The following is a 72,089-nucleotide window of genomic DNA, read 5'->3' as shown; positions in this document are numbered from 1 at the left end:
CCAGCTGCGAGGAGCAGAACAACGCGAAGCGCGAGTTGCTGATCGGGCGTGGTTTAAATAGCTTTGGAAGAAGTTCCTGGTATGTATCCTTCCCCGACCTCACCCAGGGGAAAGTAGTCCCACAGGTAAAGTAGTTCCATTCAGGCCTCAAGAGGGCCTGTATGTAGCAGCATGGTCTGCATCAGGTAAGTGCACATTAAAACACTTGAACACATGTCTAGCTTTATGAGCCTGGCGCCTAAGGTGCCAGGACAGGGGTCCAACATGAGCCTGGCGCCTAAGGCGCCAGGACTGTGTCCAAAGGGCCCCAGCTTGGGCCCGCTGGCACTTCCCTGGGGGGACTGATGCCTGCCTCTGGGGTTGCTGGGTCGGACCTGGCTTCTTGGAGGTAGGCATCATGACAGTACCCCCCCTCAAGGCCCCTCCCAAGGTTGTTCCCTCCGGGGGTTTTGGCTTGTTCGGAAATCTCCGGTGGAACTTTTGTATTAATCGAGGTGCGTGAACATGGTTACTAGGCTCCCACGATCTCTCCTGAGGTCCATATCCCTTCCAGTCAACAAGATAGAAGAGTTTGGACTTTAACACCTTGGAGTCTAAAATGTCTTTAACTTCGAATTCTAATTCCCCTTCAATTTGAACTGGGTCTGGAGGCTTGGACAGTCGGGTCCCTGGTTGTACTGGCTTCAAAAGTGATGCATGAAAAACTGGATGAATATGCATGTTAGACGGTAGATCCAGTTTAAAGGCCACGGGATTGATTATAGCCTTGATGGAATAAGGTCCTATGAATCTGGGATTGAAGGTTTGCGGGCCCTTGAGGGGTAAATGTTTCGTTGCTAGCCATACCTGGTCTCCTACTTGGTAAGGAGGAGTTTTACTTCGGTGCAAATCAGCGTTTTCTTTATACTTTTTCTTGGCTTGCTGTAAATGAGTTGCAGCTTCTTTGAAGGCTCGGGTTATTGTGGAATGCAGATTTACTGCGGGCATTTCCAGGGTCAGAGGTGGATCTAGATCAGAGGTCCGAGGATGGTGACCATACAAAGTATAAAAAGGAGTTTGTCCGGTTCCAGAATGTACTGAATTGTTGTATGCATATTCTGCGATCCAAAGGATGTCTTTCCAATTTAACTCGGATTGGTGTAACATGCACCGAAGATATTGCTCGAGAGTCTGATTGGTTCTCTCGGTTTGTCCGTCGGTCTGGGGGTGGTGGCTGGTGGATAACCGCACATCTATTTGTGCTAGTTGGCAACACTTCTTCCAAAAATGGGAGATAAATTGACTTCCACGATCCGAGACTAATATGGAAGGGAAACCATGTATGCGAACTATATTCTCCAGAAATTCCTTGGCCAAGGTGGAAGCTGAAGGCAAACCTTTTAAAGGGATAAAGTGGGCCATTTCGGAGAATAGATCCACAATTACAAGGGTAGTGTTGTAACCAGCACAAGGAGGCAGGTCAGTTATAAAGTCCATTGACAAGGTGTGCCATGGTGCCGGTGGAATATCCAAGGGTTGAAGTAGGCCGGCTGGCCTTTTCTTTTGACCCTTGTTTTGGGCGCAAATTCCGCAAGACAATACAAAAGACTTTATGTCTTTTCTCCAAGAAGGCCACCAGAAGTGGCGTTTGATTTTTTCCTCCGTTTTAGCGATACCAGGGTGTCCTTCCATTAATGATTCATGATGATGGGCAATAACAAGTTCTTGCAATTCTTTACTAGGCAGAAACAACCGCTCCTGGAAGTAGGGTAAGTCATCCTTAACGGTGTAATGAGGACCCTTTTGACTCCATTCCAGTAAGGCTGAAGAGTCTAGAAGTTGTTTTACTTGCGTTTGGATGTCCTCAATAGTTTGCAATGAAGTTAGGCCTAAGAGTCTTTGTTCAGGTATGATTGGCACAGGTTCTAAACTCGAATTGGGTTCTTCCATGCCAATCCGGGATAAGGCGTCCGCTTTACCATTCTTGCAGCCAGGGCGATAGGTAATTACAGCATCAAATTCCGCAAAGAATAGAGCCCATCGGAGTTGTCGTGAAGATTGAACTTTGGCCGTCTTTAAATACTGTAAATTTCTGTGGTCCGTAATTACGGTGATGGTGTGTCTTGCCCCGAGAAGGTAGTGACGCCAAGCCTTGAAAGCAGATTTAATAGCCAGTAACTCTTTGTCGGTAATTGCGTAGTTGATTTCAGGAGGAGAAAATTTCCTGGACCAAAAGGCCACAGGGTCTAGTTGGTTAGTTTCTGGGTCTCTTTGCGACAGGACAGCTCCCATGGCCGAACTGGATGCGTCGGTTTCCACAATGTAAGGGAGATCTGGGTGCGGGTGCTTCAATATAGGTGCAGAGGTGAATTTGGTTTTCAGGTCCTGAAAGGCTTGTTCGGCCTCAAGAGTCCATTCAAAGCGTTTGTTTTTTCTTTAGGAGAGCTGTGATGGGTTGGACTGTTCGGGAAAATTCCGGGATGAATCTTCGATAGAAATTGGCAAAGCCGAGCATGCTCTGAACTCCCTTCACCGAGCTAGGAGATGGCCATTTGAGGATGGCGTCCACCTTTCGCGAGTCCATTCGGACTCCTTGAGGTGTCAGGATGAATCCGAGAAACTCCACTTCTGTGGTATGAAAAACGCATTTTTCGAGCTTTGCAAATAGTCTGTGCTGGCGCAATTTCTCAAGAACTGCCCTAACATGTTTTCTGTGATCGGATTCTGAAGAAGAGTACACCAGGATGTCGTCAATATAAACAATGACACAGACGTCGATAAGTTCCCGAAGAACATCATTCATAAAGTACTGAAGGCGGCAGGTGCATTGCACAAACCGAAGGGCATCACCTGATATTCGAAGAGCCCAAATTTGGTGCGGAATGCAGTCTTCCATTCGTCGCCTTCTTTTATACGCACCAGGTGATAAGCTCCTCGGAGATCTAACTTGGTGTACACACAAGCGTCTTTCACCTGGTCGATAAGCTCAGGGATCAGGGGCAGAGGATAACGATTCTTAATCGTTATTTGATTTAGGGCGCGATAGTCTATACATGTTCTAAGGTCGCCCTCTTTTTTCGGCAAGAAGAACAGAGCTGAGGAGACAGGAGACTTGGACGGGCGAATAAAACCATTGGCTAGGTACTGATCTAAATACTGACGCAAATGTAGGTTCTCAGGTTCCGTAAGAGCATAAATCCTACTACAAGGTAGTTGAGCATTGGGTACCAGATCGATTTGGCAGTCATTAGACCGATGGGGAGGTAACGTGTTAGCCTGTTCTTTCTGAAAAACGTCTTGGAATTCTTGGTATTCTGACGGTAGCTGTACAGGGGTGGAAGTTGCTGAGGCTAGACCCATAACTGGATTTCTTGGGTAACAAGTTGGTTCACAATCAGGAAAACTTATCTTCTTTGCTCGCCAGTCAATTCTGGGATTATGTGTTTCTAACCAAGGAATTCCAAGAATTACTTGAAATTGTGGGGCCTTGATCACATCAAACACGATTGCTTCCCGATGTCCATCCTGACCCACCAGTGTCATTTCAACAGTGGAATGCGTTACAGGCCCTGAGGCTATTTCGGTTCCATCTACTGTAGTAATGACATCTTGGGTTACTTTCGGGCGGAGAGGGAGCTTAATCCTGGAAGCCAATTCACGGTCTATGTAATTTCCAATAGCTCCACTGTCGATGTATGGTTTTATAGCATGCAACAGCTGAGGCTGTTTTGGGTCCACGAGCACCATTGGCATGACAAAATGCGAGGTCAAAGAGTTTGTTTTCAAGCTCAGCAAGTAGACCCCTACGCTTGTCGGGCTAGGTCGTTTCCCGAATCCGGTGTCAATAAATCGTTATCAGTGGCTCCAACCACCTTCTTAGGTGGTTTAACAGGACAATTTCGAAGAAAGTGACCGGAAGTCCCGCAATACAGACAAAGTTGCATTTGCCGCCTTCTCTCTCGTTCCTTCTGCGTTAATGGTCCTTTAACACTGCCGATTTGCATAGGTTCGGATACGTTGGTACTCTTGGAGTTAGCGTGGGTTTTGATCGGTACTCGGGTTTCGTACTTGAACCGATCTGCTTTTCTATTTTGAAGTCTGTGATCAAGTTGAACCACCAAGTCTATGTAGTCTGCGCAGACCTGGGGTGGATCTACTATCTGAGCTAGAACATCCTTAAGCTCTCCGCGCAGGCCTCGATGAAACAATGTGATCCTTTTGTTTTCTGGCCATCCAGTTTCCATAACCAGTCTATTAAAGGTGGCAACGTAGGACAGGAGATCCTGATTATCTTGTCGTAAGGATAGCAGTTCGTTATCAAGGGCCTGTCCTTGAGAGTGTCGAGCAAACAATCTTTCCATGCTGGCCTGGAAACCCTGAAAATCCTGGAGAATGGGATCATCCTGATTTACCAATGGAATAGACCAATCGGCAGCGCTGCCACTGAGGTAAGATACTATAAAGGCTACCTTGGTCTGGTCATTAGGGAAGGCCCCGGGTCTGCATAGAAAGTGTAAACGACATTGGTTCATAAAGACGGCATATTTCTTGGGATCCCCCGCAAAACGTTCAGGCGGGGCCAAAGGCATGTGTCCAGGTAGATTGATTTGTACCGGGTTATCCAAACCCATTGATGTGGAAGTACCTCCGGAATTAGGTAAAGGAGTGTGCCCTGCCTGGGCCTGAAATAACCTTTTGGCCAGGTCATCTGTCTTTCCTTGGATAGGATCAGTTCTCTTTTGAGAGCGTTAGTCTCCTGGCGGGCTGATTGCACTTCTGCCCTAATTCCCCCAAAAGCTGGGCCAGCTGATCTGTCTCGGAAGTCTCCATAGCGCCCGGGTGGGAAATTGTGGGTAGGCTTCGCGTTCTGTCACGCTCACCTGATTCCCACGGAGGCGCAGGTCTGGCTTCGAGTGCTGATGCTTCTTCAATGGTGAAGCGCAGGACTCTGAAGATGGACTCTCTGGCTCGCAGGAATATTCCCCTGTGCGTGAAAAGGGAGTATTACCTACTGACGGAACAATGCTCAAGCCTCTCACTCCCTTCCAACCCTCCATGATACCCTTCCTCGATTCCCCGTGAAGTCTCACCTTAGGGTCTGGAAGGATGAGTTCTCCATCCTGCTTCTGATGCAGGGACGCGTTGAAACCCAGTTACTTCACTGGATTGAGGTTTGATGGGAGTTCAAATAAGCTTGACTATTCAGGTAAGGCGCTGCAAGTGTTCTGTAGCAAGTTCAAAAGTTCAAGCTTAATAATAATGTTCATTGTCTTATTGCAGCAAGCGCTAACGCTTATGTCTTTTTCCCCTTAGGGGCCGGGGTTCGGAATGCCAGAGATATGACGCCGACCCAAAGTGAAACGTGCAGTTCCAGTAAATGACAGGTAAGTTCTGGATGAGCGTTCGGGTAATGTCTTTGCATTCGCTCATTCAATGTCTTTGTCTTTTTTCCCCATAGGGGCCGGGATCCGGAATGCCAGGAAGCGGCAGGACCCGAAATGAAATGGGAATAACCCAACAGGTAAGTCTTAGAAGGAAACTGAGCTTTTCCTATTCCCTTCCTTCTCTCACTTTGTGTTCTTGTCTTTTTCTCTCTAGGCTCTGGGAAGTGGCTGCGGATCCGGATGATCGCTGCTGAAGATGGAGGTGCCCAGGAAAGGTGAGTGAAATGCAGCGCTGCAGCGATCGAAGCGAAATGCTTTTAAAATGATGTCTTCCCTTTCAGGATTGTCGGTGTGATATCTCCGTGATGCAGCTTTTTTAGCAGGTAAGGTCTTCTTTCTCTCCAATTCTCTCTTAGCAGGTGACCCAGGATGCTGACAGGCGTGGCTGAAGTCCAGATGCAGGAGCTGACACAGTGAGCGTCCAGCTGCGAGGAGCAGAACAACGCGAAGCGTGAGTTGCTGATCGGGCGTGGTTTAAATAGCTTTGGAGAGAAGTTCCTGGTATGTATCCTTCCCCGACCTCACCCAGGGGAAAGTAGTCCCACAGGTAAAGTAGTTCCATTCAGGCATCAAGAGGGCCTGGATGTAGCAGCATGGTCTGCATCAGGTAAGTGCACATTAAAACACTTGAACACATGTCTAGCTTTATGAGCCTGGCGCCTCAGGCGCCAGGACAGGGGTCCAACATGAGCCTGGCGCCTAAGGCACCAGGACTGTGTCCAAAGGGCCCCAGCTTGGGCCCGCTGGCACTTCCCTGGGGGGAATGATGCCTGCCTCTGGGGTTGCTGGGTCGGACCTGGCTCCTTGGAGGTAGGCATCATGACAGTTACATTCTGACCCAGTTGAGGGTTGCCGGAGCAAAACTGTCCTTTCAAAAGGCGCAGTGGTGTAGTACCTGTGTCAACGTCTTGGGACATGAAATAACTCCTGAGGGTCTCTGTACCCAGGAGAAGAAAGCAGAAGCACTCCTAAAACTAAAAGACCCCACAACTCTGCGTGAGCTAAGAAGCATCCTTGGACTGACTAATTACAGTAGTAAGTTCATTGACGATTACGCAGAGATCACAAGACCCCTGATCCATCTGTTGAAGGGGGGGTCAAGTGGAAGTGGGGTCCAGAACAAGCCGAGGTAGTAAAGCAACTCAAAAGAAGCCTCTCACAAGCGCCTTGCCTAGCTTACCCTGTCAAAAACAAGGAGTTCTTCTTGGAGACAGGGTTCTCAAATACATGCTTGACAGCAGTATTATATCAAAAGCATGGCAAGGTCAATAAAGTCATCTCCTATGCAAGCAAGACTATCTTCTGAGGAGGAAAAATTCAACGATTGTGAGAAGGCACTCCTGGCAACGGTGTGGTCATTGAAGAAATACCGCCCGTTTATCCAGGCGGAACACATCATAGTGGAGACTCCACACCAGCCTCTGCAATACCTTCAAAGTGACAGAATCTGGGCCGGAAAAATGTGAGTAATTCCAGAATTACTTCCTGGATTCTGACAATGCAAGGCTTTCCTGTGGAGGTCAGATATGGCCAAAACAAGAAGAGTCGCCTCGCGCAAGGTCTGCCTGACTTGCCTGATTGTGCCAGAGAAAACTGTCTCAAGGATGAAAGTCTTAAAACCCAGGACAACATGGAGGCGTACCTGAATTCCCTGCACAAAGTCTATGTAGAAGGCAAGTACAGGGAATGCCCACAGTTTATGTGGGCGGGTGCTCCTACTGTCACAGCCAGCTGTTCCCCCAAGACGACAGTAGGGGCAATGGCACGATATGGGGGACACAGCCAGAACATCAACTCCTCCAAAATTCCAAGAAGACCCACTTGGGCCCAGTCCTGGCGCCTCTGGCACCAGGCTCATGAGAAGAGCACAGGATCTTAGCACAGTACTTCCTGGTATTCCAACATAGCCGGAAAAGGGCCAAAACCTTCTGCAATATGCAGGCCAGTGTTTGTGTGTGGCTGGGTTACTCGCGCGTGGCTGGCTATATAAGCCACACCCCTCCTTAACTACGCGCTTCGTGTTAATCTGCCTCTAGGCAGCAAGCGCTCACCGGCGATCTGCAGAAAAGAAAACCATTAGCATCCGGACCCCAGCTTCCATCCGCTGCCGTACGCACCTGCCAGAAAATACAGCCATCATCGCTCTGTTGTTCATACGGCTCCAGCTTCATAGTGCACAGTTGTCCACCTGGCATCTGGGGAAAAAGAACAGAACAAAGGTTAGTGACTACGAGAGGACGGGAACATTTCCAAGCCGCATTTCGAAGACACGAAACTCCCCGCACCCAGAAGAACAAACAAAATTATACTTACCAGTCATTGGATTGCTTCAACACTCGTCACACGTGTCAGAGTTTGATCGGCACACGGTCTCAGCACTGGAACGACCTGCGTAGGTAAACAAGAACGTTAAAGACATTAACACCCACAAGGAAGGAAACATGCAAGGGAAAAGACAATAAACAAGTACATTAACAGATAATAAAAGACATTAACAGAAAGGGAACTTGCAAGAGAAGAGAGACACGAGGGAAAAACAAACAGCAACCCAAAGTGAGAAGAACGTTTGGATCAGCAATCAGGAACAAAGAATAGAGCCACAGCGCGACTGGGCTCAAAGTGCACAGGCATATCAAAGGACCAGTGAAGTAACTGGATCCATTGTGCCCCTGCCAAAGCAAGCAGGACGGAGAGCTTGCCAACACAAGATAGAAGGTGAGAAGAGCTCTGACAAATCTAGAACTCACGTATTGGGGTCAGACACGGGGAAGGTGGAGGGCCCAGGGCTGGCTGCAGTGGCTCATACTCATCGTGATCCTCTCATTACAGGCTCACCCACCCTGGTAACGGATCAGTAGCAGTGCAGTTGACCCATCCCCTGAGTTGACCAGTCGACGCCCGCACTCCCAATGGAACCGGCACTCCTGCGGAGACAAGGTGAGCGTAACACCTACCGTGTTGATAACAGGGAAAAGGAACTGGTGGCCAGCATTGGGTGAATGATGCCCCGGAACCCTCCGCTGGGTACAAAATTGGTCCCCCTAGTAGTCAGGTGGCAGAGTTGATGGCAGTTCATCAGGCCATCCTCCCTGCCGTTCAACACCAACTCCACAAACTGGTCATAATCACCGACTCAGATTATGTTCGGAACAGGTTAGTGGAGCATCTGGTTAATTGGAAAACCAGAGGCATGCTATGTGCTAATAACAAACCTCTCAAACATGGCAAGCTAATACCACATATTGATGATCTGGCCACCTCTAGTGGGATGACCATCTATTGGAAGAAGATCAAAGGTCATTCCAGAATAGAGGGGCCAGACAAAACTGGAAATGAACTCGCTGATTAGCTGGCCAAAACCAGAGCCATCCAGATGGATCTCCTTGAGATTGAGTCATTGTTGGGGGAAATCCAGGTCACTGCTAAATGTCCCACACAAATGCTCACAATGAACTCTCAACTTCCCAGTGGAGTAAGCAGACCCCAGATGCTGATTTAATCATGGCACAAAAAGGGGATCAGATTATTGGAAAATGTTAACACATTGAGGACCCTGAGAACTTTCCTCTGACGGATACCAATTACATTGGGAAAGAGGACCTCAGAGTGTTGATGAAGTGTCCCAAAATGTTCCGAATCCAAGACGGTTTGTTGGTAAGGAGATCCATCTCTGGCTGTAACCAGTGGGTGGTACCTACCTCATTCCGAAGCCTGATGCTTAGTCATGCCCTTGACGCGGCCACAGCCGGTCATCGGGGGTTTCACACTACTTTAGAAATCTTGTGGGAGGTTGCATACTGGCCACACATGGGGCAGGACCTTGACCAATACTTGAAGGGGCGTCTTGTGTGTGCACAATTTCAGCCATCTTCACTCACTCCCCTCCAGAAGAGGGGGATGTCACTGCCTTGGTCAGATTTACAAGCAGATTTCATCTGGCCCGTGATTCGCTCCTCTAGGGGGAACAAGTACATGTTAACAGTAACATGCTTGTTTACCAAATGGGTGGAATGTCTCCCGGCCCCAAATTGAAAGGCAGAAACAGCAGCTGCCCTGATGATCAACCACATCTTCTTACATTTTGGCCTACCCCAAGGATTGAGTCAGACCGAGGATGTCACTTCACCAGCAAAGTGATGACAAAGATGTGGGAGATACTTGGGGTAAAAAGTAAACTTCACATTGCATACCGCTGTCCACTAGTGGGGAGCAGAGAGGTACAACAAAACGATTGTGAGCATTTTAAAAAGGTTTGCGGGAGATTCTGGGCCAAGTTGGGACATCCAATTACTGCTTGTCCTGATGGCCATCAGATCTACACCTTCTTCTGTGACCACGATGTCTCAATTTGAGCTAATGACTGGACGAAGGATGGTGCTACCTCAGCATCTGCTCTATAGAACACAAGAGCAGACACTGATAAACGCCTCCACAACTCATGAGTATGTTGAGGATCTAAGAAAACACCTTGAACATGTTTTTGCATACGCTCAGCGGAATCTGGAAAAATCTGCAGGGGATGAAGACTCAATATGACTTAAAAACAACCAAAAAGGACTACCAAGTAGGACTCAGGGTCTACTTGTACAATTTCCAGATGCACCAGACCAAGGAGCGGATATTTCTCCCCAGCTGGCATAGACCTTTTGAAATTGTAGATAAAATTTCACCAGTCGCCTACAGAATCCACATCCCCAAAGGAGAGTTGGCAGAAGAGAAATGGGTCCATATTAATCAGTTAAAAAGTTGTCACCCTAGGCTCACTGTAAAGCAAATAGAGGAGAAATCTGGAGAATGAGGACCAGACAAAGAAGAACCAGAAGGGAACAGATGGGTTTAGAGGTATCAATATTTAACAGGGAGTATTTTTCTTCATTGATAGGATGAAAGGGATTGCCCAAAATTCTAGCCAAATCCATAGTTATCTGTGTCTTGGGAGTGATCAATTATCTTTATTGTCTAAATACTGTCAATAGTGAATGTATGCGTGTCCCACTGGTGTCAACCTTCTTGGAGGGCAGTCAGTGGGAAAATGTTGTAACCAGTCCTTATTTATTGCATAGATTTTTACTGGTTCCGCCTATTCATCACCAAGGAGGACCTCCCCCGGGACCGGGAAAGGAAAGAGCCAAGGAAAAGCTGGGGGTGTCGCTCCACACCACAAAGAAAGACCTAAGGGGAAGCTGCGGATCTTGCTCCACACTTCAACGAGAGACAACAGGAAGATCGTGGAGTACTGCTCCCTGCTGACGGAAAGACTCCACCTGATGAAACCCGTTTTGCCCTACTGATGAACCCCATTTTGCCCTTTGAATCTCAGAAGTCTGGGGGGCAATTTGTGGGCTATATTTACCCACTCAGCAGTACTCCCATCCATAACCAAGCTGCACTTCAGCAGAAACAGCAAAATGGCTGTCCTGGATCCTTTGAGCACCACTGCCTCACATCAAAACTGCGTTTTGCAGCTGCAAAAAGATTGCTGCACCATCTTGTCAAGCACATATTGGGCAGGATGGAACAGTGGGGCACACTGAGAAAGCCTGCCAGTGTGTTTCTTACATGTACAAAAGAAGGGGAGTGAAAAAAACAGTGCTGCTTTGCTACAAGTTCACAGTTTCCCATTGGAAAAGGGAAATATTTACATTTAAAATGATGCTGCTCTGATGCTTTTTCCTCTGTTCCTCATCACACTACTTTTATTAATGAGATCCTGCCATGCTTATCCACACTCACATTGTGCTCCAGCAGACAAGAGCAGTATCACCGAATGACAGGCTGTTGTTCAGATCTGAAAAAATCAAAAGAAGCTTTACTTTAGCTACACGGGAAACGCTTTACTTTGCTAGTTTCTTGTATGCAGCAATTTGTTTAAAGCACAGATGCACTGAACTTGAGCCAGGGCCTTTTTGACGCATTGATCTTTGACATTTTGTAGCCAAAGTAAAGCATCCATCGTTTACATGATTGTGGCGGCAAAAAAACAGCATTTTTGCCACAATATTTTGTATTCACTGTCATTTTTGCTGATATTTGAAGACATGGAACCATGCAGCTGAATTCACATGTGGAAAAGTTAAATTTATTTCTAGTTTGCAGTTTTAAATGTAAAAACTGTTTTGTCAAAAAATGGGTGAAAAACACTGAATCGGAATGCGGTTTTTTGGCAGAGGGAGCGATGCATAGCACAGGGACAATATAGAAGTGAAAGAAGGGCTTTAGCTGGTGAATTGAGAGAGATTTGGAAGGTAAAATGAGGTTTGTTTTTAGGAAAAGAGAGCAGTTAAAAAGAGAAAATCCGTTTTTAAAAGGCAAATTTTACTTAAATTATCTAGACTATATTGTTAAATAAAGCCATGGTACGTTCAAAAGATTGATTTGCGACGTCAACCTTTTCCCGCCGTGTTCAGATCTATATGGGAATTAATTTAAATTATTCCAAATATCACTAAGGAGTTACTAGAGGTGGTGAATGAAAGAATTGTGCCAACACTAGAAAACAAGAAAAGGGTGCACAGAAAATTAGAACAGTCTAGGCAAGCTATCACGGTATGGATAGGGTTGCTTAGAGAGTGTCACAAAGGCAAATGTCAAGATGGGGTATACTTGTTATGGAATGGGGGATACTCACAGTCCGCTCTTAAATTTGGGATTAGGACCAGTCAACCGGATTCTGGACTCCAGGGCTCGGGTTACCAGGTAGCGGCGGACTATCCTAGCAGAACAACAGCTGGGCCTGTCTGGTCACTGGATAACAAGGACAGCTGGGTGGCAGGGTTGCAGTGGGCATGCAGTTAGTGGTCAAAAAGCCGGTCTGGTCTCAGGATGCTTCCCAAAAGAATACCACAGCTTTTCCCTTTGGTTATTGGGATTTTTTTGTGGGATTTTCTAGATTGAGTCCTTGCTGGGATAGGATCAGCAATGCTTTGGCCTTCCAGTAGAATCTGGCAAGATGACTGTAGAAGATCACGAAAGCAGGCGCAGGAAATTCAGGAAAGAGTGTGTGTCCAGACTTCTGTCAGCCACCCTTTTTTATAAAGCATGGTGACATCACAGAATTATATGGTAGGGCAGGCTTAGCTAGGCACACCTCTAAGCTGGATTGGTCAGGGGTGATAGTTACCACCTTCCTATCAGCTAGGTGGGTTTCAAGGGCATGATGTCAGATGTATGAAGTAAGTTTTACAATGTCCAAAACCTCCCACAGTTACTTTAGCTAAAATCCAGTTTTGACATAAATGGCACATTTGTACAGTTGTGGGCATCTTAACAAATTAACAATTCAGCCCAGTATGGGGATGGGGGTTTCCCAGTTTGAATGTTTATGGCCCCCTCCACTTCACAGGTTGGTGTCCCAGAATTTGTATTGTAAGAGGCCTCATCCCAGACAAAAGTCTGCCAAGGTAGCAATTAGCACTTGTGTGTTCTAGCATCTACTGTGAGGGCACTTATCCAACATATACTTTTAAACAAGTGTTTTTCTTATTTGCAAAAGTACATTTAAACATGTGGCGACTGCTGGCAATTTACTTTCAAATTCAGTTTTTCGCTTCCCCCCGAATTCCCACATGGTTCTGCAGTCATAATTAGTTTCTTGTATGCAGCAATTTGTTTAAAGCACAGATGCACTGGACTTGACATAGGCCCAGAGAGCCAGGGCCTTTTTGACACATTGATCTTTGACATTTTCTAGCCAAAGTAAAGGGTATTTGTAAAAGGGGCTGTGAGAGGGGTTGGGTAACCGCTCAATTTGAATTTGTTTAAAGAAAAAGCATTCCTATTGAGCACCACATCCCAGGCTAAGTCCAAGTGTCCTGGTCCAGTGTGTGACGCCCGATTGGAATCCTTAACAGGAGGAAACTTTGACCCGTTCCAAAGAGAAACGTGCTGCTTAAATAGCAGGAGTAGATCATGTTTAGTTTTTAGGAACCCAAGTGCTTACCAACGAGAGAACCAATTTCACATAAAATGGGCAAGTATACTACTGGTTTAGGAAGCAGTACCAACCCCAGTTTCTGGCCCCAACATGCCCAGATTGGACAGGGGCATATCCAAAGGATTAGAGAACACACCACACGTCGGAGGGAGGCACACTGACATGGGGAGATGAAACCACTGGCAAATGCCCACTTAATTCATAGAGCAAGGAGGTAAACAAACCCACGAATGTCATGCCTGCCATCCCAGGATCATCCGGCTCTGTTATTCTCCCTAAACGCTCCTTCTTACCGACATCTTCAGCTTTCAGAACGGCCAGGCCGTTCTATACACAATGGAGGTTATCTGGGAGGCGTTGCTAGTACTGCACTTGCTGATGGTGTCATGTCGGGGCCACTATTACTATTGTGTGTTTTCCAACATTCGCAAGCTCGGATCACCTGATCATTCGTATATGTCATTACGTTGGTCAGGTGCACGTCAGCTGACTGCATTTAACAAAGCAGATTCAAAGCAGCAGCGCTTCTGATCGTTAAACTTTCGTCTCAGTTCCGGAGCTTGGCATCTGCAACTCCCTCGCAGACGCTTTATCCTTCACTCAGCAATTCCTGCCTTCCTGGTCTCAACAGCCGCACAGAGCGGTTGCCTTTTCCCGCGTTCCTATGTGGCGTCCAGCAACTCCCCGCTCGTTAGAGAGCCGCCCAGCTTCTTCCGCATTACTACGCGGCGTCCAGCAACTCCCCACTCGTAACGGAGCCGCCAGCTTCTTCCGTGTTCTTACGTGGCAGCCAGCAACTTCCTGCTCTGTTCCCATATGGAGCCTCCAACTGATTTCCACGGACTGCCAACACCACCCAGCAGAGTCCTGTTCCCTATCTACCCATATCTCCTTTCCTATCCTGTTTGGACTCTTTACACCCTGTCACCCTGACTTACTATAGACTCTCCTTACGGGTACATGACCTCTGCTAAATCCTACCCATATTGCAGGAGAGATTAGTTTTGTTATTTATAGTAAGTCCTTTATACTCCTACTCTCCCAACTGGACTTTCTACTACAAAAGGGCTTACCTTCCTGGAACAAGGTTCTCCATCTCCTCCTCCTACCTACACTGAATAGTGCACTGAACTTTGGAAGCTATCCTGTGTGCACCAACCCGACTCTAGTGCGGCCCTCGTTCCGTCCGGGTTTGATTCCTTACTAACTCCCTTCCTTGTCGTCCTTTCCTTGGATCCATCGGACAGTTTTTGACTTACCTGTGGCTGTGCAAAATCCAGGTTAGTGTACATTAGATAGGCCCTTGATGTCCTCTTGAATATAATAGTGTCCTAATATAGTTCCTCTCTATCAACAGCCTGGTGAATCTTGGTCCACTCACGCCCTTCCCACTAATATCTCTCTTTGACTGTAGAATTATACTAGTCAGAGAGTGACATTAGTTAGAAGGTTTCTCTTGGCATAACTTCGTTCTACTTCTGACATCAGTCGATTGGGAGAAGACTCCGAGTATATCCTTTGTGGCTACCAGTCTTTATCCTTTGAAGAGAATCCGAGGCATATCATTATGGATCCTTTATGTTTCATTGTCATAAAACCTGAGTTCTAACAACGAATCTGAGCCCATCCGCCGAATTACCAATCAGCACCTTTATAAAGCAGAATCCTCCTCAAATGAAAGGTGTTAAGGTGAGTAAAAGGATGGCATTCCAGCAGGAGTGGTTTTGTAGTCAGAAGCAGCTGTTCTGGGGATGCTGTTGGGCACAACCTAAGATGGCTGCCCGAGTTTGGAGTTCCGTAGCTCGGGACCTTCACACAGCTTAATACTCGATTTTCAAGGTGCACTGAATTACGAAATTGGGCTGCCCTTCTTATGCCACGCTCCCACTATCATAAGTGAAGTTTGAGCCTCGGTGAGTTTACCACACCTCCTCTTGGGCCTCTGCTGCAGCTGTGTGTGTATTGCCGCTGCCGAGTCAACCTACTCCAATGGCCCGTCTCCTGCAGTGCTGTTGCCTGGCTGGCGGATGCCACACGGCGGCTGTCTGACCTCCGATCCCCGATCCAACTACCTCCGGAGCAATTTCTGCTGGTGGTGCTCTGGCCCCCTTTGGCGAGGGTCTGTGCTAGCTTCCCTGCAAGCCGGATCTAACCCAACTTCTGGAGCCCTTGAATACACAGCTGCCACAGCTGTGAGGAGAGGAGCCGCTGATGAGGTTACCGGTGAGCCGACGCGAGGTGCTGCATTCTCCCTGCAACAGAGCAAAATCTGCCAGACCTGCTTTGTCAGGCGTGAACTGTATCTGGCGCTCGTATTCATCCCAGATTTTTGTACGCTGGCTACCGCTGTGAGTGGCTTCTGCCCCCAAGGTGACTCTCACCCACTGCTGGGGCTGTGCCGAGTTGGAGTGCCCCCCTACTTTACCACTCATCTGCTGCGGCCTGTGGGTGCGCTCTGGGGCTTGCTGACATCCTGGAGTTATCATATGCCTTTGGCGCCGCATCTCCCTTCGTGCCACCGGGCTCCTGTGACATTCCTGATGCTGGGCCTCATATACGGAAGTGCCCTTGCACATTACACAGTACATTGGTGTAAAGGACTGCTGTAACTGCGGGGTGGCCCTGGTGTTCACACCCTTCCATTCTAGTACTTTAATGTGGTGGTCCCCATTGCACACAGCCGCAAGCCTTTAATTCTCCCCTGTTGCTCTACTACATAACCCCTACCACTCTGGTCTGGCTCTCTTCTGTACTGACATAACTAAGGGAGCAGGAAATCTCCCCCAGTTCAGTCGGGACCCTCCCCAGTTCAGTCAAGACTCTCCCTTTAAGTCCCACTGTCTTCCCGATAACATTGCCCCGATTACCACCTTAAAGGCGTCCCAAACTGTTGCTAATGTATCTACGCTGCCTATGTTGAGTTGAAGGTAATCGTCTAACGTGTCCTGCAGATGCCCCTGGACCTCCACCATTAGTCTCCAGGTTGGTATTGGGGCCTTGCTGTGCGTGTACGCCCATGTTGCTGTCACCGGGGTGTGATCTGAGTGTGTTCATGCTCTATGATGTGCAGCAGTAAATTCTTCTAATTTCTCGCTGCCGGTAAAGAGGTAGTCTATACATGAGAACGTGCCATGTGGAGTACTATAATAGGTGTATCCTCTCTCATCGACGTGCAGGTTCCTCCAGATGTCCTCCAATATCAGCTGTGTCAGAACTTTTTGGAGTGCCTTCGCCGGAGGGGCCGGCTTCGTATATTCATCATCCGATCGGTCAAGCAGGGGGTCTAGTGCACAGTTGAAATCACCGGCCCAAATGAATGCAGCCTCCTGGTATGGGGCTAGCCATGGTGCAAGTGCCTGAAAGAACTTAGTTGCATCCTGGTTTGGGGCATATGTGTTGACCATGCACACTTCCATGTTCTCAGGCATCCCATGCACCAGCACCCACCTGCCTTCTCTGTCTTGTTCCTGCGTTAATAGCTGAAAGGGGACTCCCGGAGCTATCCATGTTAGCACCCCTCTGGCATACGTGGAGTGGGTCGAGCTGAACATGTGTCCACCCCCTTTGGCCGCTATCTTGGACTGTTTGTGTCTCGACAAGTAGGTCTCCTGCAGCAGCGCTATTTGAACTTTTAACTTGTTGAGCCAGGTATGTATTCTCAGACTTTTATTGTAGGCATTCAGTCCTCGGACATTTCAGGTTGAAATTGTGAGTTCTTCTGGATTAATTTCTCCGGGAGTCGTCTAGGCTTCCATTCTCATGTGCCTATCCTGGGTGTCCCGTTCACGTCCTGGTCTCTTATATTGTGTTGAGCATCCCTCTTGCAGTTGGAGTCAGCCCCCAGATGTCTGCGCCCGCTGCATACCATGAAGCTCCTGCAGTGTCCCTAGCGCCGGGTGACCTGGTGTGCAGCCTTTTTCTTATTACCCTGGTGCTGTATGGAATCCTTGTGCCGTCGCAACTTCTCCATAGAAAGTGCCTTCCCCTTCTCGTGCCTTGGTCTGAAAATAAAACGTAAAACATAAACAAACACCCAGCCACCCTCCACCTGCTCGGGCTCTGCTGCTTCTCTTGCACTACCCTCCTTAGGTGGGGCAGGCCCGCTGCAGCGTGATGCCTTAAAGCTGCCATCGAAACTTGCAAAGCTCTGTGGGGTGTCGTGTCCTGTCGTCCTCTGTGGCAGAACCAAAGCTCATTGCCCCTTTTAGTCATATTGCATCTGACTTGCCTCATATCAATCGGGTCCTGGCATGTCTTCCCAGTGTTGGGTTTGAGCATGTTGTTACCGGGGTAGATTCTCGCTGTTGTTGCCATTTCTGTCTCTCTGTTGAGGGATACCCTGTTGGTCCATCCATGCGTGGGCCTCCTCCGTCTTCTCAAAGAAATACGTTCTGCCTTCTCGTATCACCTTGAGTTTGGTGGGGTACAGTAACATGTAACGTATGTTCGCTTCTCTGGGGCTGTCCTTCGTTGGGCCAAAATGGGCCTGTTGTTTCTGCACCAGCACTGTATAGTCCGGGAAATTGTTATTCTGGAGGAGTTCCTAATTATCACCACCCCCAACTTCTCTCAAAAATGTCAGTATTTTCTCCCGGTCTTTATAATTCATGATCTTGGCAATCATTGGTCTCAGGTGGGCCCCTGGTTGAGGTTTTCTAGTTAAGGACCTGTGGGCTCTCTCTACAGCAAAGCCCTGGGACAGCATCCCCACCCCAATCTGCTGCAGCAGCAGATTCTCAATATAAATTGTGGGGTCCTTGGCATTCTCCGCCTCCGGCAATCCAACAATCCAGACATTATTTCTTCTGGCCCTTCCTTCTGCATCCTCCGCTCTGTGTTCAAGGATATTCACCCGCTGGAGTAGGTCGGTCATGTGGGACATGGTGGTGGCAATGTCGGTGGTATTGGTCTGCACTTGTTGCTCCGCCGTGCCCACTAGGTCTGTCAGATTCCTTACATCCTGCCGAAGGAGGCTCATGTCCACCATAACTGCATCCAGTTTGCTTTCCATGGATGTCTTTGGAGCTGCTATGGCCTCCAGTATGGGGCCATCGCTGCAGCCTCCTTCCTGTTGGCCAGAGCCAGTCGCCCTCATGTTTGTGTCTGATGAGATGGGTTAGCTGTTATCCTGTTTTTTAGCAAAAGATTCCATGCTGGTATATTTGCCTCTTCCTCCATTTGATTTATCTGGCATTTCCCCCCGTCCCCCTTGATGGTGTGACAGAAGGCTCTGCACCCTCCTCAGGGCCTGGTGGGTACCACGAATTGCCAGAAGGTGTTTGCCTGGTACTCAAGGTTGGCTATTCGCCACGGGAACCATTGAGAGGTTTGGCAGTCCTCCTTCTGCAGTGAAAACATTCTTGAGAGGGGCTTGTGTGGATTTGTCTGTGTCCCTGCTGTTGGGGGGCTCTAATCGGGTCCCACCTTCCCTTTACCCTTCTGCGCTGCTGTGCCTGGTCAATGGGTTGTGCTCGCCCACGTAATCAGATGGTTTATAGTTTATCACTGCTACCCCTGGGCTAATGGGTGGTTGTCACAGGGCTTTGCTTCCTGACCCCCTCCTCTCTCCTGGGGTACATTCCACTGGTGGTGCTGCAAGTTTTCTGGGGAGTGTGTCTGGCCAAGGGGGCAGCCTCAGATATCCGTGCCTCTTCTCCTTTACCACTTATATAGGTGGTGGTTTGGGTGTTTTATGTTGGGGGGCTTCCCGTCCTGGTGTGTCGTGCTGGGGGCTCCCTTGGGTTCCTCGGGTTGCCTCAAAGAGTTTGCTTGGCACTTGAGGTTAGCGTTATGGCACAAATGTCCTCACACTTGCTTGTCTTCCAGCTGCTTGAAAAACGTTTGAGAGGATCTCATATGAAGTTCCTGTGTCTCAGCAGGCTTTAATTGGCTTCTGCCCTCCCTTTAATCTAGCAGGCCGATGTGCCTGGTTGATAGGTGTGCTCTCACACAGTGTTTGATTCTCTGGGACGGCTTGTAGCTACCCCTGCGGTTGAGGCCCCTCACCGCTTCAGTGGTGGCTCCCCTCCCTCTCCTGGGGTCACGTCTGCCCTTGGTGCTGCGGCTGTGTGAGAACCATGGGTGTCCTGGTGCCGTCTGTCTGTGTCTGCGCCCCCTCTCAGGATACTGGAGGCAGCTCCTCTCCTCTCTCTCCTCTCACGGCCCTCCGCCATTGTTGTCTCCTTATGCAGATGTCAGGCCCTAATGTGCATGGTATGGGGCCTAGTTTTCCTTGTGGTGTATCAGGGACCACAAGCCTCATGCAGGCTTTTCTTGAGGCTCCCGGTCTGCATTTAGCAATTCATGGGGGGGGCTGCCCTTCATCAATTCCTTAATCTCTCCCTGCATGCCTGCCAGCTCTGGGCTCCCCTCCAACGGTCGCGCTGGTATTGCTCACGGCACCGCCACTCTGCTGCTGGCCCAAGTTCTTGTTCAGGCAGCATGAGCGTATTACAATGCTTTGGTGGTGTGTGGCCTGCTTAGTCACCTGGTGTGCCCAAGGTCCTCCAGGTATGTATGTATCTGGTGTGTGCCTAGGGCCCTCTTAGTCTTCCAGTGTCTGTATTGTACCACTTGCCTCACGTGGGCCCAGGCATCTTTCAGTAGTACTCCGGCTCTGCTATTCCACCTGCCTCCGGTGCTGCTATGAACCACTGGAGCGTGCCAGGATCTCCTCTCGTGCTGTGGCTGGGCGCCTTCTCCAACCTTGTGCGGGCTGGGAGACTGTCTCCTAGCACTAGCCCTTCCGCACTTGGCGTACCAATGGGCTGTGCGCAGCTCCTTCCCAGCGCTAGCCCTGCCACACTTGCCATTCCAATGGGCTGTGTGCAGTTCCTCTACCAGTGGTCCTGCCTTTCCCAAGGCAACCGCCATCATGATGCAGCCCGGAGGGTGCCTCCGGTCCCCGGGGTCTGTTGGATGTTTGCTATGCCCAGTATACACCTGGAGCCTGCTTGCTTCTCGGTGGCTTGTCTTGCCGCCGCATGCGTGTTCCTCGCAGCGGTCACCGCCAGTTCCTTCCCCACAATGGTCCACCCCTGCAAGGTACGCAGCTTGCGTCTGTCATCTTGGTTGCAGCGGGGGGGGGGACTCCTCAAAGTTGAAATATGCAAATTCTGTTCTCCGGTTTGCCACAGGAGCACTCCCCAGCTGTTCTGTGGGTGTTCTGCCGCCCGTTAATGCGTTTTGGCCAATTTTTATGATTAATCTGGCCAGTTTGGTCGAATGTATTTCAGGATCATGTTGGAGCTCGAGCTTCGCTGCCTACTGCGTGGCCTTCAAGCCACGCCCCCTGGATACTCATCACCACAATTCGCAGTATAACGTGCCCATCGCACGCTTGCCCCTAAGCCTAAACCCGGGGCTCCTCCCCAACCGATAATCGCCTGGGCACTCAATTACCGGAACAGCGACGCATTGCTGCGGGGGGCCAAGGGCGAGTTACTGTTGGGCTCCAGCAGGGTCCACCTGTACCCCGACTTCTCAATTGCTGGCCAGCAAGAACGCAAATCTTACATGGCCACAAAAAGGAGGCTTTGAGACTTCAGGGATTAAAAACGCAATGTTATACCCTGCCAAGTTGAGGATCGAACAGGGTGGCAATGTAGGTTTCTTCACCATTCCCGAAGAAGCCATGAAATTCCTAGATGACCACTTCCCAGGGTAGGCCTAGACTACTTGGTCCCAATGCTTTGTTGCCCTAGTCATCTGGTCCCTATTGTGACACGGACTATGGTCGCATTGTATTGTGAATTGATGCTGCAGACCTCCGGATAGTGCAGCCAGCGCGCTCTAGTTCTAATGAAGCTTAGTTTAGAAACGTGCACCTGCAATTTGTTTCTTATATGGAATGTTATAGCCGTGTTGAACCAGGGCTACTGTTGGCGGATCACCCCCAATGCAACGCTGCAAATGTTATTGGGTTTTTGGGAGCGGGGTGTTCATTCGTCTGATTGGGAGAGGGGTGGGGGTTGGTAGTTTCAGGGTAGTTATGGAAAATGTGCTCAACGTGTGTTATTACGATTATTGCAGTGTTCTTTGTCGATAATCCCAGCAAAATGCTTTGTGCTAGTTCGATTTGGGCACAGGCCCTATGTGTTCTACTGGCCTCATGGCGACTGAGACCCTGCAGTGTATGAGTTGGAATGTGCGGGGATTGGGTAATCCAGTGAAAATTCAAAGGCTTCCACTACATGTTGAGTGACACAAGGCATGTGTTCTGTTCTTACAGTAAACGCATGCCTTGGCAGAAGGATGTGAGATTGGCTAGGAACTGGGGAACGCAACGCTACTACACGACATACTCTACCCAATGCAGAGGAGTTATGACACATCCACAAGTCAATACAATACACACACACAAAATTGTACACCTGGACACGCTGGGACGATATGGGTTACTGTACGGTGTGCTACTGGGGCAAGAAACAATGTTGTTGAACATATATGGTACAGACATTGACAATCCCGATTTTTATGCAAAGGTAATAAATCGATTGCCGTTATATCCCCTACATATCCTTTGGGGAGGCGACTTTAATACAATCATGGATACGAACCTTGACAGATCTGGGCGTAAAGCCCTACAATTGATCAAAGCTGCCTGTGTGATACGAGAATGTTTGACCAATGATTTGGGGGTTGTGGATGCCTGGAGACTGCTTAGCTCGACATCCAGAATGTACTCATTCTATTCCACGGTGCAGGACTCCCATTTGCGCATCGATATCTGGCTACTGTCTGATGCTCTGGTAGGATGCCTCAATCAGGCTACCATTCTTCCCAGGACTTTCTCTGATCATTCCCCGAACACTCGGACACTCACACTGACAAATGCATGGGGGGGAGCATGTGGAGACTTAAACCCCAGGCATTACTGGACTCTGTGTTCGAGGCTGAAATGGGGAAATGCATAGAGGAGCACTTTGAGGTTAACACAGGCTCTGTCAGCATATGTGCAACATTATGGGAAGCCTTTAAGGCATTGATTTGTGTTATGGACCTGGGTAAGGAATCTGGGATAGTCAAAGCATTACGACGGGATATACAAGTCAGTGAAACCACTCTGCATCAGCTTGAGGAACGATATGCAGCTACCCCCACTGCCACCACATTGGGAGACATCAAGGGTGAACTTGACAATTTCCGGTGTCACGCCCACAGGTAACTGAAGTTCTAGACCGCCCAGGCTTGGCAGGGAAATATGGCAAAGGCGAGTGCCCTGGCAAACTGTTGGCCAGGATCGTGCGGCAGGCGGGAAGTGACCACCATACCCCACAAGTGCAGGGCACCCTTGGGGTGCTGGTGCACACTGTGCCTGATGTAAATTGGATATTCCGCTCCTTTTATGAAACTCTCTATGCTAATAAGGATACAGCATCCATCCTCTACACCCTGCCACTATCTGTGCTGGCCAGTGAAGCTCGAGGAATTCTTGAGAGCCCCATATCACCAGAAGAGATTTCCTGTGCCAATGAGGCCCTGCCATCTGGTAGGGCCCCAGGCCCTGTGTAACGCTCACCTGATTCCCACGGAGGCGCAGGTCTGGCTTCGAGTGCTGATGCTTCTTCAATGGTGAAGCGCAGGACTCTGAAGATGGACAGGAAGGGCCCTCTACTCTGGCTTCTCTGGCTCGCAGGAATATTCCCCTGTGCGTGAAAAGGGAGTGTTACCTACTGGCTGAGTTATGCTCAAGCCTCCCACTCTCTTCCAACCCTCCACGATACCCTTCCACGATTCCCTGTGAAGTCTCACCTTAGGGTCAGGAAGGATGAGCTCTCCATCCTGCTTCTGATGCAGGGGCGCGTTGAAACCCAGTTACTTCACTGGATTGAGGAGAGTTCCGGTAAGCTTGACTATTCAGGTAAGGCTCTGTAAAAGTTCTGTTGCAAGTTCAAAAGTCCAAGCTTAATAATAATGTTCATTGTCTTTTTTCAGCAAGCGCTAATGCTTATGTCTTTTTTCCCCTTAGGGGCCGGGGTTCGGAATGCTGGAGATATGGCACCGACCCGAAGTGAAACGTGCAGTTCCAGTAAATGGCAGGTTAGTTCTGGATGAGCGCTCGGGAACTGTCTTTGCATACGCTCATTCAATGTCTTTGTCTTTTTTCCCCTTAGGGGCCGGGGTCCGGAAAATGCCTGGAAGCGGCAAGACCCGAAATGAAATGGGAATGACCCAACAGGTAAGTCTTATTCCCTTCCTTCTCTCACCTCTTATTCTTGTCTTTTTCTCTAGGCTGTGGCTGTGTATCCGGATGATCGCTGCTGAAGATGGAGGAACCCAGGAAAGGTGAGTGAAATGCAGCGCTGCAGCGATCGTAACGAAATGCTTTTAAAAAATAATGTCTTCCCTTTCAGGATCGTCGGTGATGTCTCCGTGGTGCAGATTTAGCTGGTAAGGTCTCTTGTCTCCCTTTGCAGGTGACCCAGGATGCTGACAGGCGTGGCTGAAGTCCTGATGCAGGAGCTGACACGGTGAGCGTCCAGCTGCGAGGAGCAGAACAACGCGAAGCGTGAGTTGCTGATCGGGTGTGGTTTAAATAGCTTTGGAAGAAGTCCCAAGTGTGTACTCCGATCAGGTATGTATCCTTCCCCGACCACACCCGGGTGGAAAGTAGTCCCACAGGTTAAGTAGTTCCATTCAGGCCTCAAGAGGGCCTGGATGTGGCAGCATGGTCTGCATCAGGTAAGTGCGCATTAAAACACTTGAACACATGCCTAGCTTTATGAGCCTGGCGCCTAAGGCGCCAGGACAGAGGTTCAACATGAGCCTGGTGCCTAAGGCGCCAGGACTGCGTCCAAAGGGCCCCAAGCTTGGGCCCGCTGGCCCTCCCCTGGGGGAAATGATGCCTGCCTCTGGAGTCGCTGGATCGGACCTGGCTCCTTGGAGGTAGGCATCATGACACCCTGATCATGGAATTTTATAAACATTTGCAACCCCAGCTGGTTGCCCTATGGGAGGAATCTTGCGCATTGTAAGCACCCCCCCCGTAATTACTGTACTGCTGAAACCTGGTAAGCCACCTGAGCAGTTTGGATCTTACCGCCCACTATCACTCATCAACTCTGAGGTGAAAATATTTGTGAAGGCCTTAGTCCTTCAACTGACTCCTTACATGGAACACATCATCCACCTTCACCAATCCGGCTTCATCCCTGGCTGCTCCACAGCACTTAATTTGAGGCGCCTTTTCAACATTCCTGCTCAGGTAGACCCAGATACGCAGGCCGTTGCCGGGGCACTGGATATTAAAAAAACCTTTGACTCGGACTCGTGGCAATTTATGTGGGTGGTGCCGGAGAAGTGCAACTTCGGACCTCGATTCAGATCATGGGTACAACTCCTGTACTCATTCCCTACAGCCAGGGTCAACACAAATGGACTACTCTCCACTCCTATAGATATTCACAGAGGGACCCGGCCTATCCGCTTTCGCCTCTACTATTCGCCATGGTGAAAGAACCCTTGGCTGATTGTATCAACTTCAGACATGCGCACGGGTGGGGGGGGGCAGAATTTCGGGCTCACCCGAGATTATCTCACTGTATGCTGATGACGCACTCCTGTTTGTGCGTAGCTCATAATTACACCTTGCCCAGACTAAGCAGGATATCCTTTCCTTTGGGGCCTTGTCCGGACTGTGTCAACTGCACTAATCAGAGCTATTTCCACTGACTGATGCGACGATGGCAACACAGGACCTTATGGGGTTCGTCTGGTCCCCCAAAGGAATAAAATACCTGGGGGTTACTGTGACAAGACACCTGACCTCACTGCACGAGCGCAACTATGGTGTTTATTTACACCAGCTCATAGACCAACTCCACAGTTGGGCGAAGCTCCCACTCACTATGGCAGGGCGAGTATCGTTTCTCAAAATGGTCATCCTCCCAAGTGTTTGTATTGCCTTTTAAATAGACCACTGTGGTCAGGAGCTTCATGTTTCAAGACGCTGAAAGTTGAGATTAAACAACTTTATGTGGCATGTATTTGCTGTTCAGCTAAAATGGGGCACACTGACCAGACCATGTAGTCAAGGAGGTGTTGCAGCCCCAGATTTGGAAAAGTATTGGTTTGCGGCCCATGCGCACTACGCAGCCTACTGGTTCGATGTAGATGCCCCCCACCTGCATGTCGAGCTTGAGCGTCATGCAGCTGGTCCTCAGAACGGGCGCTTGTTGGTTCTACCGCCGCTATGGAGGGACCCTGGGGTTGTTGACCCCATCAGCATGACAGCTTTAGCGTGGGGTAAGATATGGAAACTACTAGATACCCCTCATCCGTTTCATGGCGACCTTACGCTATGGAACTTCCTCCCAACATTCCCTAAGCTAAGTAAAGGTGTAGTGCGTAAGTGGCCGACAGATGGATACACCACTCAGATGATATGGGCTCCTTTATTGCACCACAAGACTTACAGGGTCCCCCACGGACGCAAGCCTTGCGATGGCTGCAATATGCTAGGCTTTGCCTTGCTGTTAGAAGTGCTTGGTTGGGATTTCCTGTACTGCCCCCAGATGAACCATTACTCAGCCTTATCATGGAGGGAACTTCAAGTAGCGGCAGTGTGGCCATAATATACAACCTGCTGCAGGTATGCAGCAACATGCCCTTAGTTAAGCTCTGCAACACCTGGACTACAGATTTGGGTACAGACATCACTGATGAGTCCTGGGAAGCCATGTGTTTACAGGCTCGCATTGTGTCATTTAACTCCAGATTTTGTCAAATACAATTTAAACTACTACACAGATTTCCCTACACTCCCGTCAGACTGCATTTCTTCTCACCCACTCATTCTCCCCTCTGTCTGAGATGCCACTCGGACGAGGCAGGATACCTTCAAATGTTATGGAACTGCCAGAGGCCGAGAGATTTTTGAGCAGGAGTCTGTGATACTATGTCTAGGTTGTTGGATTGTACTATTAAACCTAACCCTATGGCCTGTTTATTCCATAAATTCGAGTCACTTTGTGGAGGTTTCCACAGACTGGCTAGACTTTGTATGCTGTCCAATGTATATTGTTGCTGTGGTTGAAGCCTGCTAACCCTTCTGTTATGCACTGGCTACGGGCTATGACATGGGCCTCTGATCAGGAAGAGCTACGGTCCTCGTTACAGCCAGCGCGGTGTAGGCCAGTGGACATTTGGCCTCCTTTCCACAATTACTTGCTGGCACTGAATGGAAAAGAAACAGAGGCTGAAGGCTCAATAGCCGTGTACCGATTGGAAATATAACAGTTTGTGTTTTGGTTGCTGCCCGCATTTCTTTTTGTTACATTCATTGCCACAACTGCAAACACACTTACTCATGGGAAATTATCACACTAATTAATGCTTCTATTCTTAGTTCTTGTTGTAATGTCAATCACACAATGTTTTTAAAAAAAGAGAAGCAGCTGTTTTTTAGAAGAGCAGTACTTGTATTAACCAAACCAAAAGGGGCAGGCAGTAGCACAAACCGAGAGGAGTAAGAGCTGAACATGAGTAGGCCAAGCGAAAAAGGACAGATGATCAAAGACCAGCAGGAGACACGCAAGGAAGCAGAACCAGAGTATCTAAAGGCAAAAAGGGATGGTAGTGTGGGACAAGCCAGAGGCGATTTAGCAAAGCAGAAACAGATTGGCGAATAAGTTGAAAGGTATAGGAGGGAGTTCTTTTGTTCAGGGAAATGAGAACGATAATGGTCAATTAGTTTGGAAGAATGTCCAGGTTTGTGCAAGCTTTAAAAATTACTATTAGAAATTATATACAGAGGATAGATCAGTGTCACAACAAGACTTGGAGGGTTTATTTGAGCATATAGTCATGAAGAAAATATTGACTGATGAAAGTAGGTCCCTGGAAGCAGAAATTGAAGTGGAGGAAGTCTTGCTAGGCTAGCAATTGAGCAACTCAAGGTGGGGAAATCCACGGGATTAGACGTCTTGCAACTGGAGTTCTATAGTAAATTTGACAACTTTCTAGCCCCCATTCTATGTAAACTATTTAATTTATTCTTAGAAGGGGAGGAATTATGCCAAACAATGACTGAGCCTATGATCACACTCATACCCAAAGAGGGGAAGGACATTAGGAAATGTGGAAATTATAGACCAATATCCTTGTTGAACGTTGATATAAACTATTTTGCAAAGATAATGGTGAATAGACTGAATAACTGTATTGGGAAAGTAATTCATGAATCTCAGCTAGGGTTTATGAAGAATAGATTCGGATATAATAACATTAGGACACTTATAGATATATTAAGTCTTCATAGTAAAAATCCTGTAAATACTGCTCTTGTTTTTATGGATGCTGAGAAGGCTTTCGATAGGGTGAACTGGGCTTTCCTGAAATTCACGATGGAGAGAATGGGATTTGGTAGTACATTTGTTGGGATGATTCATTGTCTACAGAATGCTGCAAAGGCATGTATCTGGGTGAATGACGAGTTGCCAGATGCGTTTAACCTTAATAGGGGAACGAGACAAGGGTGTCCGTTATCGCCACTACTATTCAACATTGTCTTAGAATCATTAGTAACCCCGATACGTAATGAACAGAGGATAAGAGGGCTGTAATTTGGGCTCAAGAGGTTAAAGTACTCTCATATGCTGACGACATGCTGGTTGTCCTCTCAGATCAAGAAAAGGGCAGTGCTATTCTTAAGGAAATCTTTGGAAGGGCGGGAAAGCTTCAGGTAAAAACATAAATTGGGATAAGACATAGGTATCCCCGCTTTCCACGGCCTGCAGAAGGGGAGACTTTGCAGAATGGAATTGCAAGTGGTTTGAGACGCATGTAAAATATTTGGGGGGGTTTCTAACTAAGGATATAAGAAAGATGGTTGAATTTAATGTGGTTAAATAAGTGGAGAATCTTAAGAGGGATATTAAGAAATTGGTGCAGCTGGAACTAGGGATCTGGGCAAGGATTAATACAATCCAAATGTCCCTTTTGCCAAAGGTTTATACATAATGCAATCTATACCCTTGAGTTTCATGAAGAAAATTATTAAGAAATTTGATCAAGTCTTTCAGGACTTTCTCTGGGGTGAAAAAAAGGCTAAAAGAATTCCAAGATTAATCGTGTTGCAGGATACTAAGGAGGGTGGGTTTGGGTATCCAAACTTGGAAAACTATTATAAGGGATTCATTATAAAAAAAGCAGCCCTATATGTGACTGCTGAGGTAGAACATGAACCAATTTGGTTGACAATTGAGAGGGACACTCTTTCGCAGTTTCAATTGAGCAATATTTTTCCTGTGGAAAGGCTGCCTAAAAGGTCTGTAAACCTACCATCTATTAAGGTGACTAAGGATCTGATGGCATGGTGGCTAGTAATGTTCAAGAGAAATGTATTTTTAAACTACATGGGGTCTATCTGGAATAATCCTGCACTACAGATTGAAAACAAGAACCTATATTGGGGCAGTTGGATTTCTAAGGGGATTGTAAAGATAGGGGATTCAATGCGTGATGGTTCTAAGTTATCATTTAAAGAGTTTCAAGAGACTTTTCATTTGAATAGAAGGGAAAGAAATAGGTTTAGGGAATTGGAGACTATTAACCCAGACTTTGAATAGGTTATCTACACCAATGGAGAAGGTGCCGGCAGGCTGGACTATCTTCTGTCTATCGCCGCACACGGGCTCTACATACGTAAACCTTATGCCTGAGAGTAATTTAATACCTGAATAATGGAGGGATCTGATAAGGAAGTGGGAAGAAGATTTGGGGTGTATTATTACTGATGGGAATTGGGGACACGTGGAAGGTTGGACACAAAAGTAAGTTGGACGTCAAGCTAAGGCTTATACATCAGAAAATGTTAGGGCACTTATATTGGACACCGGAATGCATGTATATATTAGGGTTGGCGGATAGCGACATGTGTTTGGGCTATGGAAAGGGGATAGGGACGTTGCTTCATATGTTATGGTATGTTATGGTACTGTCCTCGAGTACTTACCTTCTGGTGTGAAGTATTAGATAGACCTTATCTTGTCTATCAGTTTTCCAAGAATGTCATTACAGGTACTGTTAATGTCAAACAACGGGCATTGTAGAACTGCTCGACTATATGGGAGTTGGATTGACAAATACTGGTAATAGCGGCAAAGCAGATCTAAAAAGTATGGAAAACCAGGAAGAAGCCGCAAGTTGATGGTTGGATGAATGATATTTTGCTATTATCTGATTTTGAACGGGTCATTTTACAGAGGCAGGGTAAGGAAGACACTTATCAGTGCCTTTGGAGGCCCTTCAATGATTTATTATGTAACTTGCTGGTCTAAACGGTCAGTGAATGGAAATGTAATGGTATTAGTATTGTTTTTGTCATTGTGTATGTAAATGTTTGTTTTGTTTTATTTTGTTTTTTTGTCTAGGTGTAGAAAATAGGGTAATAGTTTTGAACTCAGTTTGCTACTGGTTAGACATGATTGTTGCCCCGGTATGTGTGTAAACACTCAGCCTATAACTTGTTTTTGAGGTGTATTTGATGAATAGTAGCTGCATATGTTAGGATGCATAATATCTCACTTGCATTGTTTAACAATGTACACTATTGCATTCTTTCATATGCTTGTTCTGAAAATATGAAATAAAGATGATTAAAAAAAAAAAAGAACCAGACTGGCCAAGCCAAAAGGATCAGATAGTGAGAGAAAAACAAGCAAGCAGGGGGAAAACGCAAAGCTGAACCTGTGCTTGCGACATGAAGCACGCCACACCGGAAACGATAGGTGGACAAGCCAAGAGTGCCAGACAGACCTGTTAGCAAGAAAGGAGAAGTGAGCGAGTCAAATCTTGTAGTTTCGGGAACCCAGGTGTGTGCGCGGTATGGAACCATAAGTACCCTGATTGGGGTTAGGTCCATATCTGCAACAAGTCAAGAAAAGACCCCCTTCGTGCAAAAAAGAGGTAACCAAAGGTCTTGCCCAGTAAAGCAGTGTAGGGAACCCCTGCAGATGCAAAGAGGATGTCTGAGGCTCAGCAGCCATCTCACCATCCAAGAGGGTATGCAAAGTAAAGGCAAAGATCTTTGGAGAGCTAAAAAAGAGAATTGTGCTGGGGTGCTCTACACCCTAATACTGCATGACATTACAAACATTTAGTTGGGGGTACACGCCTAGGAAATTGGAGTTGAGACTAGGGTCTGATCTTTGGACCCCAATTTCTTTAGAGTAGGTTAACTGTTTTAATTTCATCCCTTCCTAATACGTGTTTTATAGGAACCTCCCTGATTTGTGGAGTAGTAAATTCCATAGTTCCAGTAGGAGCTCATCTCACCCTACTAGTACCCTAAGCTCAAGAGTAGCTAGCATAGGCTTAGCTCAAGGAAGAGGGTGAGGATAGTTCCTGTTGATACGAATGGTGTTCACTCTTGTCCAGGAGATTCCACAGATAAAGCTGTAGATGTACAGTAGACTGTTAAACGTTTGTCAATGTATTGCCAGGTGGGCATTCTGTTCCATTGATTCCCACTGCCTGCACTGAAACATTTGCTTAGAAACATACCTATGTTAAATGTATTCATTTGAGTGCAAGTGTTATGTTCCTGGTTTATGGCCTCAACTTTGGTATCAATCTCTGATGGAGTCTTGGCCAGCCCAGGCGTGTATCCTTTTTGGGACACTTTGGTATGAAACCCCCCCTCAATAAGGTCTTTTGCAATACGTTCAGACTTAGGCTTGTGCCACACTGCAGCCTGGGAGCCAGATGTGGACTTTGTGCAAGTACCAGTTCAGTCATCGATGTAGGAGCCGGAATCAACAAACTAGGCGTGGTGCAAAAGGACAAAGGTACAAATAACATGCATTCAACAAACAAGATAATTGTTACGCTCACCTGGCTCCCACAGAGGCATCTATCTGAACTGGACAGCTGCGGTCTCCACCAAAGTGACGCGTAGGGCCGAGATGACAGACTGGACTGGCCCACCTAACTTTGTTTGCTTGGCCCGTAGGAATATTCTTCTGCAAATGGAGAAAGGGAATTTACCACCCGTGGAGCTGAGCACAAATCCCCCCACCCCCGCTGTTCTCCCCACAGATCACCTTTGATGTCCCCTCTTATAGTCTCACCTGATGGTTTGAAAAGATGAGCTCTCCATCCTGCGTTGAGCGCAGGGGCACGTTGATAACCAGTTGCTTCACTGGCTCAAAGGAATTGGTGAGTTCCAGAACAATATTGACTCCGGGATTCCCGGCAAGACGCCGTAAGTATGAAGTTCGTAAGAGTTCAAATGCCTGACTTTCACTCTTGTCCAATTCCTTGCAGGTTGCAGCTTGACCCTAGTGAAGAGTTCCTTGTGGCAACTGGTAGTATTCTGATAAGGATTTGTATTTTTCAACACAGTTCGATAAAATAATGTCAATATGTAACCTGTTGCTTTCTCCCTTATTCAGGCGCTGAGAGAAAGTATGAAGTCTCGGGGAATAATACTTCCGGTGGTAAAATCAGGTAAGTCTATTGTGGTGAGGAGGGTTCCCCTTGTTAGTCCCTTTGTTTCAACTTGCTGTCCTTTTGTTTCCCCTTAGGGGCCGGGGTTCGGCGAAGATGCAGTGGAAGCTGCGCCGACCCGTGAAGAGGAATAGTAGCCCCGGTGGTAAAATCAGGTAAGTCTATGGGGGGGTAACTAATATTCCTCTGTGTATTCCCTTGGCTCACCTTGCTGTTCTGGTCTTCTCCTTAGGTGCCGGAGTGCAGCAGGAACATGCAAGAGGATGCAGTGGAATGTGAAGAAGCTGCGAAGGCCGGTGAGTTCAGCGCGGCACTGCAGCATGCGAGGCGACGCGCATAAATAACTTCTTTCTTCCAGTTCGAAGGCACGATGGATCGGGAATTCAGGTAAGGATCAAAGGTATTGCTCTTGGTCTAACCTTTTCTCTTTCTTTCTCCCTTTTTCTAAGAGCTCCAAAATCGAAGCGGGCGTGGCAGAAGGCTGGATACAGACTTGCAGGCACGGTGAGCGTTACGCTGCTGGATGCAGAATAACGCAAAGCGTGTGCTGCTCTTCGGGCGTGGTTTAAATAGCCTCCAAAGTAGTCACAGGTAAGTATTCCTCCCCAGCCCCGCCCGAGTAAAAAAATAGTCCCCACGTAAAGTAGTCCCTTCCAAGCCTCTTTTGGCTTGGAGCTCCTGCAGCATGGTCTGCATCAGGTAAATTTGCAGCATGGTCTGCATCAGGTAAGATTTAATCTATGAGCCTGGCGCCTATGGCGCCAGGACTGGACCCAAATAGCCCCTAGCAGGGGTTGTTGGGCTTGCTTGGGATAACTTGATGCCTGCTTCCGGGGTTGCTGGACTTCGTCTGGGTCCCTGGAGGTAGGCATCATGACAATAATAAAGACAGCTGATGTAGCATGTCCTGAAAAGACCTAAAAGGAATTATACAGTTGAGAACCTGGCCACAGGTACTAGAGGCAAAAGGAGAGGGGCAGATTCTGCAAACAGAGTGATTTTGTATTAATTAAACCTTACGGTCAGTGGCATCAACTGGGGCTAAGAACCAGAGCTACAATGGAGAGCTGGTATATCTGTGGAACCAACGCCAAATATTCCAATATCAATGAGCTTGCCTCCAACAAACGCTCAATCAGAGCCCTAGAGCAAGGGTGGGACAAAAACCATAGCCATGGAGATCTCACCAACAGTAAATCTCTCTGTGCTAACCATAGGTTTCTGATTACTAAGGCCAACACTGCTCATTACTCCACCATCACAGCAGCCTCTAAGAGAAGCAAAGCCCTTTTTAAGTAGTAAAGTGTTGTACCAAACCTTTATCTGGCACTGAGGTGCCAGCAACTCAGGAAAAATGTGAGGGAACCAACAATTTCTTTATTGGAAAAAATAGACAAAAATCTGACAGATCATCAAATCAACCTCCCCCCTTCACTCCTGCACGCACACTGTCCCTTTGGACCGAATTCTCTCCCCAGCTCTCCTAAAAATAATCACCTCCCACAAACCTACTTCCTACTCTGATATCATCATACTGGCCTCCATCACTAAACAATTGATGGGCCTGGTGCTCAATGTACTCCTCAGCATTATTAATGTCTCCCTCACAGAAGGGTCATTCTCAGACACCCTCAAGACTGGTCTAGTACGTCCTCTTTTGGAAAAAAACCACCCCATGCCCAGAGAACCTGGCCAACTACTGGCCTATTATGAACCTCCTTTTTATTGGCAAAATCTTGGAAACATTTTTTGCTGCACTACTTCTCCCCAGAATCTACCAACTAAACCCTCCTAAATGACTATCAGTCAGGGTTCCCTGTCATCCCAGGTTTAGCATCATGACAGCCACCATCCAGGTGGTGGATGATGCCCTCCAAATCATGGATATGGGTGACTGATACCTAATCGTTCTCCTTTACATCCGAGCTCCATTTGACACTGTCGACTACTGCAGCCTCCTCTACGACAGCAGAGGATTCTCTGGCGCTGTCCTGAATTGGTTTACCTCCTACCTCTCGGGCAGACATCAGGCTGAACATGTTGTGTATCAACCCCAAGTCTCCTGCAGAGTCCCACAAGGCTGCATCCTCTCACTGATCCTTTTTAAAAACTTTACATAGAGCCTCTGGCCACACTCCTCAAAGATTCTGATATCATCATCCAGCAGTCCGCGGATGATACCCAGTTAAGTGAGAGTAAAAAGCCCACAGGACATCAGTCTCCATGATTACCTAGCCATCATCCAGTACTGGATGTTGATTGCATATCTCAAACTTAATCCAAACTTAACCCATCTAAGATTGAATTAGTCCTAATGGGTCCCCCTTATAAACAACAACTTGGTTCAATGATATACCCAACCCTCCGATTCTGCAAAGTCCTTAAACTTCCCCATTAAAAGCACCCTATCCTTCCAGAAACACATAGCCAAGAAGGCCCAAACAGGCTGGCTCCAAGTCTCCACTGTTTGAAAAATCAAACTCTTCACCCAGTCACAGGACTTCCAGACTGTAGTGCAGACCCTTGTGGTCTTGCTCATCGATGGGGGAAATGCCCTCCTGACAGGGCTCCCAGCCGCTCACTTTGCTCTCCTAAAAGCAGTCCACTATACTGCGGCACATCTTATTACGCATGCACAGAAATGTGATCAAATCGCCCACAAACTGCCTTCCTCTCCATGCCTGGATACGGATCAAGACTGCATGCATAATCTACAAAGAAGTCACAAGTAGCACACCAGAGTACCTGGTGGCTAAGCTCCTATTTGGTGGCACACACTCAGTGTGCAGCAAATTGACCAACCAGCTTGAACCACTCGTCCACCAAGAGGACCCGCAAACAATCCTAAACTTGTTATGCACCCACCCCCTGGAACTCAATCCTGGTATCAACTCGGAATGCCCCCCACAATTCTCCAATTTTGCAAATCTCTCATAACGTGGCTATTTCGACAACACCTGACCAAGGACTAATACCAATGCATGCACAGATCGACGCAGAGCACACAACGCCCAGTCCTGCGCTTCTGTTAAAATATGGCAGTCCAAATTCTGGCTACCGACACCTTGTACATCATTCCGTAGCTCCCGAGCTAAGTCTGTGCTTTAAACAGTAAAGTAAAGGAAATATTGTACAGCACACTTCTGTCATGTTGGCAGCCTCTTTGTGCAGGGTTCAGTAATGAAGGAAGGATGGAGAGCTAGTGGGGGTAGATGATGTTGCATGCCCTAAGTGTTAATAGGTGAGGACGTACTGAGTATTATGCCAATATGATTCTATGTGGTTTGTGGTGGTGAAACATTAGTGTATGTTTTATCTGAAGGGGAGAACCGAAGAACTATTAGATTCCCTGATGCTGTTGGCTTTGGCATGGTATAAACAAATAAAAATAATGTCAACACTAAGCTGCCTGGGGCACATCAGGCTTTCTAGGAAGACGGAGAAGTGGTGGTTCTAAAAGGGTTGCAGGCCTTGCAACAAGTGCTAGTCCATACATGGAAATAAGGCACAATAACCATATACCCAATGACACGTCAGTCGTGAGGTTCGATTTCCAAACAAGTCTGGTTTTATTCAAAGTATCTCAGTCGGCCGACTGGGTCTCAATGCCCTACGACGTGTGTTCCCAGACAACGTCAGATGCGAGAGAGAGCGAACAGCGCTCAAACAGTCATATGTATATACATAATACATCAACATTTGCTAATGCTATTCGTCCCACCCTTATACACGTCATACAGGCTAGGGTTCGGTAATTGACAGTTATGACACCTATTCATTTAGTCTAAACAGTAGTTATTCTAGCAAAGGCTGCAGAGACACTTTTCTGTTATAAGGAACATGGAGCACTGGAACAGGAAGGATATCTTTTTCTTAGCAGAGAGACATTCCACATAATGTTATCTATTCGCTGTGGCTCATGAGCTAAGTGTCAGACAGTTCTGAGGCAGAAAATACCATCCTTCGTGAAGGAGCACAGCTAGCTGCATATAATTCATGTTTAACTGCCTTTTACAACAGTGCTTCCAAAACAAACCAGCGCCTGGGCTACTGATTAGGCGCAGCTTCTGCACAACGTCAAGGCCTCAGAGAAGGGGGAAACAATGTATTTCTGCACAGCTCTACATTCCTGCCTACATTAGTATTTCAGAGTTTAAGCTGTGGCCGCGCACCGTGTGTGGATCTAAAGCATAGAACATATTTGCAAAGCGTTACAAAGAAGAAAATGGCCGTCATTTACACAATGAACTCCCTATGGTCACATTCAGGTTTCTTAGTTTGCAAAGTTTGTCACATGATGCGATTTGCTTCTGGCCAACATACTTATTGGTGTCTAGTCAAAGGATCGAATCTAAAGGGTCGAAAGGTCAAAGGATCTACACCAAAGGGTCTTCAGGTCAAAGGATCAAATAATTTTTTAAAATTATATATATTTTTTTAGGTTTTCGTTTAGGGAAAAAACTGTTTTTTTGCACACAAAAAAGGGTCTGGGGGGGGACCCCCCCAAAAAAAGAAAAATATGTGAAGAAAAAAAAAAATTCGATCCTTTGACCCGTCGACCCTTTCACTGTCGATCCTTTGACTGGCAACCATACTTATTTATACCATTCGGGCTATGTGATTACTTTTTCGGTATAACAAACCCTCCTTTTGGCCTTAAGCAAATAGCATTGTCATCCAAACATTGCATCCTCATCAGACCAGGTGTCATTTTCTGAACTAGCCAGGTCGCTATCATCATCAGAAATATTGATTGCCATAAATTCCTTAATTATTTCATTTTATCATACGAGGAGGAGGCTTCACAATCATTGTACTAATTGTCTGTACACATTCATTTGAAATTATGGAGCAAATGGCTGGCATTGTATGGAACAGCACAATATGAGGATACCAAATATCATAACCAAAATTGCAATTAGTTTCCAACCCCAATATCGTAACAGCTCCCAGAATCATGAACTTATGTTTACATTCCAGCCACCTGTGGGGACATGAATTTCAGAACTTAGGACATGCAATTTCTTAATTTCTTCAAATATTGTAGGAGAGGAGTCACTTACAAATACACAGCACGCTGATCCCACTAATTTGCATTCACCTCCATGATCAGCCAAAATAATATCAAGAACCATTCTATTCTGAAGTGCAACTAGTCTGGTTGCTTTTTGTTCCATTGTCATATTATAAAGTATGTCAGTAGTTCCATTTATTGTTTTCTCTAATACCTTGGATAGTTTTCTTATATTCCATGAGTTTATTGCCTGTCCCCAAAGGGTTATGAACAATTTTGCTATGTCCCCAAAAATGTACCCAGCAGTATCATCTCGTTGTGGTCGAGATCTAGATATTGTTGCTATTTCGGAAGTTTTGGCAAGGAATACACCACGCAAAAGTATCCCTAAATAACAGGTACCTTCCAAGCTTCTAGGTAACTATGGATAAACCTGGTCTCCACACACAAAATAGATAGAACCTCCTATATATAATGGTTTCTCTTCTTGCTCAGGTACAGCAGTATTCATGCATCTAGTAAATGTTCCAACTGGGTGGGAACCTTTTTTTCATAAGCAAAATGGAACAGAATGTGGATTATGATTGATAGTATAAGAGGGAGGCATGACATCCTGTTTCCAACCGGAGCCCTTTTTAAAGTAATTAGGGACTGGTAGGGCCAAGAGAATCTATCTATGGGACTGGGCGATGCAGTGTTAATTTTGCTCCTATTTGTGAACACGGAAAAACCTAGCAGTGCCAATACCAATATTTTGAATTCATTTATGTTTGTTCCATCAAAGTTTCCAGTGACACTATCATTCCATCTTCCAAAAAATAAAGCTCTTAATGATGCATAACAGGCAGTACTAAGCAATAGAGAATGTATATACCAACCCATTCCTCTTTCCCCGTGCTGAGGTAAATGTGAACAAACCCAGCAATTGGATCTATTCAAGATAGCATGAGTCATATTCATAATCAGTAATAAGGTGTTATTATCATAACCTTTTCTGTGTTTCACATCTCGTGATGGAAGAGTGTAAGAAAGCACCTGAACTGGGGTGCTTATAGTGGGAGCATTGGCAGTTGGCAATAGAGTGTTCAAGGGATGTAAAGTTTCCAAGTACCAAAACATTGGGATCAATGTAAATACAATACATATAGGTATGGTAATCAGGAGTAGGTTAGTCTTTGTAGACCAAGTCTTTCTTGAGGCAGACTTAATGTCAATGTCTATATGTCTATCAATGGCAGCCTGAGTGCAGGCGGCAGCAGGAGCGGATACAGGCATGATCTATGAAGCTTATTTCAAGGAAAGTTTCTCAGCGTCCATCTGAAAAGTTCTCCACGACAACACACATTGGCAGCAAAGTTCAAACAAATTTAGTTCAGCCTCCTTAAGATGGCAGCAAGCTGATGTTTACTTCGACAGCTCCAAAAAGGCAGGAGCAAGTATCAATATCAATTTTATAGTGTCAGTACCATTTTCCCCCGCTTGTTCACGCTAGGTTGCAAAGGCCTTCACTTTCAATGGTAGCACTGGGAAACCGCGAGTCAGAAGTCTCATCCGATACAGCTCATATGCTCCCTTTCCCTAGTCCTCCGTTCCCATCTCTGTCCGTGAGCTAGAAACAAAGGCGAAAAAAAAGCTGCCGATTACTTCCAATTTCATGAATGCAGATTGTACCTTACAGCTCCAGGTACAGTGTGGTCGATGAATAATCAGGGGCGTAGGAGACATAAAATCTGGGGGGGGACAGGGGACACCTTGGGGACTTTGCTTTCTTTATTTATTTATTGTGTTGTAGTCAAAGAACTCGACTTTTCACAACATTAAAATAACAGTACGTATTAAATTACAAATAACATCACTGTATAAAACAAGAGAAAAGAAGAAAAGAAAACAGAATAAAATTAAAGGATGCAGCAGCAAAGAACATGTTTTTATATGTTGCATTTCTGGATTTCTCATCTGACTATGAGCTCATGGTAAGAGAATAAATAACAATTGCTTCCAGTGGGCCACAGCTAGGACGCCAGCTGGTTAAGAGGCAGATCACCTGTAAGTGGATTCCTGCCAAATAAAGGAGTTGTAGCCTTTTCTACCAACTGAAAGTTGCTACTTTTTTGCGTGGGGCAATGAGACGTGTGTGTCTCTTGGAATGGAAGGATGGCGGTTTCAAAGAAAGAGGAAATGTTGCTTGTACCTCTGAGTAAGCCCTGTTATTGGAGTAGAGGGACCAGGTGTGTGGTGTTGCTGCTTTGACTGTCCTCCGGGGTGTGGGGGGTACAGCAAACAAGGAGGATGAGCGATCGCAAGCCCACCCCCTTATAAGCACTCCCAAGGTCCGTGGCCGGATTCGTCGGACCCGGGGTATGCCTACTAAGTGGGGTGTATGTGGACCCAGGGGGGTTGCCAGAGGGGCAGCCCGCTATGTGGGCTGCCCCTCTAACGCTCCTGTGAGGGCCGGGCCAGCCTCTCACAATGAGTCTGGTCCCTCTTATTCCATCTCATGCTGGCTTTAGAGCCTAGCCTTTCTTTGCCTTTGTCATTCTGAATGCAGAGCTGGACTCTGTTCCTTTCTCGTTTAACATTTGCTGCAAAGCCTGATCTATTTGATTCTCTCATATGTTACTAGGACGGCAGAGCATGGGTCCTCTGCCCTGTTACACTATTCAAAGAGCACCTCTGGCCTTTCTTTGCCTCTCCCTTGTCTCACTGCTTGCTTGCTTAATACATACCTCCTTGCTTGAACACTCAACATATTCTCCCTAACACAGCAATGGCAGCTGCAGTCTGTCTTAACTGCTATTTGTTCCGTGTCTTGAATTGGCCTCTTATTTCCGCTTTACTGTCTGCCGGGGAAAGGCATTTGCCAGTCACTGCCATAATAGTTCTACCTGGCCATAAGAGGGACACAGCTAGCCAATATTGGAAGAATTTGGGCATATTATGCCAAAGGCTGGCAAACTGCCTTATTAATGCTTACACAAGAGACACAACTCTTGCCTTTGTTTCTAACAGTAATTCAGTGGATGAAGAAGGAACAAGTTACTTACCTGTAACTGTTGTTCTCCAGCATGGGTCTGGCATGGATTCACATGCTCATGAATATTCCCCGTCGTCAGGCTGGGAATCCTCGGTAAAGAAAAAACCAGTATCAGTTTCGTTTCTGATCTGACTTTCGTAGTAATAACCAATCACTGGTCTCTGCGTCATACTGACCACAGCCAATGACTGCCCTCTACCTAAGCCCCACCTCTGGCAGCCATCTTCAGATTTGGAAGCACGTGAAGTGGCAGTATGACCAAGTGAAGAGCCGCAGAGGGGTAGGCGGGAGGGTTCGCATGTGAATCCATGCCAGACCCATGCTGGAGAACAACAGTTACAGGTAAGTAACTTGTTCCTTCTCCAGCATGGGGTCTGGCATGGATTCACATGCTCATGAATAAAAGAATACATAGCAGTACACACATGCACAACCACGGGAGGTGGCAAAGGCTCAATATTAAGCATCACATCAACTCAACATTAAGCATCTTACCTCCTCACCAGGCTCACCTCAGGCGAACAGGTTGCGCAGCACTGCTTGGCCGACCCTGGACTCCTCCCTGGAATCCCGGTCGACGCAGTAGAATTTCGTGAAGGTGTGCGTCGACCTCCACGTAGCAGCCCTGCATATGTCCAGCAGGGGCACACCAGATAGGAACGCCGTGGTAGCTGCGATCGCTCTGGTGGAATGGGCTCTCGGACGGCCAGGCAGCGGTCGGTTTGCCAACCGATGACAGTACATGATACAGCCGGAGAGCCATCTGGAAATGGAAGCCTTCGAGAGAGCCTTCCCCTGATTGACAGGTCCAAAGTTCACAAAGAGTTGTGACGTCTTCCGAAAACACTTCGTGCGGTCCACGTAGAACTTCAGCGCTCTAGCCACATCCAGCGAGTGCAAAGTCCTCTCAGCCGGCGACGAAGGCGACGGGAAGAACACAGGCAACACCAAGGGTTCGTTAAGATGGAAGTCCGACGGTACCTTGGGCATGAAGGAGGGGTGCGTCCTGAGCACTACCCTCGTGTCGTGAAAAGTCAAGTACGGGGCCTTGCAGGAAAGGGCCTGGATCTCTCCCACTCGTCGTGCGGAGGTGATGGCCACAAGAAACGCTGTTTTCCACGACAGAAATTTCAACGGAGCTGAGTGCAGAGGCTCGAACGGAGGTCCCATGAGCTTGGTCAGCACCACGTTGAGCTCCCATGCCGGGGCCGGAGCCTTCACCGGCGGGAACGATCTGAACAGTCCCTTCATGAACTCTTTCACCAGACGATGAGACCACAAGGACGTCCGCCCCGTGGTTCTGGTGTATCGGGAGATCGCAGCAAGATGAATCTTGATGGACGCGTGTGCCAGTCCAGCTCTGGCCAGCGTCAGCAGGTACGGCAGTACTTGGGGGGCCGTAATCCGTAGAGGGTTAATCTTCTGTGCGTGGCACCAGACAGAGAACCTCTTCCATTTGTGTCCGTAGCATTTAAGAGTCGAGGACGCCCTGGCCTTTGCAAGAACCTCTCTGCAGTCGGCCGGTATGTCGTATCCTCCAAACTCTAGCGCTGCAGGAGCCAGGCCTCCAGGTTCAGCGATTTCGGGTCGTGGTGGAGGATGGCGCCTCCTTCTCTGGAGAGTAGATCCGCGTCCACCGGCAGCTTGATTGGCGGGGACGCCGACAAGTCCAGAAGGTCCGGGAACCATATCTGCCTCGGCCACGCAGGTGCGACGAGGATCATCCTGCACCGTGACCTCTTGAGCTGGTTGACGAGCCGGATTAGCAGTGGCAAAGGAGGGAACGCGTAGAGGAACAGGCCCTCCCAGGGGAACGAGAAAGCATCGCCCATGCTCCTCGCCTGGGGAAACCTGCTGGCGAACCTCCGGCACTTGGAGTTCATCGCCGTCGCGAACAGGTCGATCTGGGGTGTGCCCCACCGTCGGAAGAGGCGATCCACTAGATCCTGCCGTAGCTCCCACTCGTGGCACGAGCGCAGCTCCCTGCTGAGTGAGTCGGCGATGGTGTTTTTTATCCCTGCCAGATGAAACGGCACCAGAAATATCCTTTGGGCGATGGCCCAATGCCACAGGTCCTGCGCCTCCTTGGACAGTGCTGGGGACCTGGTTCCGCCCTGTTTCCTGATGTAAAACATGGTGGTGGTGTTGTCGGTGAAGATCCTCACCACCTTGCCCTTGAGGGACGGAAGGAAGGACCTGAGGGCCCAAAACACTGCACGGAGCTCCAGGACATTGATATGTAGGGATTTCTCCGTCGGGAGCCAAAGGCCTTTTGCGTGCAGATTTTCGGTGTGCGCTCCCCACCCTTCCAGGGAGGCATCCGTGGTCACTGTCTCCTGGTGGGCTGGGGTCTGGAAGTCCAAGCCCGCTGTCAGATGCGCGCGGGTGCCCCACCACCGGATTGCTCGTCGGAAACTCTCGTCGAGTGTGATCCTTTCCTCGAAGCTGCCCGTCGTTTGGATCCAGCGCGCGTCCAGGAACTCCTGCAACGGGCGCATCCGGAGCCTGCACATGGGAATGAGGTAGATGCAGGAAGACATCATTCCGAGGAGGGACTTGATGGACCTCACCTTGGCCGCGTCGGCCACCAACATCCGCTGCACCTTGCCCAGGATGGTCCTGGTCCTCTCCTCCGACGGGGAGGCCAGAAGGGACACTGTGTTGAGCCTCGCTCCCAGAAACAGAGCGTCTTGCGCGGGTACCAGGTGGGATTTGGCGTAGTTCACGGAGAATCCCAGGTCCGTGAGAAGTTGGACCGTCCTTGCCGTGTGAACCACGGCGAGCTCCCTCGTCTTGGCTCGGATGAGCCAGTCGTCCAGGTAGGGGTAGACGTGGACCCCCTCGCAACGCAGCTGCGCCGCCACCGGTGCGAGGCACTTGGTGAATACCCTGGGTGCCGACCGTAGTCCGAAGGGGAGGGCTTTGAACTGGTAATGACGCCCTTGGACCACAAACCTGAGGAATTTTCGGTGCCCCTTTAGGATGGGAATATGGAAGTAGGCATCCTCCAAATCCAACGACGACAGGAAGTCTCCTTCCTCCAGCTGACCCAGGACGTGCTGGAGGGTGACCATCCGGAACTTCTGCGCCTTGATGAACTTGTTCAGACGTCGCAGGTCCAGGATGGGGCGCCATCCCCCCGTCTTCTTCTTCACGAGGAAGTATCTCGAGTAGACTCCGGAGCCCCGAAGCCTTTTTGGGACGAGTTCGATGGCGCCCTTCCTGAGCATCGCTTTTACCTCCAGGAGAAGTTGAGGGACGTGAAGTTCTTTCCTGGCCACGGGGGGGACGCGCGGGCACCTTCTCTGGAACTCGAGCGCGTGGCCCCGGGCCAAGGCGTCCAGCACCCAACGGTCGGTGGAGATGGACTCCCACACGCTGTCGAAGCTCGCCAGCCGGCCTCCCACCGGGGTGCTTCGGTGGGGGCCCGATCCCACGGCCGGTTCAATCCTGCTTGGACGAGGCTTTGCCGCCTTGACCTCCTTGGCGACGACGGCGGGGTCCGCCAGACTTGCCTCGTCCTCTGTAGGCCTCCTGAGACGACGAGCGGGCCGCTTGACAGTAGGTGGAGAAACCGCCGCCGGAACCTTTGGAGGCGCCCTTGCCTCCGCTGCTCCGAAAGGGCGTCCGTCGTCGTTGCAGAACTCCCAGGGCCCGGGCCGTCTCAGTGTCCGCTTTAATGGCCTGAAGGGAATCGTCCACTGTTTTGCCAAATAGGTTGTTCCCATCGAAGGGCATGTCCAGGACTCTGGTCTGAACGTCTTGACGGAAGTCCGTAGCCTTGAGCCATCCACGCCGCCTAAGGCAAACGCCGTTGCCCAACTGGCGGAACCCAGTGTCGGCGATGTCCGTCGCAACGGTAATGGCGTGGTCCGAAGCCACCTCACCTTCCTGCAGGATCTCCAGGGCCTCTGTCCTCTTGTCGTCCGGCAGGAAGTCCAGCAGGGGAGCCAGTTTGTACCAGAGCTCCCTGTCGTAGCGGGCCACGATAGCCAAGGCGTTGGCCGCTTTAATCGTCGTCGCTGCCGACGAGATGACTCTGCGTCCCATAGCGTCCAATTTCTTTCCCTCACCGTCCGGTGGGGAAGTCGATGTGGAGGCCGCACCCCCCCCGCTTTCTTCCTGGCCGCCGCGGAGACGACGGAGTCCGGGGTAGGCTGCGCCCGGAGGCACAGGGGGGCCGTGTCCGGGACCCGGTACTTCTTCTCGTACCGGTCTCTTCTAGCTGGCGTCGTGGAAGGGTTCTTGAGGAGGGTGAGGCCCTCATCCCAAATGTCGTCCAATAGAGGCACTGAGAGGACCGTCTTCCTCTTGGCCTCGCGCCGCTGATAAAGGAAACCTTCCTTCTTCTTCTCCTCAGGGCAGAGTTGAAAAAGCTCGGATGCCCTGGTGATCATGGAGTGGAACGATCCAATCTCGTCGGGCGGAGAAGCCCTGGTGGGAGGCGACGACGGTACATCCTCGTCGTATACCTCGCCGTCCGTACCCGTCGCTGCCGTGTCAGTCCCCGTATCATCCCCTCGGGTGGACGGGGAGGAGGGCTCGAAGGGGCGCGACGGCTGAAAAGGAGGCGGAGGGTGGATCCTTCTTTTCTTGGTAGGGGGAACACCAGAAGGTCCCGGTTCTGGGTCCCCCGACGGGAGAGGTTCCGTCGGCAACGGTAGTCTCGTCCTTATCTCTGAGCATAAGGACTGTATAGCCAACAAAATGGCCGCCGAGTTGTCTCACGGCGCTGGCAGAGGGGAATCCGACGGGCGATCAGGGGCCCCGTCGGTACCCTCGACGATGTCGTCGTCACCTGTGTCGGGATCCATCCCGACGGGTCGGTCTTCTTCCACGCCGAGGCCGTGGCTTAAGACTTCGACCAGCTCCTCCTCCGAGGTTGAGGCCGAATCTACGACGACGCCCTGCCCCCCCTTTTTCTTCCCCACGGGGGATTCCACGGGGGTCCTATCGATGGGCACAAAAGATGACTCCCTCCGAGGTGGCAGGGAGACTCTGAGCCCCGAGGTCGCCACCACTGGTGTAGCCTGCACAGGCTGAGCCAGGGCCGCCGCGACAGTTTCGATAGAGGGCTTGGCCGGATGGATTAAGGCCTTCACCACCTTAGGTGCGCTCACCGCCTCATCCTTGAGGGGGGGGACACCGCCTCGCTCCCCCTCCGATGGGGCCTCCGAGCTCGACCGGGGCCTCTTCAGGAGCTTCGCCGGGTGCTCGGCCTTCCTCTTACCCGACCCAGAGCGTTGGCTCGTGGTTGATGGTGCCGGGGAGGGTGCGCCCTGCCTGGCGCCCGTAGAGCCCGACCGTTCGGCGCTCCCGGTGCCAGCGGACTCGCGGTGCTTGGCCTTATGTTGGACCCCCGTCGCCGGGGCGTCCTCAAAGGTCTTAGAAGACCGCTCAGATTTCTTCTTCTTCTTCTCGCCGGACGGGCTCTTCCCTTCTAGCCAGTTGGCGAGACGTTGATGGCGGTCCTTCATGGTCCGCTCCGACATGTTGCCGCAAAACGCACAGTCCTTCTCCACGTGCGTCTTGTCCTCATGTAGGCAGTAGAGACAAAAAGAGTGTTCGTCCTCCTTGAAGACGTTCTGCAGCTGGCATCCAGGGCAGACCCTGAACAGCTTTCCGGGCGTCGAGCTTCCCTTCTCCTGGGCCATGACCGGGCCTGAGAAACTTCTGGAGTCCTCCAAAAGCGTAGCTCGATGAATCTTCACCCTTGAGGGGCGCAGACGAATCCGACACGGGTCCCCGTTGATCGGATAGAGAGTCGGTGGAGCTTGAGGCTCTTTTGACCGAAAAAACGAAGTTTTTGAAAAAAAACGTGAAAAAAATAGCACTAACGCTCGAGAGCAATAGCACGAGGATCCCAACACATGAACGTGCGGTAAAAATCTGAAGATGGCTGCCAGAGATGGGGCTTAGGTAGAGGGCAGTCATTGGCTGTGGTCAGTATGACGCAGAGACCAGTGATTGGTTATTACTACGAAAGTCAGATCAGAAACGAAACTGATACTGGTTTTTTTTTTACCGAGGATTCCCAGCCTGACGACGGGGAATATTCATGAGCATGTGAATCCATGCCAGACCCCATGCTGGAGAAATGTGAGAACACACATATTGCTTATAAATGAAGGGGATGATGTCACACTTGGTTAAGACATTTTGATCACACCAGGAGCTAATTTCCAGCTGCAATTAAGCAATCAGCTTTTAGACTTCTGGCTTTAAATAATGTTAGTATCACCTGGAAAGCACAGAGGTTTCTCGATAGGGCTCCTGGAGCATTAGGGGTACCCTACTTGTGGGCATGGATGATTGAAGGGCATTCTTGCCCTGGTTTGGAGCCTGGCCCTTACAGCCATGATGGGGGGAGGGGCCTAATACTTTTGGTCATACGTACCCATTGAGGGTGGGTAGACATTGCCTCCTGCTTTAGCCCACTAACAGCACTGCTTTTCAACTTTATCACACATACCTGTCAGATGGCATGTAACTCAATGCTACTAATGTTATCAGCCTCGGAAGTCTGGAATCCTTTACCACATCAACTAGGGTACAAGGCTTGCCACCTGAGACTTACCCATGTCTGAGTCGGCATCTGCCGCCCTGTGGGGAAGACACACATAGAAAGAGTAGGGCAGTTTGCCCTTGTGGGTTTTTCCCACTTCTTCCTCAGAGTGGGCACAATTCACTCCGCAGAGAAAGTTGCACATTCTGGGCAACATTCTCCCACTTTGACAATGTCACCCAAAGAGCTAAATTGGCCATTTGAAATACCTCTGTCGAATTATTATTGCGCAATCCACACTGATGGGTTTAAGCACCTGTTTAATGTGAGATGGCAATTAAGGGCATTTGCCAACACACTCAAGAAGCACAGGACGCCTTCTTACCAATGACATGCCATGCTCACTCATTCTGATCACGAATTGCCATTTATCTACGGTCAGGTTAAATGTATTTATTTATTTATTACATGTGTAGCATCACGCAAAAACCCACAAGCATCAAGGCACAAAGTAAACTGCATGGAGTGGACCACTTCCATTGGTGCAAGTTTTTACTTTTCCACCACAAAATTGAAGATTTTAGCGTAAATGGCAGGTGAAATCACATTGCTTTTCCACTGTGGAAGAGCGTAAATACCTCACACAATTAGCGACTGCTGGCGGAATCGACAATGGCTTCCTCTGGACTCCGCCCGCTTTTACCAGGTTTATTTTCCAAGGAGATCCCAGAGGAATCCCTTTCCTTATTTCCAGCATGAGAATCCATGCTGTCAGTAAGGCTGCATTTGTCTGGTGGAGCGTGAAATACAGGGGGTCCTGGTGTGTCCACTCGGCTCCCGAACTCCATCCAGAAAATGCATGAAAATCCGTCCAAATAGAAAAAGCAACAGTAATAATGTTTTCCACCACTTTTTCTCAACCAATTGACCTGGAAAATGATGTGTTGCATAGGAAGCTGAATGCATTCACTCTGCATATTATCCCACCGGAAGATCAAGGCAGGTGCTGAACACAGGTGTTACATATTCCTGTGCACAATCTGCATTTGGAGCATTAACTCACTGAGATACCTTACAAATGATATCTCTTCTAGGGCTTTACCGTCTTAACCCCTTAACTGCCATGGGTATTTCTGCCAAGGCCTTTTTTGGTGATTTCGGTATGTCGCCATTCAATCCCTTGTAACTTCTTTGTTACATAAAATATCTTGGCCAAATTTGGCCCCTTTTTTCCCCAAATGTAGGCGGTCATAATGTTTTGGACTTTGCTGGGGATTGTGGGTAATAAATTCTGGGGCAATTCGCGCAAGTCAGACCTCTGTGGATTCCCACGGGTTTCCTCTTTTCGGAAATGCAGGAGGTTCCCTGTTTTCCTTGGTGGCTTCGACACCATGGGCCCAAATCTGTATGTTGTCCACATGAGCAAAATCTGCTCTGCCGAAAGGCTTGGGGTTACCAGTGGGTTAGCCTTTTCCCTTTGTGCCCAGGTAGGTGCACCCATACATGCGAGGTACCGTTTTCGTGGGGACACCTTGGGAACGCAGGATGGTAGGACATGTGTTGTTGGCGGCGTGTTTCGGTGGGTGTCCAGAGTGAAATGTCTGAAAATTGTGTTTTTTCCACCAAATTTCAGAGACATTTCCCTCTGCCCACCCACCGAAACACGCCGCCAACAACAGATGTCCTACCTTCCCGGGTTCCCACAGGTGACCAGATGCAAACGGTACCTCATATGTGTGGGTGCACCTACCTGGGCGCAAAGGGAAAAGGCTAACCCACTGAATACCCTAATCTAGCAATCTGCCAACAGGGAGGGTTACATGAGATGCCCCCTTCCATTTGGGGTGGGGGGAGAGGGCCACCCCCTTTCCACTAATAACATCCATGGTGGTTCAGTGGCCCCCCACACCCACCCAAAACAAGTTATAATTTGTTTTATTTTTGTTTTGCCCCTTTCCTAGGGGCAGATGGGCACATGTGTGTGGCCATCTGCCCCCGGGGGGCTAAACATACTGCCCCAGGCTTGGGGGCCAGATCTGCCAATATTTTCAGTGGCCTCTCCCCCACCCCAAATGGATGGGGGACATCTCATGTACCCCTTCCTAGGGGCAGAAATCTGGCCCCAGGGAGGGCTACATAAGGTGCCCCCATCCACTCACGGTCGGGGGAGAGGGCTACCCCCCTATCAAACACAAACAAATCCTGGTGGTCTAGTGGATCTCCCGGTCCCCCCACCGAAAACAGGATATCATATATTTTTTGTTTTGCCCCTTCCCTAAGGGCAGATGGGCATGTGTGTGTAGCCATCTGCCCCGGGGGGGGGCAAAACGTACTGCCCAGGCTTGGGGGGTGGCTCTGCCAATATTTGCAGTGGCCTCTCCCCCCACCCCAAATGAATGTGGGGCATCTCATATACCACTTCCTAGGGGCAGAAATCTGCCCCCAGGGAGGGCTACATAAGGGCCCTCCCATCCACTTAGGTTGGGGGGAGAGGGCCCCCTTTCACACAAAAAATTCCTGGTGGTATAGTGGGTAACCACCGGGCCCCCCACCCCCACCCCCACCCAAAACAAGTTATATATTTTTTTTTGTTTTTCCCCTTCTCTAGGGGCAAATGGGCACGTGTGGCCATCTGCCCCCTGGGGGGGTAAAACGTACTGCCCCAATTGGGGGGGGGGTGGTTCTGCCAATATTTAAAGTGGCCTCTTCTCCCGACCCCAAATGGATGGGGGCATCTCATGTACCCCTTCCTAGGGGCAGAAATCTGGCCCAGGGAGGGCTACATATGGTGCCACCATCCACTTAGGGTAGGGGGAGAGGGCCGCCCCCTTGCAAAAATCCCTGGTGGCCCCACCCGCACCCAAAACTAAGTTTAAAAAAATATATATTTTTTTGTTTGCCCCCTTCCTTGGGGGAAGACGATCACCCATCTGCCCCCAGGGTATTGCCTCCATGCATTGTGGGCCAGGGGGGAGGTGGCTGCTTACATAGTAAGGACAGGGATTTGTTCCCCTTGTTCCCCCCCATGTCTTACGCCCATGTGAATAATGCACTGTCAATATTTGCAGCGGATGCAGAAACAGTGCCAATAGGTGATGCAATTTGTGATGATGAGGCAGCAGTCAAACAATGTTGAGGTAACACTCATGTTTCAATTTTCGTTGCAATCTTCCTACGCCCCTTCTCGGGCTCAGGAAGGACTTTTGGCTGAAATTCCACAATGTCTTTGTGATCAATCACGGCGGTCTTACTTTCAACGTCAAGACTATCGATCTCTTTCTCATGTGGCAAACGAAACAGGATTCTTTTCATGTGTGTTGCGTGGATCCAATGCTTTCGACTATTCACTCGGACTGCAGTCTGCGTGGCCAGTAACACCTGAGAAGGTCCCTTCCAGCGCAGTGCAAGCGAAAATTTTCTTTCAATGTTTTTGACAAGGGTCCAATCTCCCAGATGCAGACTATGTCCTGGGCCTGTATATCTGACAGGAAGAGCCTCCTGCACCTGCTGATGAATCAAACGCAAGTTTTGAGTCAACTGTTTACAATAGTCAATGAGCAATGGGTATTCAACATCCTTCAATCTCTTTGGACGTGGCACATTCCAGACATTCGCTGGTCTCCCCATGAATATTTCATATGGGGAGAGGCCAGTCCTTGCCTTCACAGACGTGCACATGTAAAATAAAGCTAGTGGTAATGCATCGGGCCATTTCAGATCTTGGCCAATTTGTTTTTCAAGATACTGTTTTGGCATTCTATCAAACTGGCACTCATCGGGTGTCTAGCTGAATGGAATCGCTTATCGATTCGGAGGCCTGCACAAATCTGTACTATCACGGCCGCTACAAAATGCGGACCATTGTCAGACCATGTGACACGGGGTAGCCCGAATCTGGGAAAATATTCTTTTAACATGGATTTTGCTGTTCACATGGCTGAACAATCTTTCAAGGGATAGGCCTCCACCCATTTGCTAAATGCACAGACCACTACAAGGACATATTTATAATTCTGGTATCTTTCCATTTCTAGGTCGTCAAAATGGATGACCTCAAAGGGCATAGAGGGGGGACCAAAACTTCCTACGGGTGTCACTGTTCCCTTCCCAATGTTATGTTGTAAACAAGTCATGCAATTCTCAACCAATCTTTCAGCAGTTTTCTTAATGTTGGTATTGTACCATACAGAATCAAGGTGCTGGGACATCTTTTTTGCACATATATGTGTTGGACTATGGGCCATGGTAACCATTGCCATAACATATGCATTGGGCAACATCCATTTATTATTTTCTTTGTCCACCCAACAACCCTCAGGATCTAATTCTGCTGGACCCTCAGACCATTGTTTTATTTCATCTGGAGTGGCTTCTGCTTGTATCTCATTAACTGTTAATTCCATCCTCTATTATGCAGGACACTTTTTCTGCTGTTTCGACTTACATTTTCGTGTGTAAATCAATGGCAGTTTGTTTTGCGATTCAGTCTGCAAATGTGTTTCCCTTTCCTACATTACACGTTATTTTCTTATGTGCATCACATTTCATTATTGCTAACTGCTTGGGAAGCGCAAGTGCTGACAACAGTCTCACTAGTAAAGTGCCATGTTGAATCTTAGTTCCATGTGACATTAGGAAGCCCCTTTCAGCCCATAATCGGCCAAAAGTGTGGACCACCGTAAAAGCATACTGGCTGTCAGTGTATATGTTTACACTAAGGTTTGCAGAAATTTCACATGCTCTGGCTAGCTCTATTATTTCCGTAGCTTGTGCCGAGTTATATGGGATTTGTTTGCTCTCTATAATAGTTTTCAGTGTAGTAATGGCATAAGCAGCAGTTGATGTGCCATTCAGTAATTTAAAAACAGGAGCAGTCACAAAACAGTTCTCCATCTGACTCTTTCAGGGGAGTATCAGTTAAATCAATCCTTGCTTTCGTCTCTTGCTCAGTAATAGTTAAGCAATCATGTGATCATTGTTTCTCACTACCTTTCTCACTGGGAGGGGGCAATTGTAACGCTCACCTGGTTCCCTCGGAGGCGCTGGTCTTGACTGGGCGGTGAAAACGTCTTCAACGTTAGGCGTAGGATTCGTTTGGCTCCCGGATTTGACCCCTTCCTCACCGAAAGCTTGACCTGCAGAGTGAGGTGTCTGCAAGTGGAAAATCAAGGTATTAGTGGCTGGAAGGTTGGGAGAAGTTCTTAGCCCCTCTCTCCCTCTCTTCCCGTGGTACTCGGGTGATTGTTGTGCTCACCTTAAGTAAGTGAATGCTGAGCTCTCCATCCTGCGTCTTGTGCAGGGGCGCTGGATCCAGTTACTTCACTGGATGTGAGTTCCGCCTCTTGATTGCAGAGGGTAGTTGAGAGCGAAGCCGCCGTTTGCTGCACGAGCGTGACTTGTAAGTATTAAAGTTCTCTTTAGATTGCTCTCTTCAAATGTCTTTTTCCCTAATGTCTATGTCTTTTACTTTTCAGATGCTGTCGATGCCAAAGAAGATGCTCTCCCCGATTCGTGGCAGAGAGCGTAACAAGAAGATGATGAATTCGAAGGCACGTAAGTAGGAAGGCTGTTTTGGGGCCGTAGAATGCACCTTAATGTCCCCTTTTGTCTCTACAGGTGCCGAAATGCAGTGCGAGCAAGGTTGGAGCAAGCGCAACACAGGTAAGCAGTATTGTAACCAAGCGTTACTAACCAATGTTCTTTGTCTTTGTAGGCCCGATGCCGGACGAGAAATGCAGAAAAAACGTCTTATATGCTGCCGATGGATCGGGTGAGTTGAAGCGCTATCTTTGCCTTTGTCTAACCTGTGCCTTTTGTTTTGCAGGAGCCGCTGAAGATTGAAGATTGGTTCCCAGCAGGTAATTTTCGTAATTACAGGATTCAGAGCTGAAGATTCGCTGGAGCTGACACGGTGAGCGTCCTGCTGCAGATGCAGAATAACGCGAAGCATGTGGTACCAATCGGGTGTGGTTTAAATAGCCCATAGGAGTGCTTAGGTGTCTTCTTCCACAGCAGCCTCGCCCAGGTAAAAGAGTTCCTGCTTCCAGAAGGGTTCCAGCAGCAATGATCCAGGGAGTGGTGCCTGCCCCACCCAGAAGGAAAAGTAGTCCCTGCCAGAAGAGAGTAAAGCCTCATCTTGCTGGTAAGTAAGCAGCATGGTCTGCTCCAGGTAGGTTCACCCAAGCACCTTTACACTTGATATGAGCCCGGCGCTTCCTGTGCCGGGACGGATCCTTACTATGAGCCTGGCACCACCGGTGCCAGGACAAGGTCCAAAAGGTCCCTATTGGGACTTGCTGGTGCCGATAAGACATGTTATGAGCCTGCTTCCAAGGATGTTGGGTAGGTCCTGACTCCTTGAAAGCAGTGGTCATGACAGCACCCCCCCTCAAGGCCCCTCCCAAATTCGTCTTCTCCGGGGGTTTTGGTTTATCAGGAAAAGTTCGATGAAACTTCTTAACCAGACGGGGTGCATGAACATGTTCCGACGGTTCCCAAGATCGTTCCTGGGGGCCATAACCTTTCCAGTCAATCAGATAGTATAATTTAGATTTGGAAATCTTGGAGTCTAATATGTCTTGTATTTCGAATTCTAGTTCTCCGTCCACAAGAATAGGGTCTGGAGATTTTGTCAAACGGGTTCCAGGTTGCATGGGTTTCAGTAGTGAGACGTGAAAAACTGGATGTATCTTCATATGGGCAGGTAGGCCCAATTTAACCGCCACTGGATTGATTATGGCAGTGATTGGGTGAGGCCCCAGGTATCGTGGATTGAAGGTACGCGGTCCTTTTAGGGGTAAATGTTTGGTGGATAGCCAGACCTGATCGCCCACAAGATATTGAGGAGCTTCCTTTCGATGTAGATCCGCACACTTCTTGTATTGCTCCTTGGCCTGCTTGAGGTGAGATGTGGCCTCTTTAAAGGCTTGAGTGATTGTCGAATGCAGATTATCTACAGCGGGTGTTCCAAGAGTCTGAGGTGGGTCAAGATTTGAGGTGCGAGGGTGGATTCCATATGAAAGAAAAAACTGAGTTTTTCCAGTTCCGGCGTGGACTGAATTATTATAAGCGTACTCCGCAATCCAGAGAATGTCTTTCCAAGTGCCCTCTGATTGTTGTAACATGCAGCGTAGATACTGTTCCAAGGTTTGGTTGGTCCTCTCGGTCTGCCCGTCGGTCTGGGGATGGTGGCTGGTCGAAAGCCTTATGTCAATTTGGGCTAGGCGACAACAACTCCGCCAGAAGTGGGAAATAAATTGACTCCCTCTATCTGAGATTAAAACTGAAGGAAAGCCGTGCAACCGAACAATGTTTTCGAGGAATTCTCGGGCCAAAATTGGAGCTGTAGGTAACCCTTTCAATGGGATGAAATGAGCCATTTTCGAGAATAGGTCCACAATCACTAAGATTGTATTAAATCCGGAGCATGGTGGTAAATCCGTGATGAAGTCCATGGAGAGAGTATGCCATGGGTGTGGAGGAATGTCTATTGGATGTAGGAGGCCTGCTGGTTTCTCCTTCTGGCTTTTGCTTTGAGCGCACACCCCACAGGAATTAATGAAATCCTTAATGTCCTTTCTCCAAGACGGCCACCAAAAATGTCTTTTTATCTTTTCCAACGTTTTGGTAATGCCGGGATGTCCTTCCATTAAGGAGTCATGGTAACAAGAGATCACCTGTCTTTGTAAATCGGTACATGGTAGATATAATCTTCCTCGAAAGTATAGTAGGTTCTTATCCATTGTGAAATCATTTCCCTTGCGTTGCCAGTCTTGCACTTCTGCTGGAGTCAGAAGATCTTTAACTTTAGCTTCAATGTCTTCAATGGATTGTGCATCTATCAAACCCAGGATTCTCTGTTCCGGAATTATGGGTACGGGTTCAGGATTGGTCGCAAGTTCATCTACTCCAATTCAGGAGAGAGCACCTGCTTTTCCATTCTTGTTGCCTGGTCGGTAAGTTATCACAAAGTCGAATTCGGCGAAAAACAATGCCCAGCGAAGCTGTCTAGAGGATTGAGCTTTGGCTGATTTAAGGTACTGTAAATTACGATGATCCGTGATGACGGTGACTGTGTGTCGGGCTCCCAAGAGATAATGCCGCCAAGCTTTAAAGGCGGACTTGATAGCCAAAAGTTCCTTATCTGTAATGGTATAGTTGATTTCAGGAGCTGAAAATTTGCGGGACCAAAACGCCACTGGGTGTAACTGATTTGTTTCCGGGTCTCTTTGCGAAAGTACTGCTCCCATTGCGAGACTGGAAGCATCAGTCTCTACTATATAGGAAAGTTCCGGGCGAGGATGTTTTAGAACTGGAGCCGAGGTGAATTTTGTTTTTAGTTCCTGAAAAGCTTGTTCAGCCTCTGTAGACCATTTGAAACGTTTATTCTTTCTGAGGAGGGCTGTAAATGGGTTGGACTACTCGAGAAAACTCGGGGATAAATCTTCGATAAAAGTTGGCGAAGCCCAACATGCTTTGAACTCCTTTCACTGACGTTGGTGAGGGCCACTTAACGATAGCGTCCACTTTTCTTGAGTCCATGTGGACTCCATTAGGTGACAAAATAAATCCCAAAAATTCGACCTCCATGACGTGAAAAACGCATTTTTCCAATTTTGCAAAGAGTCTGTTTTCGGAGCCGCTCCAATACTGCAGTGACATGTTTTCGATGTTCCGCCTCAGAGGACGAGTAGACCAGAATGTCATCAATATAGACAACTACACATACGTCAATGAGCTCTCTGAGGACGTCATTCATAAAATACTGAAAGGCTGCCGGAGCAGTGCAAAGCCCAAAGGGCATTACTTGATACTCGAACAGTCCATATTTAGTACGAAAGGCCGTCTTCCATTCATCGCCCTCTTTTATTCGTACTAAATGGTAAGCTCCTCTGAGGTCCAGCTTTGTGTAGATACAGGCACTTTTAACCTGGTCAAGAAGTTCAGGGATCAATGGTAACGGATATCTGTTCTTAATCGTAATCTGGTTCAGGGCACGGTAATCTATGCATGTTCTTAGGTCTCCCTCTTTTTTTGGCACGAAGAACAAAGCTGAAGAGGCTGGGGACTTCGAGGGACGGATAAATCCATTAGTCAAGTACTGGTCCAAATACTGCCTTAGGTGAAGATTTTCAGGTTCTGTGAGGGCATAAATCCGACTGCATGGAGGAGTGGATCCTGGAACCAAGTCTATTTGGCAGTCGTATGATCTGTGAGGTGGCAGCGAATTAGCTTGATCTTTCCGAAAGACATCCTGAAATTCCCGGTATTCAGGAGGCAGGTGAGGACTCTCAGAAGCGGTTGCAGCTAGCTTCGTGCGGGGCTGCGGATAACAGGTAGGTGCGCGTTCTGGAAACCGGATTGTCTTTGCTCGCCAATCAATTTGAGGATTGTGTTTCTCCAGCCAAGGGATTCCCAGGATAACTTGAAACTGTGGAGCCTTGATCACATCAAACACGATTTTCTCTTGATGTCCATCTTGGTTTACCAACGTCACTTCCATGGTGGTGTGAGTAACTGGTCCGGAAGCTATTTCCGTACCATCCACGGTGGTGATAACGTCTTTCACCGACTTAGGACAAAGAGATAGATTCATCCTGGCAGCCAATTCACAGTCCACGTAATTGCCGATTGCGCCACTATCTATGTATGCTTTAATGGCATGCATACGATTGGGTTGTTCCGGACTCACGAGGACCATGGGCATGGTAAAATGCGAGGTCAAAGAACTGGTTTTAACGCTCGGCAAGCGGACCTCTACACTTGTCGGGCGAGGTCGTTTTCTGACTCTGAACTTTTGGCACCCTTATCGGAAGCTCCTACTGTCTTCTTCTTTGGTTTCACTGGGCAATCTTGGAGGAAGTGCCCTGGGTTCCCGCAATAGAGGCACAATTGCAGTTGTCTTCTCCTTTCTCTTTCCTTTTGGGTTAGAGGTCCTTTCACCACCCCAATCTGCATGGGTTCCACAGTATCATTTCCTTTAACGGAGCTCTGTGGTCTTGAAAAAACTCGATTCTCAAACCTGGAACGATCGGCTTTTCGATTTTGTATTCTATGATCCAGTTGCACCACCAGATCAATGTATTCGGAACAGTCTTGTGGAGGATTCACCACCTGGGCCAGAACGTCTTTAAGTTCTCCAGGAAGGCCTCTATAGAAAAGGGTGATTCTCTTATCCTCAGGCCACCCGGTTTCAACCACTAGTCTGTTAAATGATGCAATGTAGGCCAGAAGATCTTGATTGCCCTGTCGTAGTGAAAGAAGTTCATTGTCCAGGGCCTGTCCCTGAGAATGTCTTGCGAACAATCTTTCCATACTAGCTTGGAAGTCCAGGAAATTATACAGAATAGGGTTATCTTGAGTCACTAAAGGAATAGACCAATCTGCGCCACTGCCGCTAAGATATGAGAGCACGAAGGCCACCTTAGCCTGGTCCGTTGGAAAAGCGGCAGGTCTACACAGAAAGTGCAAACGACACTGATTGATGAACACAGCAAATCTTTTCGGATCACCTGAAAAGCGTTCGGGCGGAGCCAAAGGTACATTTCCTGGTAGATTAATTTGCACCGGATTAGAGGAAGCTGTTGGGGCATGGCTTCCACCAGGGGTAGGCAGAGGAGTCTGTCCCGCTTGGGCTTGTAACAATTGTCTAGCCAAGTCGTCTGTTCGCTCCTTAGAAACCACTAGCTCTCTCCTTAGGGCATTTGTTTCCTGGCGAGCTGCGTGTACTTCTGCTCTCAACTCCCCGAGCAACTGAGCCAATTGGTCTGTGTCCGAAGTCTCCATTGCACCTGGGCGGGAAATGTATGGTGAGGCTTCGCGTTCTGTAACGCTCACCTGGTTCCCTCGGAGGCGCTGGTCTTGACTGGGCGGTGAAAACGTCTTCAACGTTAGGCGTAGGATTCGTTTGGCTCCCGGATTTGACCCCTTCCTCACCGAAAGCTTGACCTGCAGAGTGAGGTGTCTGCAAGTGGAAAATCAAGGTATTAGTGGCTGGAAGGTTGGGAGAAGTTCTTAGCCCCTCTCTCCCTCTCTTCCCGTGGTACTCGGGTGATTGTTGTGCTCACCTTAAGTAAGTGAATGCTGAGCTCTCCATCCTGCGTCTTGTGCAGGGGCGCTGGATCCAGTTACTTCACTGGATGTGAGTTCCGCCTCTTGATTGCAGAGGGTAGTTGAGAGCGAAGCCGCCGTTTGCTGCACGAGCGTGACTTGTAAGTATTAAAGTTCTCTTTAGATTGCTCTCTTCAAATGTCTTTTTCCCTAATGTCTATGTCTTTTACTTTTCAGATGCTGTCGATGCCAAAGAAGATGCTCTCCCCGATTCGTGGCAGAGAGCGTAACAAGAAGATGATGAATTCGAAGGCACGTAAGTAGGAAGGCTGTTTTGGGGCCGTAGAATGCACCTTAATGTCCCCTTTTGTCTCTACAGGTGCCGGAATGCAGTGCGAGCAAGGTTGGAGCAAGCGCAACACAGGTAAGAAGTATTGTAACCATGCGTTACTAACCAATGTTCTTTGTCTTTGCAGGCCCGATGCCGGACGAGAAATGCAGAAAAAACGTCTTGGATGCTGCCGATGGATCGGGTGAGTTGAAGCGCTAACTTTGCCTTTGTCTAACCTGTGCCTTTTGTTTTGCAGGAGCCGCTGAAGATTGAAGATTGGTTCCCAGCAGGTAATTTTTGTAATTACAGGATCCGGAGCTGAAGATTCGCTGGAGCCGACACGGTGAGCGTCCTGCTGCAGATGCAGAATAACGCGAAGCATGTGGTACCAATCGGGTGTGGTTTAAATAGCCCATAGGAGTGCTTAGGTGTCTTCTTCCACAGCAGCCTCGCCCAAGTAAAAGAGTTCCTGCTTCCAGAAGGGTTCCAGCAGCAATGATCCAGGGAGTGGTGCCTGCCCCACCCAGAAGGAAAAGTAGTCCCTGCCAGAAGAGAGTAAAGCCTCATCTTGCTGGTAAGTAAGCAGCATGGTCTGCTCCAGGTAGGTTCACCCAAGCACCTTTACACTTGATATGAGCCCGGCGCTTCCTGTGCCGGGACGGATCCTTACTATGAGCCTGGCACCACCGGTGCCAGGACAAGGTCCAAAAGGTCCCTATTGGGACTTGCTGGTGCCGATAAGACATGTTATGAGCCTGCTTCCAAGGATGTTGGGTAGGTCCTGACTCCTTGAAAGCAGTGGTCATGACAGCAATAACTAGTCTGGATTTAAAGCGTACCATCTCTTAATTTGAATATGTGGTGCAAATAGGATAGTTTCATACCTTGTTAGTCGGATGGATGTGAAATGTCGCGTTTGCGTTCTATTTAAAAGAACGTCTACTGAATGGGGTACCATCACGGTTAAAGAGTGACCTAAAACTATCCCCTCGGTTTGTTTTACTGATGCTGCAGCAACAGCTCACAAGCAACGTGGCAAAGCACATGCAACAGGATCCAACGTGGAAGAGAAATAACCGCATGGTCTATTTCTGACCCCATGTTCCTGAGTATAAACAGCCAAAGCACATCCATCCTTTTCATGCACACATAACATAAAACACTTCTCATAATTTGGTGCGCCCAAAACTGGAACTGAGCATAATGCAGCTGTGAGCAGGCCAAAAGCTTCTTGACACTCCATGTTCCATGGCAAAGGTAAGGTAACATCCTTACTTGTCAATGCCACTATGGGCTTCACAATCATTGAAAAATTAGCAATCCACTGCCTACAATGTGAAGCCATGCCAATTAAAGCCCTAACTTCCTTCTGTGTGTTTGGAACAGGCATATCAGAGATGCTTTCTATATGTTCTGTTGTCAATCTTCTTCTCTCCTTTGATAGGAGGTAGCCCAAATAGGCCACCTCCTGTCGACAATACTGGAATTTCTTCAATGATGCTTTGTGATCGTGTGCTGCCAAATGTGTCAACAAAGCAACAGTCCTTTCTTTACACATGTCCTCTGAGTCTGCTGCTATAAGAAGATCATCCATATACTGTAACAATATACACCCTAAAGGTAACTCAAGCGTGTCCAGTTGTTCCTTTAATGCTCTACTGTAACGCTCACCTGATTCCCGTAGAGGCGCCGGTCTTGAGTGGGCGTATACCGTATCTTCAAAGGTGATGTGTAACACACGGCTGGCTCTTTGGGCTGGACCTCTGTGCACAGTATGTCTGGCTTGAAGGGTAAGATGTCTTAGGTAAGTGAACGCTGTGCTCTCCATCTGCCTCGAGGCAGGGTGCTGTAACCAGTTTCTTCACTGGATAAGGGGAGCAGGCCTCTTGACTTCAGAGGACTGCTGTCCGTCGTTTACTGCACGAACGGTAAGTTTCGAGTAATTCTAATGTCTTTAAAGTCTTTAGTAATGATGTCTCTTGTTTTGCAGGGTTCCGGCGATGGCGGTTGGCGGGCTGAAGTGAGTTGAAGATGGAGCCTGTGTGATGAATAGAAGCGCCTGGAAGCACGTAAGTAAGCGCTTGTTGCCTGCTTCACGATGCGCTCTAACTGTCTTTTTATTTTGCAGGTACAAGTTCGGGGCGGCTGCAGTGTGCCGGAATACCCACTGGGTTAGATGTGGAAAGGAGTAATGACACGTGAGTATTAAAGTTCCCCAATGTCTTTAAAAGCACCTTGTTTTGTCTTTCAGATGCGGGATGCAGCGCCGAAGGCCTCCGGAGCGTGCGAAGAGTTGGTAAGCTTTTGTCTTTCAGATGCCGGAATGCAGTGTGAAGACCTCCGGAGCGCACGAAGAGTAGGTAAGCCTTTGTCTTTCAGATGCCGGAATGCAGCGCGAAGCGTTGGTGACAGCCGATGGACCAGGTAAGTGAAGAGCTGTCACTGAAGACCGTAATGCTAACCTGTTCTTTCTTGTCTTTATAGGTGTTGCTGAAGACTGGATTCAGAATGGTAAGCCTTTTTCCTTAGGCCCAGGATCAGATGCAGAAGACACGATGAGCGTTCTGCTGCTGAGGATGCAGAATAACGCAAAGCAAGATTCATCCATCGGGTGTGGTTTAAATAGCCTCCTGTAGTGCTTAGGTGTCTCCTTCCACAGCCACGCCTAGGTAAGAAAAGAGTTCCTGCTTTCCAGAAGAGTTCCAGTGTTCTGAATCTAGGGAGTGGCTCCTGCCCCACCCAACAGGAAAAGTAGTTCCAAACAGAAGAGGATCAGAGACTCAACTGGCAGGCAAGTAAGCAGCATGGTCTGCTGCAGGTAAGTCCACCCAAGCATTATGAGCCCGGCGCTTCCAGCGCTGGGACTGGGCATATTTATGAGCCTGGTGCCACTGGCGCCAGGACTGGGTCCAAAAGGTCCCAATTGGGACTGGTTGGCACTCGGAACCTGGGTTATGGATCTGCTTCCAAGGGAGTTGGGAAAACCCTGACCTTTTGGAAGCAGAGATCATGACAGTACCCCCCCTCAAGGCCCCTCCCAAACAGGGCTTCTCCGGGGGTTTTGGCTTGTCAGGAAATGTTCGGTGAAATCTTTTGATTAGGCGAGGAGCGTGGACATATTCAGCAGGTTCCCAGGATCTCTCTTGGGGGCCGTAGCCTTTCCAGTCAATTAGGTAGAATAGTTTAGATTTGGAGATCTTGGAGTCCAGAATGCTTTTGACTTCAAACTCGAGTTATCCATCAACTAGGATAGGTTTTGGAGATTTGGTTAGTCGGTTTGAGGTTGCACGGGTTTTAATAGAGAGACGTGGAAGACCGGATGTATCTTCATGTGCGGGGGCAAGTCCAACTTGACCGCTACTGGGTTTACTATGGTAGTGATGGAATAGGGACCAAGGTATCTTGGGTTGAATGTGCGTGGCCCTTTTAGAGGTAGATATTTGGTGGATAACCAGACTTGATCCCCTACTTGATATTGAGGGGCTTCCTTCCGATGTTGATCTGCTCCTTTCTTGTATTGTTCTTTAGCCCTTTGAAGGTGAGAAACAGCTTCCTTAAAGGCTTGGGTGATTGTAGAATGCAGGTAGTCTACTGCTGGTGTTTCAAGATCTTGGAGGGGATCCAACTCCGAGGTTCGAGGGTGACTGCCGTACAAAAGAAAAAACGGGGTTTTCCCAGTTCCCGAATGGACAGAGTTATTGTAGGCATATTCGGCTATCCAAAGGATGTCTTTCCAAGTTTTTTCAGTTTGTTGCAGCATGCAGCGTAAATACTGTTCCAGAGTTTGATTGGTCCTCTCGGTTTGTCCGTCGGTCTGAGGGTGGTGACTGGTCGATAGTCTCACATCAATTTGAGCCGACCGGCAGCAACTTCGCCAAAAATGAGAAATAAATTGACTACCTCGATCCGAAATTAGAACCGAAGGAAAACCGTGCAGTCGGACGATGTTTTCGAGAAATTCTCGGGCCAGAGTTGCTGCTGTTGGCAAGCCTTTGAGCGGAATGAAATGCGCCATCTTGGAGAATAAGTCCACGATTACTAGAATCGTATTGTATCCGGAGCATGGAGGTAGATCGGTGATGAAGTCCATAGAAAGCGTATGCCAAGGGCGAGGTGGGATGTCAATAGGGCTTAAGAGGCCTGCTTGTCTTTCCTTTTGACTCTTGTTTTGGGCGCATACTCCACAGGACATTATAAAGTCTCTGATATCTTTTTTCCAAGACGGCCACCAGAAGTAGCGCTTGATCTTTTCTGAGGTCTTGGCCATACCGGGATGTCCTTCCATTAAAGAATCGTGATAACAAGAGATTACTTTTTTCTGTAAATCTGTGCTGGGTAGGTATAATCGTTCTTGGAAATACAATAAGTTGTCCTTTACTGCAAAGTCCTTTCCCTGCAGATGCCAATTCTGTATGTCTGCTGGAGTTACAAGTTGCCTGGCTTTATCCTTAACTTCCTCTATGGATTCTGTGGCGATTACACCCAGAATTCTTTGTTCGGGAATGATTGGTACAGGTTTAGGGTTGATCAAGTGTTCTTCCACTCCCATCCGAGAAAGGGCATCAGCTTTACCGTTTTTTGTACCAGGTCGATAGGTAATTATGAAGTCAAACTCGGCAAAGAATAATGCCCAACGGAGTTGTCTAGAGGATTGGGCTTTTGCGGTTTTCAAATATTGCAGGTTTCGGTGATCCGTAATCACAGTAACGGTGTGTCGGGCCCCCAGCAGATAATGCCGCCAAGCCTTAAAGGCAGACTTGATAGCCAGAAGTTCGTTGTCAGTAATCGTGTAATTGATTTCAGAAGGCGAGAATTTGCGGGACCAAAATGCCACGGGATGCAACTGATTGGTTACCGGGTCCTTTTGTGATAGAACTGCCCCCATGGCAAGGCTTGAAGCATCAGTTTCCACGATGTAGGGGAGTTCGGGGCGAGGGTGTTTTAAGATTGGTGCAGAGATAAATTTAGTCTTCAAATCCTGGAAAGCTTGTTCCGCCTCGGTAGACCAGTCAAAACGTTTGTTTTTCTTTAACAAGGCAGTGATGGGCTGGACTATTCGAGAGAATTCGGGGATAAACCTGCGGTAAAAGTTAGCGAAGCCTAACATGCTTTGCACACCTTTTACGGAGGATGGTGATGGCCATTTGAGAACTGCATCGACCTTCTTTGAATCCATACGCACTCCGCCAGGTGATAATATGAATCCCAAGAATTCAACTTCAGTCACGTTGAAAACACATTTTTCCAACTTAGGGAAAAGTTTGTGTTGACGCAATCTTTCGAGGACCATTTTCACGTGTTTCCGATGTTCAGATTCCGATGAAGAATAAACGAGGATGTCGTCAATGTAAACAACAACACACACATCTATGAGCTCTCTGAGGACATCGTTCATAAAATATTGAAAGGCGGCCGGGGCATTACAAAGTCCGAAGGGCATGACCTGATATTCAAATAGCCCATACTTGGTGCGGAAGGCTGTCTTCCATTCATCGCCCTCTTTTACTCGTACCAAGTGGTAAGCTCCTCTAAGATCCAGCTTTGTATATATGCATGCTTTTCTGACTTGGTCCAGGAGTTCAGGGATCAAAGGTAACGGATATCTATTCTTAACGGTGATCTGGTTCAGGGAGCGATAATCTATACAAGTTCTAAGGTCTCCTTCCTTTTTTGGAACGAAGAACAAAGCTGAAGAAGCAGGGGACTTGGAAGGACGAATAAACCCATTTGCCAGGTATTGATCCAGGTATTGTCGAAGGTGAAGGTTCTCAGGCTCGGTGAGGGCATAAATTCTACTACAAGGAGGAGTAGATCCAGGTATCAGGTCGATCTGGCAGTCATAAGACCTATGAGGAGGTAGAGAGTTAGCCTGATCCTTCCGGAAAACATCTTGGTATTCTAGGTATTCGGGAGGTAACTGGGGAGTCTCTGAAGAAATTGCTGCCAGTGCAACACCAGGTGGAGGGTGACAAGTAGAGACACATTCTGGAAACTGGACCGTTCTTGCTCGCCAATCGATCAGAGGATTGTGTTTCTCTAACCAAGGTATTCCTAGAATAATCTGAAACTGAGGGGCCTTGATCACATCGAACACGATCTTCTCATGGTGTCCATCTTGACTTACTAGCGTCACTTCTTGAGTGGTATGCGTTACTGGCCCGGAGGCTATCTCCGTACCATCCACCGTAGTAATGACGTCCTTTACAGCCTTGGGACAAAGAGTTAGATTCATCCTCAAAACCATTTCATGATCCACATAATTGCCGATGGCACCGCTGTCGACGTAAGCTTCAATTGCATGTAATCGATCCGGATTATCAGGGCTGATGAGGACCATAGGTATCACGAAATGCGAGGTCACGGAACTGGTTTTCACGCTCGGCAAGAGGACCTCTATTCTTGTCGGGCGAGGTCGTTTCCCTGCTCAGAGTTTGTAACTTTGGTAACTGCAGCTCCTACTACCTTCTTGGCAGGTTTCACCGGACAGGCTCGAAGAAAGTGCCCCGAGTTTCCGCAATAGAGGCATAATTGCAACTGTTTTCTCCTTTCCCGCTCCTTTTGTGTTAGAGGACCTTTCAGACCCCCTATTTGCATGGGTTCCCCGGACTCTACTCCTTTGGAAGGAGTTGGCGGTTTGGAAAATACTCGAGCATCAAACTTGGAACGATCGGCCTTCCTGTTCTGCAGTCTGTGATCTATTTGAACGACTAAGTCTATATAGTCCGAACAATCTTGTGGGGGATTCACTACTTGGGCTAACACATCTTTGAGCTCTCCGCGTAGACCTCTATAAAACAGCGTAATCCTTTTGTCCTCAGGCCAGTGAGTTTCCACTATCAGTCTGTTGAAAGACGCAATATAAGCCAAAAGGTCTTGGTTACCTTGTTGCAACGAAAGAAGCTCATTGTCCAAGGCCTGCCCCTGTGAATGTCTTGCGAACAGTTTTTCCATACTGAGCTGAAAAGCTTGAAAATCATGGAGGACCGGATCATCTTGATTTACTAGAGGGATCGACCAGTCTGCCGCATTGCCACTAAGGTACGAAAGCACGAAAGCTACTTTAGCTTGATCAGTTGGAAAGGCTGCTGGCCGGCATAAAAAATGCAACCGGCACTGATTGATAAATACTGCAAACCTCTTTGGGTCACCAGAAAATCGTTCGGGCGGAGCCAGAGGTACATTCCCAGGTAGGTTGATCTGCACTGGATTCATAGAGGATGTAGAAGGAAGATTTCCCCCAGATGCGGGTAACGGGGTCTGTCCGGCTTGTGACTGTAGCAATTGTCTAGCGAGATCATCTGTTCGCTCCTTGGAAATAATCAGTTCCCTTAGAGCGTTCGTTTCCTGACGGGCTGCATGCACTTCTGCCCTTAGTTCCCCAAGTAACTGGGCTAGCTGGTCGGTATCCGAGGTTTCCATAGCGCCTGGACGGGAGTTTTGTGGTAGGCTTTGCGTTCTGTAACGCTCACCTGATTCCCGTAGAGGCGCCGGTCTTGACTGGGCGTATACCGTATCTTCAAAGGTGATGTGTAACACACGGCTGGCTCTTTGGGCTGGACCTCTGTGCACAGTATGTCTGGCTTGAAGGGTAAGATGTCTTAGGTAAGTGAACGCTGTGCTCTCCATCTGCCTCGAGGCAGGGTGCTGTAACCAGTTTCTTCACTGGATAAGGGGAGCAGGCCTCTTGACTTCAGAGGACTGCTGTCCGTCGTTTACTGCACGAACGGTAAGTTTCGAGTAATTCTAATGTCTTTAAAGTCTTTAGTAATGATGTCTCTTGTTTTGCAGGGTTCCGGCGATGGCGGTTGGCGGGCTGAAGTGAGTTGAAGATGGAGCCTGTGTGATGAATAGAAGCGCCTGGAAGCACGTAAGTAAGCGCTTGTTGCCTGCTTCACGATGCGCTCTAACTGTCTTTTTATTTTGCAGGTACAAGTTCGGGGCGGCTGCAGGGTGCCGGAATACCCACTGGGTTAGATGTGGAAAGGAGTAATGACACGTGAGTATTAAAGTTCCCCAATGTCTTTAAAAGCACCTTGTTTTGTCTTTCAGATGCGGGATGCAGCGCCGAAGGCCTCCGGAGCGTGCGAAGAGTTGGTAAGCTTTTGTCTTTCAGATGCCGGAATGCAGTGTGAAGACCTCCGGAGCGCACGAAGAGTAGGTAAGCCTTTGTCTTTCAGATGCCGGAATGCAGCGCGAGGCGTTGGTGACAGCTGATGGACCAGGTAAGTGAAGAGCTGTCACTGAAGACCGTAATGCTAACCTGTTCTTTCTTGTCTTTATAGGTGTTGCTGAAGACTGGATTCAGAATGGTAAGCCTTTTTCCTTAGGCCCAGGATCAGATGCAGAAGACACGATGAGCGTTCTGCTGCTGAGGATGCAGAATAACGCAAAGCAAGATTCATCCATCGGGTGTGGTTTAAATAGCCTCCTGTAGTGCTTAGGTGTCTCCTTCCACAGCCGCGCCTAGGTAAGAAAAGAGTTCCTGCTTTCCAGAAGAGTTCCAGTGTTCTGAATCTAGGGAGTGGCTCCTGCCCCACCCAACAGGAAAAGTAGTTCCAAACAGAAGAGGATCAGAGACTCAACTGGCAGGCAAGTAAGCAGCATGGTCTGCTGCAGGTAAGTCCACCCAAGCATTATGAGCCCGGCGCTTCCAGCGCTGGGACTGGGCATATTTATGAGCCTGGTGCCACTGGCGCCAGGACTGGGTCCAAAAGGTCCCAATTGGGACTGGTTGGCACTCGGAACCTGGGTTATGGATCTGCTTCCAAGGGAGTTGGGAAAACCCTGACCTTTTGGAAGCAGAGATCATGACAGTACCCCCCCTCAAGGCCCCTCCCAAACAGGGCTTCTCCGGGGGTTTTGGCTTGTCAGGAAATGTTCGGTGAAATCTTTTGATTAGGCGAGGAGCGTGGACATATTCAGCAGGTTCCCAGGATCTCTCTTGGGGGCCGTAGCCTTTCCAGTCAATTAGGTAGAATAGTTTAGATTTGGAGATCTTGGAGTCCAGAATGCTTTTGACTTCAAACTCGAGTTATCCATCAACTAGGATAGGTTTTGGAGATTTGGTTAGTCGGTTTGAGGTTGCACGGGTTCTAATAGAGAGACGTGGAAGACCGGATGTATCTTCATGTGCGGGGGCAAGTCCAACTTGACCGCTACTGGGTTTACTATGGTAGTGATGGAATAGGGACCAAGGTATCTTGGGTTGAATGTGCGTGGCCCTTTTAGAGGTAGATATTTGGTGGATAACCAGACTTGATCCCCTACTTGATATTGAGGGGCTTCCTTCCGATGTTGATCTGCTCCTTTCTTGTATTGTTCTTTAGCCCTTTGAAGGTGAGAAACAGCTTCCTTAAAGGCTTGGGTGATTGTAGAATGCAGGTAGTCTACTGCTGGTGTTTCAAGATCTTGGAGGGGATCCAACTCCGAGGTTCGAGGGTGACTGCCGTACAAAAGAAAAAACGGGGTTTTCCCAGTTCCCGAATGGACAGAGTTATTGTAGGCATATTCGGCTATCCAAAGGATGTCTTTCCAAGTTTTTTCAGTTTGTTGCAGCATGCAGCGTAAATACTGTTCCAGAGTTTGATTGGTCCTCTCGGTTTGTCCGTCGGTCTGAGGGTGGTGACTGGTCGATAGTCTCACATCAATTTGAGCCGACCGGCAGCAACTTCGCCAAAAATGAGAAATAAATTGACTACCTCGATCCGAAATTAGAACCGAAGGAAAACCGTGCAGTCGGACGATGTTTTCGAGAAATTCTCGGGCCAGAGTTGCTGCTGTTGGCAAGCCTTTGAGCGGAATGAAATGCGCCATCTTGGAGAATAAGTCCACGATTACTAGAATCGTATTGTATCCGGAGCATGGAGGTAGATCGGTGATGAAGTCCATAGAAAGCGTATGCCAAGGGCGAGGTGGGATGTCAATAGGGCTTAAGAGGCCTGCTTGTCTTTCCTTTTGACTCTTGTTTTGGGCGCATACTCCACAGGACATTATAAAGTCTCTGATATCTTTTTTCCAAGACGGCCACCAGAAGTAGCGCTTGATCTTTTCTGAGGTCTTGGCCATACCGGGATGTCCTTCCATTAAAGAATCGTGATAACAAGAGATTACTTTTTTCTGTAAATCTGTGCTGGGTAGGTATAATCGTTCTTGGAAATACAATAAGTTGTCCTTTACTGCAAAGTCCTTTCCCTGCAGATGCCAATTCTGTATGTCTGCTGGAGTTACAAGTTGCCTGGCTTTATCCTTAACTTCCTCTATGGATTCTGTGGCGATTACACCCAGAATTCTTTGTTCGGGAATGATTGGTACAGGTTTAGGGTTGATCAAGTGTTCTTCCACTCCCATCCGAGAAAGGGCATCAGCTTTACCGTTTTTTGTACCAGGTCGATAGGTAATTATGAAGTCAAACTCGGCAAAGAATAATGCCCAACGGAGTTGTCTAGAGGATTGGGCTTTTGCGGTTTTCAAATATTGCAGGTTTCGGTGATCCGTAATCACAGTAACGGTGTGTCGGGCCCCCAGCAGATAATGCCGCCAAGCCTTAAAGGCAGACTTGATAGCCAGAAGTTCGTTGTCAGTAATCGTGTAATTGATTTCAGAAGGCGAGAATTTGCGGGACCAAAATGCCACGGGATGCAACTGATTGGTTACCGGGTCCTTTTGTGATAGAACTGCCCCCATGGCAAGGCTTGAAGCATCAGTTTCCACGATGTAGGGGAGTTCGGGCGAGGGTGTTTTAAGATTGGTGCAGAGATAAATTTAGTCTTCAAATCCTGGAAAGCTTGTTCCGCCTCGGTAGACCATTCAAAACGTTTGTTTTTCTTTAACAAGGCAGTGATGGGCTGGACTATTCGAGAGAATTCGGGGATAAACCTGCGGTAAAAGTTAGCGAAGCCTAACATGCTTTGCACACCTTTTACGGAGGATGGTGATGGCCATTTGAGAACTGCATCGACCTTCTTTGAATCCATACGCACTCCGCCAGGTGATAATATGAATCCCAAGAATTCAACTTCAGTCACGTTGAAAACACATTTTTCCAACTTAGGGAAAAGTTTGTGTTGACGCAATCTTTCGAGGACCATTTTCACGTGTTTCCGATGTTCAGATTCCGATGAAGAATAAACGAGGATGTCGTCAATGTAAACAACAACACACACATCTATGAGCTCTCTGAGGACATCGTTCATAAAATATTGAAAGGCGGCCGGGGCATTACAAAGTCCGAAGGGCATGACCTGATATTCAAATAGCCCATACTTGGTGCGGAAGGCTGTCTTCCATTCATCGCCCTCTTTTACTCGTACCAAGTGGTAAGCTCCTCTAAGATCCAGCTTTGTATATATGCATGCTTTTCTGACTTGGTCCAGGAGTTCAGGGATCAAAGGTAACGGATATCTATTCTTAACGGTGATCTGGTTCAGGGAGCGATAATCTATACAAGTTCTAAGGTCTCCTTCCTTTTTTGGAACGAAGAACAAAGCTGAAGAAGCAGGGGACTTGGAAGGACGAATAAACCCATTTGCCAGGTATTGATCCAAGTATTGTCGAAGGTGAAGGTTCTCAGGCTCGGTGAGGGCATAAATTCTACTACAAGGAGGAGTAGATCCAGGTATCAGGTCGATCTGGCAGTCATAAGACCTATGAGGAGGTAGAGAGTTAGCCTGATCCTTCCGGAAAACATCTTGGTATTCTAGGTATTCGGGAGGTAACTGGGGAGTCTCTGAAGAAATTGCTGCCAGTGCAACACCAGGTGGAGGGTGACAAGTAGAGACACATTCTGGAAACTGGACCGTTCTTGCTCGCCAATCGATCAGAGGATTGTGTTTCTCTAACCAAGGTATTCCTAGAATAATCTGAAACTGAGGGGCCTTGATCACATCGAACACGATCTTCTCATGGTGTCCATCTTGACTTACTAGCGTCACTTCTTGAGTGGTATGCGTTACTGGCCCGGAGGCTATCTCCGTACCATCCACCGTAGTAATGACGTCCTTTACAGCCTTGGGACAAAGAGTTAGATTCATCCTCAAAACCATTTCATGATCCACATAATTGCCGATGGCACCGCTGTCGACGTAAGCTTCAATTGCATGTAATCGATCCGGATTATCAGGGCTGATGAGGACCATAGGTATCACGAAATGCGAGGTCACGGAACTGGTTTTCACGCTCGGCAAGAGGACCTCTATTCTTGTCGGGCGAGGTCGTTTCCCTGCTCAGAGTTTGTAACTTTGGTAACTGCAGCTCCTACTACCTTCTTGGCAGGTTTCACCGGACAGGCTCGAAGAAAGTGCCCCGAGTTTCCGCAATAGAGGCATAATTGCAACTGTTTTCTCCTTTCCCGCTCCTTTTGTGTTAGAGGACCTTTCAGACCCCCTATTTGCATGGGTTCCCCGGACTCTACTCCTTTGGAAGGAGTTGGCGGTTTGGAAAATACTCGAGCATCAAACTTGGAACGATCGGCCTTCCTGTTCTGCAGTCTGTGATCTATTTGAACGACTAAGTCTATATAGTCCGAACAATCTTGTGGGGGATTCACTACTTGGGCTAACACATCTTTGAGCTCTCCGCGTAGACCTCTATAAAACAGCGTAATCCTTTTGTCCTCAGGCCAGTGAGTTTCCACTATCAGTCTGTTGAAAGACGCAATATAAGCCAAAAGGTCTTGGTTACCTTGTTGCAACGAAAGAAGCTCATTGTCCAAGGCCTGCCCCTGTGAATGTCTTGCGAACAGTTTTTCCATACTGAGCTGAAAAGCTTGAAAATCATGGAGGACCGGATCATCTTGATTTACTAGAGGGATCGACCAGTCTGCCGCATTGCCACTAAGGTACGAAAGCACGAAAGCTACTTTAGCTTGATCAGTTGGAAAGGCTGCTGGCCGGCATAAAAAATGCAACCGGCACTGATTGATAAATACTGCAAACCTCTTTGGGTCACCAGAAAATCGTTCGGGCGGAGCCAGAGGTACATTCCAAGTAGGTTGATCTGCACTGGATTCATAGAGGATGTAGAAGGAAGATTTCCCCCAGATGCGGGTAACGGGGTCTGTCCGGCTTGTGACTGTAGCAATTGTCTAGCGAGATCATCTGTTCGCTCCTTGGAAATAATCAGTTCCCTTAGAGCGTTCGTTTCCTGACGGGCTGCATGCACTTCTGCCCTTAGTTCCCCAAGTAACTGGGCTAGCTGGTCGGTATCCGAGGTTTCCATAGCGCCTGGACGGGAGTTTTGTGGTAGGCTTTGCGTTCTGTAACGCTCACCTGATTCCCGTAGAGGCGCCGGTCTTGACTGGGCGTATACCGTATCTTCAAAGGTGATGTGTAACACACGGCTGGCTCTTTGGGCTGGACCTCTGTGCACAGTATGTCTGGCTCGAAGGGTAAGATGTCTTAGGTAAGTGAACGCCGTGCTCTCCATCTGCCTTGAGGCAGGGTGCTGTAACCCGTTTCTTCACTGGATAAGGGGAGCAGGCCTCTTGACTTCAGAGGACTGCTGTCCGTCGTTTACTGCACGAACGGTAAGTTTCGAGTAATTCTAATGTCTTTAAAGTCTTTAGTAATGATGTCTCTTGTTTTGCAGGGTTCCGGCGATGGCGGATGGCGGGCTGAAGTGAGTTGAAGATGGAGCCCGTGTGATGAATAGAAGCGCCTGGAAGCACGTAAGTAAGCGCTTGTTGCCTGCTTCACGATGCGCTCTAACTGTCTTTTTATTTTGCAGGTACAAGTTCGGGGCGGCTGCAGGGTGCCGGAATACCCACTGGGTTAGATGTGGAAAGGAGTAATGGCACGTGAGTATTAAAGTTCCCCAATGTCTTTAAAAGCACCTTGTTTTGTCTTTCAGATGTGGGATGCAGCGCCGAAGGCCTCCGGAGCGTGCGAAGAGTTGGTAAGCCTTTGTCTTTCAGATGCCGGAATGCAGCGCGAGGCGTTGGTGACAGCTGATGGACCAGGTAAGTGAAGAGCTGTCACTGAAGACCGTAATGCTAACCTGTTCTTTCTTGTCTTTATAGGTGTTGCTGAAGACTGGATTCAGAATGGTAAGCCTTTTTCCTTAGGCCCAGGATCAGATGCAGAAGACACGATGAGCGTTCTGCTGCTGAGGATGCAGAATAACGCAAAGCAATATTCATCCATCGGGTGTGGTTTAAATAGCCTCCTGTAGTGCTTATGTGTCTCCTTCCACAGCCGCGCCTAGGTAAGAAAAGAGTTCCTGCTTTCCAGAAGAGTTCCAGTGTTCTGAATCTAAGGAGTGGCTCCTGCCCCACCCAACAGGAAAAGTAGTTCCAAACAGAAGAGGATCAGAGACTCAACTGGCAGGCAAGTAAGCAGCATGGTCTGCTGCAGGT

Source organism: Ambystoma mexicanum, chromosome 3p (genome assembly GCF_040938575.1).
Source record: "Ambystoma mexicanum isolate Mex_15411 chromosome 3p, UKY_AmexF1_1, whole genome shotgun sequence".
Taxonomy (NCBI): Eukaryota; Metazoa; Chordata; class Amphibia; order Caudata; family Ambystomatidae; genus Ambystoma; species Ambystoma mexicanum.
Note: the sequence above shows the minus strand (reverse complement) of the source record.